Here is a 70,812-nt window from a genome sequence, read left to right as displayed (position 1 = left end):
GGGGTACCCGACCTACCCCTTCGGTCCTTACAACCGAACATGGGGACTATTCCCCCTACTACCACTATCACCTAACATCATATCATACTAGCACCTAAAACATATCAGACAGTAACAGACCCAGGTAATTATCACAAAGACAATTATCTGACAAACAACCCCTACTAGTGGGCCGACATTGTGGCCGTAGACCCAGTTCTACTGGAAGGTAACTCACCTCAATGTTGTGAAGTGTCTGAACTGTCGATGTTGGAATCAACTCCTCTCAAACTCCTACACGTAACAACCTTCCTTAATGTCACACCCCCAAACCAGAACGGCAGAAATGTTCAGGGCCAGAGGACGTCATGTACAATATCATAACAATGCATAATAGTAAAACAAGCAACAACATCATCCATTGCATTGATAATATAATTTTAATACAAGTGTGTTCTGTATAGTTTATAAGACACCAAAATATGAATCAAAATAAAAGACGAGTCTTGAACATGCTCCGTCTTCTCAAAACCTGGTCATCGGTACTTGTCTACTGGTGACCTGAGAATACAAGTTATTTTGAAAGCGTAAATCAACATTAAAGCTGGTGAGTTCATAAGTATTTAATGTCATTGTTTGTATAAGTTTGAATGAAATGTTTGTAAATATTTGATGTAAAAGTTTGTAAGTGTTGTCTGTACATGTTTGAATACTTCCTAGAAAATCCTATATTTTCTACTAAAGTAGCCTTCTACCAAGACTCGACTGTTTTGTAAGTTTGTTCTTTTGTAAAAGTGAGTGTTTTTCCCAAGTATGACTATCATTACCAAAATATAGTTTTCATTGCCGTTTATGTGAGAAGATCACAATGTGAATAAAATGGGAAAATAAAGATGTACTGTAGTTTTATCTAAGTGACTACCAATGTACTAACTACCTTAAACCTGTTCGTTTAATTAAGGTAAAATGTGATAAGATTGTAACTGTACTTGATTGACCAGTATAACACGACGTTCGAGACATCGAAATGGTATGACATTCGTCACCCGTAGACTTGCAGGTCCCACTGTAACTAGCAACAAGGTGTAGGATGGTCAATCCCGTATAGATCTATACACAAATTCACGCTCTCCCTCCCGGAGACTCTGGTTACAAAACGTGACACAGCAGTATATTGTCGTGTCATGAAGTAGTGGCTCACATTAATGTTATAGTTTTCTTGTATTTGTATAATATGTTCTAGTGTATTGTATGTTCTCTCTGTTATAGTGTATAATATGTTCCTCTTTGTTTCTCATTATAGTATGTTCTCTCTGTTTCTCATTATAGTAAGTTTGAACTGACTCATGTATGAACTGACTCTTGTATGTTTCATTGTACTAGAATTAGTGAGTAATAATCCTCTAAAGTATACCTATTATAGTTTACTAGTAATGTTGTTTGAATGACTGAGCATGTTTATACACCTTTGCTATCTAAAGGTGTTGAACTGATGTAAGAACTTTTATATCTATACACATATACATAATATATAACTAAGATTCAAACGACACTTGGACAAACAACCGGTACCCTAAGTCCACAACCAAACAAGGAACAAAAAATAAGGCGAGTTATCAGTCCTAAGCCCTTTCAACATTATTTATATAACTATATCTATATAGACAAGATTTTCACAATATATAAGTTTAAAAAGAGTTTTGGAACATGATAAAGAGTTTAACATATAAAAGAGTTTATAAAACGATTTGAAACAGTTTGTTTGATAACACAGTTTTGAAGAATAAGAAATCCACTTGTTTGATAGTTATTAATCACATGTGATTGATATAATAACTATAATGTTTCTACTTGTATTCCCCCCCATAAAAGCATTTAAAATCATTTAAAAGATAAGTTAAGGGGTATGAACTCAACTGTAGTGAGATATACGAATGTAAGATCAATAAAGGATGCTAAGTGTCAAGTGAAGTCTTGAGCACAAACGGATCCTATTAAGCATATAATGACACATATATGGATATAATTAGTGTATATAACAACTAATCATGACAGAGAGCCACTTTAGGGACTAGGAAACACTTGAATTGAAGTGTTACAATCACATATGATTGCACTAAAGGGGTTTACAGCCACATAAGTGTGTTTACGGCCATGGTGTTCACGGCCATGGGAGTTTACGACCAACACAAGAAGAAGCTAGGGTTTACGGCCCTAGATGTTCACGACCATTGGTGTTCTTGAGAAGGGTTTACGGCCAAAGGAGATGCTATGGCCGTAAACTCTTGATTAACAAGCTAAAGTGGTTGATTTCAAGGGTGTGATTCAAGAGCTTTTAATGGGAAACTAGTATATGGAAAGGATACTTACGTTTTGAAGCTTGAAGGGGTTTTCACGGTCCAAAGAGCTAGTGTGTTCTTGGTGTTCTTGAAGATCTAACCCAAAAGAGGTGATTTCACGGATGAAATCAAAGGATTTTACTAGATTAAGAAATGTATTAACTAATAAACAGAAGAATCACCTTTGTCGGGAACTCGAAGTGATCTTGATGATACTTGAGAGAGAAATGAAAGTTCTTTAGTTGAAAGTGTAAGAAATGGAGAATAATGAAGGAATATCCTACATAAGGGAGGAGTTTACGGCCAGCCAAGAGATTACGGCCGTAATCTCTAGTTTACGGCCGTAAACTCCAAGACTTGGAGTTTTCCGGCTTGAATGCAACACACTGAACTCTAGAAGATACTTCCTAACACCCAATCCTTGAATGTACAAGACTTAGAACACTCAAACAGACTCTAAACAATGCTAAAATATGGCAAAAACGAGTCTGACTTTGATTGAATTGAATGACTGTACAAGATAGAAATTTCGGGTTGTCACACTTAATTACCATTTCATACTCTTAACCCTTTCAAGGGTCAACACAGGTCAAAGTCAAAGTCAAAGTCAAGGTCAACACCCTGGCCAAAGTCAACTTTTGGTCAAAGTCAACATATGGTTGACTCAACTCGCCGAGTTGCTCCACCAACTCGTCGAGTTCCATATTCCATAAAATACTGGAACTTCGATCCTACTCGTCGAGTCTTTCAAGAACTCAACGAGTTCTCCTTCATACAAAATCAGGACCTTTTTGCTCTTGACTCGCCGAGCTCGTCCATGAACTCGTCGAGTCCTTCTTCATACAAGTTGAAGTGTTTAGTCCTTGACTCGCCGAGTTCTTCCTTGAACTCGTTGAGTTATTCTTCATATAAGTTGGGACATTGCCTTGAACTCGTCGAGTTCTTTGATCTTCAATACCATATTCATGTCCATCTTGTTGAGTCCTCTTCTAGACTCAACCAGATCGATCAGAAACATAAAAGCTTGGGGAACCATGACCTGACTCGCCGAGTCCTATGAGCGACTTGCCGAGTCCCCCAACTTCCAAGTCTACCATGTCAATTTCAGTCAGGCTTAATGCATCCAGAACATAAATATGACCTCTTAGGATCGATATAGCACATAAAGTTACAAACTTTACGTGCATGCATGGGTTAACTAGCTCATAAGGACCCAAAATGAAGTCTACATGGTGCATGGGACTCACACGGCCATAAAGTTGGCACTTTTATGCCATGGGAACCCTTAATGGTTCAAGATCTGAAGTACAACCCCATTGATACTCACAATCCCGAATATGGCTTCACTAAGACTTAGAAAAGGTAGAAAATAGCCCTAAATGGAGATCTAAGAAATGAATAGTCAAGGTATCAGCTTTATACCTCAAATGAGTTGGGAATGTGCCAAAACCTCTGGATCTACTTGCTTTCTCTTGATCTCCCAAGCTCCCTTCTTCATCTCAAGCTTCAAATACACACAAATGGTACAAAAAGCTCAAGAACACTCAATATTTGATTAGGGTTTCGTGAAGAGAGTATGAGGGTGATGGAGGCTGGAGTGGAGACCATATAAGTTGTTTAAATAAAGTGCAAACCCTCAATTTTAGGGTTTCATCCAGACAGGTCTACTCATCGAGTCGGGGCTTCCGACTCGGTGAGTAGACTCTTCCACCCGCGTCCAACATTCGCATCTACTCGACGAGTTGGGCCTCCAACTCGTCGAGCCCTTGTGTAAAAATGCAAAAACTTATAATAAAATACGTATCGGGAACCGGGGGTTACAAAATAAGTGCTTAACTCAATGTCTTAATCCATTAAGTCATTCCAAATGATGCATGGAGCAAAAAATAACCATTTGGAACCCATTTTTACGACTCAAGACACTTCCAAAGGTCTGCAAACCCTAAATTGGTGAAGACGACAGCAAGGCAGCGCCAACGTAGTTTTCGGCGGTGGCTTCCTATGCTGGAGGGTGAGATTTAGTAAGATAGGGTGTTCGACGGATCTTAACCTTCAAACAACCACAAATCCGACGGTGTTGCAGATCCAACAGGACGACGTTGATCCACATATGTTACGACGAACACAACGACGTTGAAAACCCTTGGGGGGTTTTGATGCCTTTTCGATCTTTGTCTTTGAAAACCATTCCTAAATCCATAAAACTCTGAAGTTAGGGTTTCTTGGCGGCTAGGATTTTCATTTCTTGGCGGCTAGGTTGATTTGTCGGAGCTGGGAGGGTCAATTTGCCGGAGTTGAGAACGACGGTTTAGTGGGTGAAAGGATGGGTGTTTGGTGGTGCTACACGACCAAAGGGAGGCGGGGAGGGGCTGCGAAGGTGGCGGTCGACAACCTCTTTTCTTCTTCAGAGGAAGAGAGGGTGAGAAATGACCAGATCAAGTGTTTTTAGAGAGAGAGAGAGAGCATTTTTTATTTATGAAATAAAAAAATTGAAAAAAATTACAAAGGGCAAAATCATCATTTTATAAAAAATAAACAAAAATGGATCAAACTCGCAACAAAATGAAACTTTTTGGACCATTGGTGCTAGTCCAAACTTGTTTGGCCCAAAATTACAATTTTCGACATACCATACAGACCATTCTTGCAATTTTGTCTTTTTTTTTTTACACATACCTGATATCCGAACCAATTAAATATTAGGTTAACTGAATACATGAATTTTTAAATCCAATTTATCCGACCTGATCTACCCAATTAAGAAAGGTTCGGTCGGTTTAAAAAAGCATCGATTGATTTTGACGAAACTAGGCGACAGAGTTGATAAAATGATGCAAGTCTATTGGGTTATTTGCAAATAACCCTACCTATAAAAGATCAAAGTTCAAGGACTGTATATGACACTCAACAACAATCCAAGGTATACATTGACACTCTCTTCATATTAACAAAAGCCCTAAGATGGAATGCGATACAAAAAGCAATCCCAGCCGTCGATTTCAGTTCTCTTTCGTCTTTAGGGTTTTTGATATCTGGACGCCTTAATTCTCCTCCACTGAGCCTGTAATTCTCTCTCTCCCTCCCTCCCTGCGCAACCCGCAGACACACCAAAAATCGGCCATGGTAAAGCCTATCAGTTCCCATTTATGATTCAAATCACGCATGTCGACAATCAAATCGTTGTTTTGATGTTTTGTTGTTGTTAGGGTCTTTTGTTAACTTACCTGAACTCATTTAAACACTCAGCTCTTTCATAGACTGTGTTGTTTTGATGCCTAAGTTGTTGTTTATATTTTCAATATTTTACGTATGAAAAATGTGTTTTCTCATGCTATTTCATTGTTGATCTGTTTATAGATCAATTGTGTAAACAAATTATGTTATGTTTATATGTTGTGTGTATATCTTCGTTTGAACTCTAAAATTTGCTGTTTGTAATTTTCATAACAATTTCATTGCTTGTGGTTTTATTTGCGAAGGTTTTCGTCGCACAGAAGTCAAGATCTTACTTCAAGAGGTTTCAAGTCAAATTCAAGCGAAGGAGAGGTATGGATATCTCTGTTATTGTTTGTCATATCTCATATTTCATTGCTGCACTGTTTTTTTTACTCCCATTTATTGTTGCAGAGGGCAAAACTGACTATCGTGCAAGGATACGTTTGATTAATCAGGACAAAAACAAGTACAACACGCCCAAATATCGTTATGTTGTGCGATTTGTATCCTTTCATTTCCCTTTTTTGATGATTTATCTTCTGACCCTTTTTGAGATGGGTGTTTGTATCTTGTAAGAGTTTTCTTAACAGTATGCTATTAGACCAACAAAGATATAGTTGCACAAATTGTATCCGCTAGCATTGCTGGGGACATGGTTCTTGCATCTGCTTATGCTCATGAACTCCCCAGTTATGGCCTCAAAGTTGGACTTACAAACTATGCTGCAGGTATTCTTGTGTTTCCTTTAAAAACATGTTTAATGTGATGTAGAAAGACTCACCTTTTTCATTTTTTTTTGTTTTGACTTTAGCTTATTGTACTGGGCTTCTGTTGGCTCGTCGAGTTTTGAAAGCACTTGAGATGGATGAGGAGTATGAGGGAAATGTTGAGGTATGTCATATGTGGCACCAGTGATTAATTAATCATTGAGCTTTTTTACATGGATGCATTTTTTTAATTGAGTGATTGCATTTTTATAGGCAACTGGTGAAGATTACTCTGTGGAACCTGCAGAAAACAGAAGGCCTTTCCGTGCTCTTTTAGATGTTGGTCTTATCAGAACCACTACTGGCAATCGTGTTTTTGGTGCCCTCAAGGTAAATAAATAGCAACCTACTTCCATTGATTTTGTTTTTTTTAGCAAAACTGAAAGTAGAATGCTTTCAGGGAGCACTGGATGGTGGAATTGACATCCCTCACAGTGAAAAGAGGTTTGCTGGATTCAACAAGGATGGGAAGCAACTTGATGCTGATGTTCACCGCAAGTACATTTATGGGGGACATGTTGCTGATTACATGAGGGTATGTATGTCTTTATTTATTGTGATATGAAATGAGGTGAATCATTTTGTTTGTTTGTTTGAATGAATGAATGCAGACTTTGACAGAAGATGAACCAGAGAAATATCAGACACACTTTTCTGAATACATAAAGGCTGGAGTTGAAGCAGACAGCATTGAAGAGGTCTACAAGAAGGTGCATGCAGCTATTCGTGCTGATCCAACCCCTAAGAAATCTGATAAGCAGCCTGCCAAGGAGCACAAGAGGTAACACAGTTTTTTTTTTTTTTTTTTTTTTTTTGTATTAAAGATTTAGGGTTTAGACAGTTGAAAATATTTGATTGGTTGTTTCAGATACAATCTCAAGAAGTTGACATATGATGAGAGGAGGCAAAAGCTTATTGAGAGGTTGAATGCTTTGAATGCTGCTGCTGGGGCTGATGATGAGGATGATGATGATGAAGATGACGAGTGAAGATTTTTATCAAATTTTGCTTGTTGGATTCTTCAAAAAAAGACAAGATTTTATCAGCTTTCAATTTTGTTGCTTTTTGTTGAATATCTCTCCCAAAGACAGAAAGGATACTGGTTGATTGTTCTGACTTGTTTAATTTTGTGTTTTTTTTTTCTTAGTTGTTGAAGTCGGAATTCTTTTTTTTACATTATGAATATGTCTTAGGTGTTTTTTTTAAAGTATTTTCTTTCTCATTGTTGGATTTAGAGGGTATGCCTAGCTCTCAAGTAGGCAGAGTATGAAAGCTATTGTCTTTTTCTATGTTAAATTAAATTGCAAACGACTTACCAAGTTATTGTTTTCTGCGCAAAAGTAAATTCCTCATGTCTGAAAATTACATGTTAAAATTCTTTTGCTGAGCTTGATCAAAACTTTTTTGATTAGAATATAACTAGTTTATTTTTAGCATAACTCTAATAACACTATATTTGTACGGTAAAATTTCTCATAAAAATTGAAAACTTCCGTAATTGATGTTTAGCAAAATAATAATAAATAAATAAATAGGTAAATTCTAACATAACAATTTTTAGGATTTACTTATAAAAAAGTCTATGGCAAAGGGTAGTTTGTGGCCCTTTTTATATGTATTTTTGACCTCTACTTGGAACATTGTAACTTTTCGAACGTATTTTGCCTATTGTTTTCTGGATAAAACTTGTAACATGTACTTATGTCAGCTACTAAACTAGAATATGGCTCAGTACAAATTAATTGAGAAACAACTGGATCATAATAAACACTTATGGGACATCCTTATACTAATTAAAAATATATGTATTTTCAATGATTGCCAAAACAACACAAAAAAGTTATGACAAATTTCAGAAAATGAGACACCATCATATAAAGACTTTTAGTCTTGATCTTCATCTTCATCAAAATCCTTAATCTTCACATCAGCATCTTCTCCATATTGAATGCAGTTGTCTATTTGTGAAAGAACATACTGTATGCTGTAAACAAAAATACAAATTACCATTTCCAATAATAAAAATACAACCAAAACCGAATACATATACAGTCACGACACTTTACCTGCTTTCCTTCCTTAAATCAAGAGGCACAAAGCTCACCATGCTATACTCATCAACCTAATATAAAAGTTTAATATCATTAATAACAATGATCAGTTTTAGATGAATGTTTTTAATCGATCATGTATCTGGTTTTAGAACTAACCAAATCAATTAAGGCCTTGTTGAGCTTCTGGAATTGAGGGCCCATTCGCTGATTCAGTTCAGATAGCAGAGTCGTAGGCTCTGGAGTCAGATAACTATTGGAAGTAGACAGAATCATAAATTCATAATCACTTAATATGTAAAATGGACATGTATACATAATAGAAGCTAACTAACTCTTCAATGTCTCTTTTTCTAGTAACAAGGTCCATTTTGGAGAGGATGTTAACATGAGGCAGTTCAAGCTGAATCATTGCAGAGAGTGACGACATACAACCACTAATAAACTTGGTAACATCCGTGATGAACTGATATAAGTTGAAAAAAAAAAAAGAATCAGCAAACCCAATAAAGCAAGTGAGGGCATTCATGTCTTTTTGCACAGACATAGATTGAATGGATGAAAGAAGCAATTACAAACCTGTGAGTCGAGCAAGTAAACAGCACAGACATTGAAATTCTTACGCTGCAAATGCTCCACAAAGTTCTTAAGAGCAGGAACATGAGAAAAGAGTTCTATTTGACCTATCAAGTAAAGCATTTTCAAGAAAATTACTTTACTTTTATAGATATAACATGCTTAAAGCAAACATGTTATTGACAGGCATACCTGGGCAATCAAATATTAGATAATCATCTTCCATGTAATTCTCCAGCTCTTCAGATAACCACTCATCCAAATTTTCTTCAAGATGTCTAGTGAGTGAGATTTAAGGACAATTATAGCCTTGTGTCTGGAATTAGTGCATGAAAGAAATTTTGTGTGTTTATGAAGTGGAGTGATTAAGAGTAAAGAAACACAACAAAAGACAAGGGAAGGATACTCCATGCAGAACATAAGAGCACCATTTGGACCAAGTCCATATTCCTCCATTACATCATCCAAAGATATAAGTTCCCGAATATCTGCAATCACTCATATTATTAAAGAGTATATGTTATTGTGACAAGTTTCAAGAAAACAAGCAACTTACCAATGGCCACAGGATAATCAAAGTTTTCTGCAGCAGGATCTAGGTTCACAATATGAATCGTTCTTCCAGTAGTTTCACAGTGTTGGAACAAACTTGAGCAATAAGTAGACTGAAAGTGGCAATAGATAATTAGTTGTTGGACAAATATCTATAAATATTATGATTAAATAAAATTATGTGTTTTACCTTTCCACTTCCAGCAGGACCAATTACTAATTGAGCGTAACCCATAACTGTTTTGATCTCTTTCTCTTTCTCCTTCTGTTTTCTCCTCTCAAACTGATTTAAGAATAAAATTGGCCAGTCATTTGAATATACCGAATCACAATTACATCAAGTTCCTGGATAAAAACTTAAACCCTAACTAGACCATCTTCCCTGAACTCAAATCATGAAAGTATATCGGTTGTTTTAATCTTTTAGATGAAATTACTTTTAATCGGAAAGAACTCTTCCTCTTATAACAGAGTCCTTTAATTTTTCATAAAGATAAGAACACACTTTCTCTTTCAGAGATTAGGATTACACAATATTTGAGCAAGTCAGCTGGATATATCCCCGCAGAGAATCATTTCTTATAACTTATAAGAAATGATTATATGCCAGATTTCAAGACAACAGATTTGAACATAACCATTGGTGCTACTATTACAATAAAAGAATTAACATCTAGGTTTTTGATAACTGAAGCACAAATACATACACAATTGCCCTTTGTAATCACTTCTCATTTCACATTCAAATGTAAACTACAAATTTAAAGATATTTCATTCAAAATCACTTCTCATGTCAGGTAAACTACACCTTCAAATCAAAAAAATCGACAGCAACACAAAACTCAGATCAGATACCAGCAAAACAGCTACCAAAAAATCCACGCTTTTTTGAGTTCCGATTCAAATCAGTATACTAGATGGCAGCACACAAAAAATCGACAGCAGCACCCAAAAAAAAATCGACATCAGCACAAAAAAAAAACCCCACAAATTTTGAGTTCCAATTCTAACATAGACCAGAAAACAAAGGGAAAAGAAGGAAGATCGACAACAGCAACGGAAAAAAAAGACGAATGAAAGCAGACAGCAGGAAAAAGAAATACGAATGCAGAAGCAGGAACAAACACGAACCTTAGCTGTGGGGTCGAAGGTCTCCGGTGTTGCTGTGGACTGTGACGATCTCCGGCCGGTGGGGAGGAGATGGCTACCGGCGGTGGCTTCACAGGGGAGGGCTTGAGGAACAACGATGGAGAAAACAGCAATGGAGCCGTATGTTTTTGTGTCGATGTATATGGTTTAGGTTAAGGGGGCATATTTGTCGATTCTTCTAATAACGGTGAAATTAGGACTTTCTGATAAGCAAGTGATTTTATAAAAAAACCGACTTATTGAAGGTGCAGTTTTTTTTTTTTTTTTTTTTTTTTAAATAATAATAATAAAATACACTATTTTTTATTTATATCGATGTAAAACCGATAATAAAACTAAAAAGCTATTTTTATAAACTTTTCCAAAACAGCCTCTAGAGATGGAGAAAAAAATAGTCATTTTATATAGAACAAAAACTAAAAACTTTATAAAATTTTCATAAAGACATAATTATAAGAAAAACAATTTCATACTAAAATTGCGAAAATGATTTGTACTCAAAAACCAAAAATATAATTTACTTTTTGTTTATTATAGATAAAAGAGAGACTAAACTCAGACAACATTCTTTTTGAATTAATCAATATTTGAATTAACCAATGAAAACTTACAACGTTTCTAAAAGAAAAGTGCAATTACCTATCATTACAAACTAGGAAACACGAAGTAGTTAGGTTATCTGGAGCACACGCCACTAATCACTAATACGGTGGATGTCACTTTATCACCACACAATACCCACCATTACATCCCTCTTATTTTTTATTATCTCTCTCTCTCTCTCTCTCTCTCTCTCTCTCTCTCTATATATATATATATATATATATATATATATATATATATATATATATATATATATATATATATATATATTACTTAAAATGTAGAGAGAGATGTAGAGGGAAAGAAAATAATTAGTTGTGGAGGTTCGTGTTCCCCATCACAAACGACCACGAAAACTTGCAACCACTAAACACCCGGGGTGGTATTTACATTTGTGGTTGGGTGTCATGTAGACATCGGAGCCCTCTGTTGAGGGTACTCAAGATGGTCTTACCTGAAGAAATTAGCTTAGCATTAAGTTCCTAATACTATTATCGTTAGTTGAGTGGTAAATAACATGGCATGCAAAGACAAGGTCAAGTTGTTTATTTAAAACAATTTATACTTGTAGTTTTAAAAAAGTGTTTGGTTTAGTTATGCGGTGCCAAAATGTAATAAACTGATAAGTTATTTTTTAGTGACCGGCAAGGGGCAGACATAGGGGGGTTCCCGGTGCAACACCTTAAATTTTGCATCATAGTGTAAATTTTTGAGAAATTTTCCGACGTAATGTAAATTTTTCAGCGTATTACCCCTAAAATCATGTGTGCTACCCCTGAGATTTTGTCACATGTCAGCCACCATGCAAATGATGCTTATATGTGTAATGAGGAAATAAAGTATCCAAAACTCCTTAAATAAGTCAATAAGTAAGAAGAAAGTAACTTATCAAAAACTTATTCTTTAAGACAATAAGTGCTTATGAAATCTTCCTTCCAAACACTTCAAACTCTTCATTACAGATGTCAAAACGCAACAAATCAATAAGCACTTCAAATAAGCAAATCCCAAACACCCTCTAGACCACTTTCCAAACGCTATTTCATTTTAAGGTTCTCACATGGGATCATGTGATACTGATATGGGGTCATGCCAATAACCAAAATGACACATCAAAATTCTAACCCGATAAAATAGTAAAATAAAAACTATACGGAATATTATGATTTTCATTAAATCTTTTATGTCTATTTTAAAAAACTGTGAACAGAATCTATCAATCAATATCAACCCGTCAATAATATGGTAATTATTTGAATCAATGTATCTTCGTTTTCGATCAAATTTTCTGTTCAGTACATTAATGGGGGTACTATAATAAAAATAAATACCCTAAAATGTCGAAGTCATAATGTTTTAAAGATTCAATTGAAATGGTATCATGTTTGCCTTGACTTATTCATAAATAAAAATGGTATTCTATGACTGTAAAATAAACATCATTCATCATCAGGCAAATAATTCAGAAGGATTCATGGCCAGTAAATGATTGATCTGCAATCTTGGTGCCATTTAGATCATCTACAAGTTGAAAACCAAAAGGCAGGATTAAGTAAAAAAAAATGTGAAAATAATAAAAATGGAGGTAAAATTACCAAAATAACCAAAAGGCAGACCTGAGAAAGCGAATTCCGGTAGGCTGACATATTCAGGACAATCACTTCCTGTTACACAGTCTCGGAACTGCAAGAATTCAAGTAAATCAAAATCAACAATCTACTTTTTTAGTTCTTTCTATTACAAGTTACAACATCATAATTAGTAATTACATTATTTAGTTATTTATTAAGACAACAATATACTTTGAGAAATCTATCCAATTCTAGCATTATACTTTTCAAATTTGTTTGTTCTAATTAGAATATTGTTGTAATAAGAAGAAACGAAAGTATGATGCTATAATAAGCAAATTGATGAAAGTTAACTTTTATATAAAAAAATGCATCAAATGGAAAAAAGCGACAAACCTTGAAATCCTTGGTTAAACATAAACGGACTTCCTCCAAAGCACCTTTTGTGCAGATCAATTGTGGGGTTGTATGGAAAGCATTTTCAATGGCAGAAATGATGCCACCTGAAGGATACTTCTCTGAATTTGAAGGTACATATCCAGCTTCAAAAAGAACTTCCTGAAAACCACAAAAAAAACAAAACTTGTTTTATTATATTAACATCTACCAATTTCAATGCAGTAATTTCCCTTAAAAACTTACTGTGACATTGTATGTAAAATACAAATTGATGGTTGTCAAGAAATAGTTATATTCGGCGCCTGTAACAGGAGAGGAACAGGTACCATGTTTCTCTGCAAATAAAGTTCATCCAGTTAACCATTAGGAAAAAGAAAAAGAGTAAAATAATGTCATTTCTCAACTTTAGAAAAGTCAAATAGATGACAATCATGCTACAAAAGGCTGACATATGGATGAAACTAAATTTATAGATTAAGCTTGGATTAATTGATTTCTAGTTAGCAAATTAATTTTTTGTCTTTGAGTGTATATTTTTGAAAGTACTGCAACAGCAGGAAGAAAGATACTTACCCCACTGAAATCAACAAGACCCCATTGAATGAGCATGAAAGGAAACCATGGGAATTTTAGTTAGTTTCTAGTTTTTGTAATATGATCAATTGATAAAAAATGAACAAGATGATGGTTAAATTCCACCTCATGAGCCCAAAACAGTCCTTTTTTGTTATGGCATGTTGATGATTTACTGCAACTTAGTGTTGGCCAATATCTCTCCAAAACACCACGCAATGTCGAAATCTACAGATAGGAACAACAAACAATACATAGTGAGATGAAGTTATCGTATTATTTTAATACTTTAAGTAAATAGTTAGAATACCTCTGTTTCATTAAAAGCAGGACCTGAGCAGCATGATGGCCATGATCCATCATTGTAATCTGGCCATAGTCCATCTGCAGGATAAGACATTAATCAGGTACAGGGTTACTCATTGTTCATTGTATATACAAAAATATAGAGCCTAGCACAAAAGAGGGGGGTTTCAACTTTCAAGAGATATGGGAGAGAACTTTTACTACATCCTGCCATAACCCAAGTAATCAACATGTATGTGCTTGACTCTTACAACCCAACAACAACAATTAAGAAAGAGGGTGAAGCTATATTCTGACTTTAGTAGAGAGAACTTACGGATTGTGAATACTGATGGAGAATTTGATCTGCAAAAACATATGAAAGTAGTATGGAGTAAGTTTTTTATCTCCATGGTTCTCAAATTCAGAAGGCAATTTTTGTGAAAATCAATAGAAAAGGGAAAAATGTATCTTGATCAGAAAAAGTTTTCCGGTTCCTACAACAACTGAACCCGTATAAATAAGATCATATTCATACATTATAAAGAACCAAAAATTTCGAATTCTCAACAGTACCAAACATAAAAAATAACCATTCTTTTGAAATTCAAGCCGTTGTTCTTTCTTTATAATTTTTCTTTTTCAATCGACTGACAGTAGATGAAAGAATAGTTGATTAATTACCCTCGGCAACAAGCGCTTTGAGTACAGCATTTAGTGGATTTCGAACAGTAAGTTGGAGGCCATTGGACAGCCAACGCGTAGTAATCAAACTCCCTTTGTTCAGCTACAGTCGATACTAATTCTACTGCTCCTCCGTTACCACCACTATATCCGTGGACTTCGACGGCGTAGAGCGCTGCGACGAACAAAAGTAATTGAAGAACCATGGCGATCGAAAGTGAAGCCATAGTTGTCGTTTGACCTAATTTTTGTGGTAATCTATTCTAGCTGAAGAGGATGAAGACAGTCGTTGGTAGTTATATTGTACACAGTACGAAAAAAAGTTTATTCCGATGAAATCAAATAAAGATTCGTTTTGATGCGTCACGTTACTTCAACTGGTTTTTTGGGCTTAGTTGTATTATCTATCTTTTGTACAAGTACTGATGCGTAGATGCATTTGACGTACAAGTGTTGATGCATTCGAAATCTGATATTTTAATCACTGGAAAAATCTTTTTCTCGTTATCAATGTAGTCAATTTCCCTAGCGAACACATTTAATCTATTCTATTTATTTTTTTTAATTAAAATGTATATCATATTTTTTTTTTTAAATTTATTTATCAACTAGGTTATAACCCGTGGAAACCACGGTCGATATATTTAAAATTTCTATATAGATAAAAAAATAATAAATGTAAAAAAAACTAAGATATTGTCGATTGTAAGTAATTATGAATTAATTTGTTAAGCAAAATAAACATAATAATGTTATTAGGATATGATTTTGTATTTTTAAAATTTGAATTGAATTTGATTTGTTACAAAAAAAAAAGAAAATAATAAAAATCATAGAAAAATGTCACGTGTCAAAGAGACATTCTAAAAAACCGGCACTTGTCATTTTTAGGTTTCATTTATTAGAAGAGTTAGATATTTATCTATTTATTTATATCTATATTTATAGCTATATACTATTTATCTATATTTATATTTAGGGAAAATGACTTGTGAGGGTAACAAAATGCATGTTGAACTTGTTCTCATTTAGTCCCTTATTTATTTTTTTTTGTCCTTATTGTACCATTGAACTTATTATTCCTGCTCTCCAAAACCCCCGCGACCAGTTATCACATGTTTTGCCGGTTTCCTTATTTTAAAATGTTTAATTACGAATGACATGTATTATGTGGACTTAGAACACATTTCATACACGTTTCTCTTTCACCCCCTTTCTCCTTACACTTAGGGTTCATATGGAAATTGAAGACAACAGTTCAATCGAAGATTGCAGTTACGAAATTGAAGAGAACTGGTGAATGTGAGTGTTATAGTGAAAAAGATGGCCTCAACGACGTAAGTATTTGACAGTTTATGTACATTATAGTGGTTTCTTCGCACCAATACCATTAGTGTACTTAAACGTTGTTGTTGTTTCAATCCATGATGTCGATTTTGGTGCAATGGATCTCAAAGAGTTTATTTTGTTTGTTGAAAAGTTGATTGAAGGCAGTTGTGATAATGTATATTACTGCACTAGAAATGAACCATTGGCATAGGGTATTAGGAGAATTGGGAATGATGCTGACTGCTTTGAGCTTATTGAAACGGGTTATAGTGATGAAAATGGTCTAAGAATGAATGTGTATATAGACCACGAAAAGGAACTTGTACTTGATTGGGCTGATATGAAAGTAGTAGAAGATGATGAAGGGCATTATTCTGAGCAAGACCCGGATGATGATAACGATTCACAACTTTCTGATGATATTCCATATGAGCATGAAACAAATTATTACATTCCTTCTCTTGACAAGACTATTGGTGATGAATTCTTGCACCGGGTGTCAGGTATTTGTAAGGATACAAATGATGAGGTTGAAACCAACAATGGGGATGACAAACCAGTGTACCTTGTCCATAATGAGAACCAGAAATGGGACAAATGGTGCCAATTCTAGGTATGAGATTCTCTAACCCTCTAGAATTGAAAAATTGTGTGACTAACTATGCAGTGAAGAATGGCTACAACCTTTATTATGAGAAAAATGATAGTCAAAGGTTTTAGTAAGATGTTGTAAAGATAACAAGAACTCCTTTTGTCCTTTTAGACTTTGGGCTTCCTAGATGAGTAGTGAAAGGTCTTTCCAGATTAAGTCCTTAATTGACGACCATAATTGTTCAAGAGTCTTCAAACTTGGTTCCATTGTAACATATAAATGGATTGGAAAGCATTTTAAGAATCAGCTTTTGCAGAACCCCAAAATGAGCATAAGGAAAATGAAAGCCAAGGTAAGTACACAGTTTAACTTGATTGTTAGTATGACTCAATGTAGAAATGCTAGGAGATATGCTTTGGATGAGATACCTCTTAGAATATTTGGATTGTAGTAGATAAAAAAGTAGGGTCAGAAGTTAGCGACGTTGAGCGACTGCTGGCGTAATAGTATAGAGAAGAAGAAGAAGATGGTGGGTTTCGTTATAGGTATCGTCTCTTAGGATTAACCCCTAAGGGGATTTTGGTGTTTAAATTTTGAATCGGTATATGATAAGGTGAAATTAATGGAGAAAGAGTTGGGGATGAAAAATCCGATTTTTTCAATTTTCTATGGCAAATTTACTTTTAACTTTAAATGACTAGAGGGTACATTAGTAAATTAATTTTTATATGAATGCAATAATAAAATGTAATGCGATAAAAACCGATTCATTTATTAGAATAAGAAGATAAATCATTTTTACTTGAATGGTAGTCTTCATTTTGAATTAAAATTTTAATATAGGTCAAAGCACAAGTGATGTCTATGATGGAAAAAAGTCTTTATTTCTCAAATTATATGACGGGTGTTCGACACGGAGCGTTTGGGAGCTTATAGCTTCTAGCGTTTGACAAAACGATCCGTTTTAAACAGAAAACTTTAGTTTAAACAAAACGCTCCAAATTCAAAAGTTACTTCATGTAGCGTTTAACAAAACGCTATAAAGTTATCCGCTACCAGCTAGTTTTGCCGAACACGCCTACATGAACTAAAAATTTATAAGTTATTTTTAATAACATATAAATATTTTAATTATTTAATTCATTCTTACGCAACATGAGACTCGCCTAGTTAATTAATAAAACATAACTTAGATCTATCGTTCCCATATTATTCAACTAAAATTACATATTTTAGTTACATATTTTAACTTGTAAGTTGACTAAAATTACATATTTTAATGTATAAGATGTTTAATTTGTAGAATGTTTTTGAAAGTCCGGCCCACACAACACAAAAACGTCCAGCCCACCAACACAAAATCTGCCTTATTTTAAATTTTGTTTTACTACTTTTTAGCATTTTAGTTTACACCTTAATTATTTTACGAATTCGTTTATATAAAATTATTTATATATTTATTTGTATACATGTTTATAAAGATACTTTTTATTTTTACAAATTTGTGACTTTTTATTGAAAAAACAACTATAAAATAATTTTACATCAAATTGGATGATAAATAAACGACAAAGTGGGTTGCTAACCATTTCCTAGATGTTAAAGCTAATTTTTTAAATCATACAACCATAACTCTTAGAATCATAATATTACTATGCATTAAACATTTAACTCTGAACTCTACAACATCTAATACAAAAAAACCAAAAGTAACAAACATGAACAAACACGTGTTAATATCTAAGCATATTTTCAAGTATTTTGTCATTTTGTATGAAATACTTTTTAAAACAATCCATCACATTGTGAAACCCTCACTCATCAAGTCTACGACAATCGGCTAATTTTTATTTTATTTTATTTTTTCAAATTTTCTAACTCTTTCACATATTTGTTTTACTTCATGTATGGTTTTACAAACACGTAAAAATTCACTTTTACAAACTATAATTGTATTTTTACATATAATTATAGATAAGTTTACTGTAAATTATGTATTATCTAATGTACATACACAAAATTTCTATAAATCCCACACAGTGCAAACGTACTTAAGATTTAAAAATATCCTATATAAATTGACTGATGAGAAATTATTTATTTTTTACTTTTCTTTTTATCCATATGAAATAATAACAAATATCTTAAAATACTATTAACTTATTAAATTGTGATATTTGTCATAATTTCACAACATATATAAGAATATAAGGAGAAAAAAATCGAAAAATATTGATTATGCTTGACATACTAGCTGAAAAGCTAGTTGCGGGTTTATAAGCTAGTTGATAAAAAATGACATTTGATAAAAATTAGTTGATAAACTAGTTGAAATATATAAAAATGATATAAAAAGACATTTTGGATAATAAGATTCCTATAATTAATTAAATGTATATTCAGAATATTAAAAAAAAAAACTAATGAAAAACTAGTCTAAGCTAATGAAAAACTATGCTTGGTAGACTAGTTAAAAAACTAGTTGATAAAAAATGATGTTTGGTTAAAACTAGCTGAAAGACATAAAATGACATTAAGAAAAAAATATTTTTTTATAATTAATTAAATGTATTTTCGGGAAATTTTCAAAAAGATATTGAAAATCTACTCAAAGTAGGTTTTTAAAAAAGTAACTTAGAATGTAGTTTTCAGCTACTTTTTGACTTGTCAAACACAACAATTTAAGAAAAAAAAAACTCGAAAAAAAATTAGCTTATCATGTAATTTACCAAAGTGTCTTTGATCTAGCGGTACCAATGTGTTTGTAAATGAAGTCTCATTAGACTCGACGGAGTCGGGGTCGTCACTCCTCAGCACCACTGGGCCAGGTCCTCGCTGATCTCGGTTCGGTGATGGAGCTTGGTGAGTTTCTGCCGATGAGAGAGAAAGGCATTTACCAATTTTTTTTCTTTTACCATTTAATCAATTTTTCATTTTAAAAAAATACCATATTTTCAAAAAAAAAAAAAATCAAATCTTTCCGGCATGTTGAGTTTTGACAAATTGTGAGACAGTCGCGAAAATGGTGTCAAATTTAAGCTCTTGTTTTCTAATTTCTAGTGGGTTGTGTGTTTCAATTTCTAGTGGTGTTGTGTGCTAGTTTAATTTGAAATGTGTTATGTTTTTAATTTCAAATATTTGATTTCCTTTCAAGTTAATGAAATTTAAGTTTTATTAAAATAATTTGTTTATATTGATTTCTTTATATAAATAAAGTATTAAAAAATAGCACGATAACCCATACCATGTAAATGATAACTTTTTACTGCAGTGTGATAAATCTAATGTGACGCCTACGTGGACTGTGACAAGGGTGACATCACTCCTACCAACCTTATGAACAAAATAGTAGTTTAGGAGCTAGATTTAATGGATTTGTCTGATGATAAAAAAAGTAGTTTAGACGTGCTAAACATATCCTTTAATTTCTCTTGATAAAATCGTTTTACAAAAAATTAGGATGACCTTAAAATGTAGAGACCTGCGACAGCTCTTTGGCGGCCTAGACTAGGGATGAGATTTAAAACCGAAAAATCGGAACGGAACCGGAATCGGACCGAAACCGGAACCGTTAGAACCGATATATATATATATAGAACCGGTTTCGGTTTCAGGTTTAAAGAATGATTTTATCTGGGTTCCGAAAATCTAGGTTTAAGAACCGGAACCGGTGTTAGGAACCGAAACCACTTTTATGGGCCAAAACCGATTTTTATGAAAAGTTTAAAATATACATATCTCATTCGTTTCAAACCGGATTGACATGTGGTTTTTTTCAACATGTAGTTTAGAGTTCGTACATGATTTTAGACTATAAAATTGTCATTTTTAGTTTTATATTTATTGACTTACAATCCCCCAAAATCGAGATATCAAAGCTGAAATTTTTTAGTTTTTTAGTTTTTTTGCATTATGTGAAAATTTTAAAAACATGCATATCTAATTTGTTTGAAGTTGGATTGACATGAGATTTTTTCCTAACTTGTAGTCTAGAGTTTATAGGTGAGTTTAGACTATAATGTTGTCATTTTTGGTTTAATATTCAATGAATTACAATCCCCCAAAGTTGGGATATCAAAGCTGAAAATTTTCAAATTTTCATCGATTTGTTTTTGTATTTTATATTCTGTGAAAAATGTTAAAATATGCATATCTCATTCGTTAAAGTCGGATTGACATACAGTTTTTTTCCAGAGTGTAGTTTAGAGTTTGTACATGATTTTAAACTATAATTTTATCAATTTTAAGTTTATATTCAATGACTTACAATCCCCTAAAGTCGAGATATCAAAGCTGAAAATTTTCAAAGTTCAACCCACTAAGTAGCATGTAGTTACCAAAAAAATTTCGGTTTTCCTGATTCTAAACCCACTTTACCGGGTTCCACCCCCCACTTTGATATTTTTGGATTTTTCGGTTCTAGACCTGGTTTACCCAGTACCATATCCAGAACCAAACCGTAACCAGTTCCTATAAGTCTGGTTTCCGGTCCTACAAAATCCCGTTAACCGGTTCTCTGTTTTTCGGGTCTGAGTCCATATGTGTCGGGTTTGGACCCACTTTCATTCGTAGCCTATACTTATAAAAATGACTGGAACTACCCTTGGAACTAGTGTTGGATCGAGGGCAATTATGTCCAACTATATAAATTCATACGAGAATCCAATTTCAACTCTTCTAGCCCCCTTAACGGTGTTAGGGTTTTTTTGGGTTGAAGAGGAAACCGACGACACACCCGAAGAATCACCGCTTGATTTCGTCAATTATAGTAATTAGCCACTCGATTTTGTTAAATTGACTGAGAAATTAGTCGACTTTGAGTTCCGATAGTATCTATTGTAACAGGTATAGTAAGCTCTTCGCATTGTAAGGCGATGCAAAAAAAAATTTAAGAACATATGTAGTTATTGGGGCTATAGATTGAGTAATTGACTTTTCGATTATAAAAAGTGTTCAGAAGAGTTGAGGCTGGATCTTGTGCTAAGCTAAGACAATAGAGCTTAATATATAGCAAGTGTAGTGCTGTTTAGTGTGGTATTTAGGGTAGAATACGAATGAAGATCTGGTTGGCATTCGAAAAGTACTTGTTTTTATCGTTATCTGGTTTGAATGACAGTTGAATCGAATGATAGTTTTGATTTTCAAGAATTTGATTCTTTGGAGGTTGATTCACATGCACAAGATAATAGGGTTTTAATTAGGATTCAGTATATAGCTTAGAGCAAGTTATCATCATGTATTTATGTTGGTTGTTATTTTTTGTTTGATAAGTCTTGTAGCAAGTATCAGTTAAGTTTTAAATTTTGCAACCCATACTCATCTGATTGATAACCCAAATTAAAAGGAATTTTTTTTATTGATGTATTGTAGGTAGCGAAACAATGATGTTTCAGGAAACTGAATCGATTTGATAAGGGTTTTGACTTATTTTTTGTTATGATTATTTTTATTGCCTTAACCGAGTAGTGGACTTTATATGCCCATTATTCCTTTTGTTTGTTTACTTATTTTCTTTCGGTTTTGGTTTAACAAATCATGTGTTCTATGTATATAGACACACACACATATATGCGTACAAACTGAACTCAAGTTGCTATATTTCTTAAAATGCCAAAATCCAAGCCCCCAATATGCTCAAATGTTCATGCACTTCCTAGGTATTCGTTGATGCGTAAAACAATGATTGTGTGCATATTTAAGAGAAGATGTAGAAGTGTCTTTGAACAATTTATGATTCTTACGATAAAATCTCAGGTGATAATGGTATATGCTTGTATGAGATACTGACTGATGGATCCTGAAAGCAAGAGGTTTGGAAGAGGTAAATTAAATTTTTTGCACTTTGTGCAATAAACATGTACTCTTTTTGTGGGATTTATCTTATAAGATTTGTGCTCAATTATCAATCTAACATATTCATACCTAAAGCCCCATGATTGCATAACTTATTTCTGTCACTGCCTGCTTATATTACAGAAACAGTAAGTACTACTATTATATGACCTAAAAATCACACAAGCTTTGTCATTCATTGGTGTTTCTTAGATTTATTACATTCCATTAATACATAAAGTCGGAATCTTGCTAAGATTTCTTCTGATCTTATTCTTCATCTTGCACTTCCTTTTTTCTTTACAAAAAGATTCTGAGTGGTTTCACTTTTAGCCTATGTTATAGCTAGTTCGAAAAGACTTGTTTTTTCTAATCTTTTATTCCAAAAATAACCATCTGTTTTATTCTCTTCACAATCTAGGTCCGAAGGAACTTACGGGTGGTGTGGATCTTATAAATTACTACAAATTATTCCCTCATTATGAGCTCTTCTGCAAGAAGTCGCTTCCTTTATCCATTTCAGATGCACATCACCTTCGTAATGTTGTTGGAGACACAGTGATCCGGAAAGGTGAAGGAATGGAATTGAATCAGCTCATTGAAAAGGAAAATACATCCTTCTCAAAGTCAAGAGTCACAAATACACGCATACAACCATTTGACCTAAACGCCCTCAGGGATGCCTTTTACTTGAGGGAAACTTTTCCCATTGACCTGCCACCTGTAAGCAATATGATTATAGTGTTATTTATTGTTTTTCCTTTTTTAGATTAATCATTAATGTATATGTAACTTCTCATTTTCAATAATATCCTTTTTGGGGTTATATCTTTTTTTGTTTTATAGTCGGAAAAGGGGATTCCTACCCAAGTTGGAATATCTAAAAGTGAATCTAAGGACAAAGAAAAGAAGCATAAAAAACACAAGGACAAGAATAAAGAGCATAAAAAACACAAACATCCAAGTAAATGTCATGATTTTGGTGCTGAAAACTTGAAGAAACCCAATGAGAAGGTTAAAATAGATGCTGTTATTATCCTCTAATTCTTTTTCAGAAATATCAAGACTTTTAGTAAAAATACTATCATTTTTTAATGGTTTCAGAAAAGAAGGCATGATGGAGATGAGGACCTCAATGGCATTCACAGGCACAAGAACAGTAAGGTGAATTTGATCAACTTTTTTCACTTCAAATTTGCGTTTTTTTTTTTTTTTTTTTTTTTTTTTTTTTTACCTCATTCGATTATCAACTTACAATCTTGTTATTTTTGTAGCATAAGATGGACAGATTTGGTGCAATAAGGATAGCAGCTTGAAAAATGAAAATTACATGTGGTATATGTACCTTTTGTTTTTCCCTCAGATATTGCATTTTGAAATTTAAATGAGGTCCTTACTATAGTCAAACTAATTAAGGTACATACTCATGCTTTTGTCATATGAATATAAATAAAATAATAAATCAAGCTTATATCATATTATTTGGTTTGTTATACTGTGCAGAACTATCCAAAGAGCAACCGAATATCATTAAGAAGGTGAATTACCTGTTAATCCAAGGTTCAAATTGATTATAGAAAAGGTATATAAATGAATTAGTTATCCTAATCATTTAATATTTAATGAACGTCATTAGGTTTTATACATCCTCTTGCATGAAGTCTGGTAGTGAACATTGATATCAATTTTGTTGCATTTTAGAAAAGATGCGAGGATGTGTGTAAATCAAATGGAGAACATAAACCTTGCAAAAGGTTGTTTTGTATTTGTTTTTACTTATTTTATTTTATTTTATAAAGAGGTGCTTGTTCATGTTTGTTCCGTTCATTTACTGTCCTAGAGATGGTATTATTATGTTGCATATTAATGATATGTTGAGATTAATTTGGTCTTATTGGTTTTATGTTTTTTTTTTAGATTTTTTTTTTCTAGTGCGTGGAGATTAACAAATTCTGGTTTCTTTTTGACTTGAGAAACGAAAGCCACGAATAGAGAATGGAATTGAACTAGAAAATGGTATATAAAATTATAAATAAACGCATGAAATACTTATGTCGTTATTAGCTGTAGCCGAGTGTGAAAGATGTCAAAACACTGATGTTTCTGATAAAAAAAAGTAGTACTTTTTTGGAACGAGTTACAGATCACTCTTTTTACGACGTTCTTATTTATTTATTTATCGATTTATGTATTTGTTTTTTTTTTTTTTTTCAATATAAGCCTTTTTATATTTAATACACATTGACTTGTACAAGTTAGAAATATCATTTTAAAAAAAAAGCTCTCCATATTATTTACCTTTTTTTATTTATATTTTTTTATTAAAATATATTTTTCACTTTTATTTTGTTGCGTATATTTTTATTTTCATTAAACATGTATAAAAATATATTAAAAGCTTGAAATTTCATAACATTTAGATATAGAACATTTAATAGTTTTATAAAGAAATAAAAACAAATAAAAATAAAAATAAATAAAAATAAAAATAAATAAAATAAGTTAAGTATATGCGGTTGCTAATACCATGAGTTTTTTTTGGATTGTTTAGATGAAAAAAAAAAAAAAAATGAAACTGAAAACCAAAAGGAAAAATCTTCATTGTTGTGATCTTGTGGATGCTTTTAGATTATGCATTCATAGTAAATCATCAAAGGCTATGTCCAACTTTATCATGCTTAGTAAAAATAACTGAAAAGCTTACCAAATTGAAAAGTTGGACAAAAGATAACAATGTTTATTTTAGATAATTTTTTTTTTATCAAAGTCTTTAGTAAAATTAGATTTGGATGAGGTGATCTATATAAGATGATATGAAAGGTGATTCTCATTCATCTAAAAAGGCTTGTAATTTCGTTTAGTTTCAGAGGAACAACTCAAACTTAATTCCTTATATGTTTGGTGGCCCTAGGGATGTGTGAGAGGTGCGGTTGTATGGGCCTCCAAATTATGGGATGAATATATAATTATGGTGTTGCTATTCTTGTAAAATTCAACTTAAGTATATTGTTTTTGAGAAGGATTTGGATTGTGTGAAAGTTATTGCTTTTATTTGGGAATTTATCCATTGTTTGTTAAGAAAAATATTAAAAGAAGAATTAAAAAAAAAATACATTTTGAAGACGTTGGGTCATCAAAACGGGTAAATGAACTTTTTCCTCCAAAGTTATTTATGATCAATATATTTTGTATATAGTTTGATCAATCTATTGGTTTATTAGAGTGAATGTTTGAACAATACAAACGATATAAATATATTTTTGGCTTTTTATTTACAATAAAAAAGTTGAAGTCATCAAATATCAATGAGTTCAAGGCAAGTTGCAAAAAATCTTAAAAATAGGTTGCAAAATGGTCATATCTCAGACATCAATGTTGATGGTTTATTCAATGAATGAAATTGTTACAAAAACATTTTCCAATTGAAAATAATACAGCTAACAAACTACTAAATTTCTTAAAAATGATAAAACTTATAAAATTTTATATTTTTATTGACTATTCCTATTACAATTACATCAGTGGAAAGAAACATTTCAAAACTAAAGCTTTTAAAATCTTATTTGTAATCGACCATGTCTCAAGATAGATTAAACTCTTTGACTTTGATTTTGATTGAAAACAAGTTTATTGAGAATATTGATAATCAAAAGTGTAGTAGATGAATTTGCTTCTAAAATTATTAGACAATGGTCGATGTTTCGAAAATAGTAATGCATTGTCTTATATATATATATATATATATATATATATATATATATATATATATATATATATATATAAAATTGTTTGTAATAGTTCCAATTTATTACTAATGAGTGAATACATAATGTTGTGGTAATGAATTTACAAGATGTTTGTTTCAACTTTCAATTTTGCATTTAACAGTAACAAATTTACTTAATAATATTTTACAATAAATTTTTATGATGCCTCACTTTGATTTTTACACAAGCCTTCTGAAGTGTTAGAGCCGGGTCTGATATAAACCATATCGTTTCATTAGAAAGAAAAAAAATCCAGACCCAATTTAATGTTATCAATCTTGATTTTGTTGTATGTATGTTCCAGCTGGGGATTTATCGATGGTCTTTCGTACTTTTTAGTTTTGATGAGCAAACGACAACATTCACATAAGAGTAGTTAGTTCATTATACGTTTAAAATAAAATTATCAAGAAAGAAAGAAAAAGAAAAACATAATTAGTAATTGAATACTCTTTGTAGATTAGTGGAGACAAAAAGAAAATTAGGTCTTGCTTTCTTGGCTTCCTCAATAGCATTCACCCATTTGGGTGGGGTTCCTTTCACTACTTACTTTTTCTTGTTTTGTGGCCACATTTTTCTTTTGTCCTCATTGGCTTTTTGGTTTGTATCCATCCAAATGTTTTATATCAGGTTTCATGTTTCACTTTTGTATGATATGCTGTCGTTTTAAGCATTTTATTTTATGCATGGTCCACGTTCGGGTACACCTATACGTACACACTAATGTTGAACAATAAAACTGTAGGGTAGGCTAGTTTGACTTTTAGGGCTACAAAATTAAAATGGGTCCTTTGGCATGTGTATAGGTAGGAATTAGGAGACATAGTTCCTCCAAAATTTTATAATTTATATAGAATCCCAAATATTTGAAGTTTATAGTCTGATAAAACATAATTTTAGCTAATGAATAAAATGTGTATAGATTATTGATACACAATTCCCAGATTTCCAAAAACTGAACTCAACATACAACGACTCCAATTGATAACAATTTCGCTTTCCATCTAGACAACCTATCTTGAAATCTCTGTGTAATCGGCTTCCACCCAGAAACTGTATCCACTCTCAGACCTACATGGATCCCAACTTATCAACATTGCACCCAGTGAGTAATGCACACTACTCAACCACTCTATGATCCAACCAACTCCATACATATTAGATTTTTGCAAGTTCAATTTTAATCCCGAAGCCAGGTAAAAACACCCTAAAATCATGACCATATTGCCTATATTATGAATCTGCCACTCACCTAACAACAATACTATCATATGTCTAAAAAAGGCGAGAGACCATGTGATTAGTATTACCAACCTTTAGACCACGATAAAGACCAACTGCGATCATATCCTCAACAACAATGTGGAGACCTTCCATAGCAAGGAGTCAAGGATGAACAAAAACGTGGACAATGGATCACCATGTCTTAATCCTCTTTCCAGTATATCCGATTAAGTTGATGACTTTTTTTGCTACCCCCCCCCCCCCCCCCCCCCCCCGGCCCCGGTTTTTTTAGAACTACTACATAACTATTAAAAATTTTACATATTAAGTTTGTTCCTTTATTTATGCGATCCTACATAGAACTGCAATTCACACACCCATATTTGATCCAATCCGAAGTTATAAACTAAAAAATTGGATCCAAAAGCAGAAGAAGGCATGTCGATCATATGTTTCTTTACACTAGATCGACCAAGAGCGGAAGGGGAGTCTAACCCTGTCAATAGATATCACGAAAATGATTCGGTATACACAACAATGCAAATGGAATGCCATCCAACATAAAACATGTAATATCGGAAAAAATATTATGCGATACCATATATAGGTCAAAATGTTGCAATAAAAAAAAATCAAAGTTTGATGAATTTAGTGGAATAAACTAATTTATGGTGGTTAAACCGGAAAAATGGCCAAAATATAATGGCTTTTATGTAAACATCAATGAAAAAAAATCAAAAGCCATCAACTCAACTGACTATTCCGGTAATAGAAAAAAATTATCAAAGGCCGGTGACTATAAAGTAGGGATCTGCATTTGACCTGGTCGAACCTGTAACGTCCCAAAAATTTAGACCAAAAATTTCGATTTTTATATTAAATAAACCATCAACCCAATCAATATCATAAAACCATAGTGAAAATCAGAGAGTGTCAACTAATATCCAAGTACATCAGAGTCATAGAAAACACGGTAATGCAGTCATTCCGAGCTCTTCCCCTTAGAACCAAAAGTACCTGAAACATAAACTAAAAACCGTAAGTACAAAGCTTAGTGAGTTCCCCAAATACCACATACCATACATATCAAACATATAATGGGCCCCGCCCGACATCGAGCCCCGCTCAGAACAAATCTGGCAGTCATCAGACCCTGCCTGGCATCGGGCCCCGCCCGATATACATATAAACATATAAACATATAATCATATAAACACATGCAATAATCACAAAGATAAATAACATACATGATAGTCATTGGGCCCCACCCGATATATACATATCAATATCTTACATGCAAGAGTCACGCAGACAACTAGCATCCTAATCATAATAAACCATGGGCCGACATTGGTGCCTTCGAACCGCTAAACACAGTGAGGAAACTCACATCTAGCTACTGAATCTCTCAAATAAATCTCGGTCTGCTGGTCCGGAGAATCTCCATGGGAAACTCACCATGGGCCGACATTGGTGCCTTCGACCCGCTAAACACAGTGAAGAAACTCACCTCTAGCTGCTGAATCTCTCAAATAAATCTCAATTTTGTTTTTTAATGGATGAAAAAACATTATAAACATGATGTGTAAAACTTACCCGTTGTTGTTTAAGACGTCCATCATTGCAGAAAATGCTCCAACCCCAGGAACAATAAGGCGCTTTGCATTCACAATGTCTTCCGGTGTTTCAACCTGGACAAGATATATTATGGCGTTGTTAATTGTTCATATTCACCATTGCAGAAAGAAGATCAGAAGAACTTACATCTTTGATATCGAGACCCAGATATCGGATTGCATTTCTAATACTTTGAACATTACCGGCACCATAATCAAGTAGAGTCACGACTACACATGCAAGTTAACAAATAGTATTAAAAATAGAATTGATATGTAAAACAGAGAGAGAGAGAGAGAGTGTGTGTGTGTGTGTAACGCCCGTAGATCCGGGCTAGTCAATTTAGAGACGATAAACATCAAAAATGACTTTTTTATGAAAGATTATTTAGAAGGATTAATCTTAACTAAGGTATAGTATATGTTACAAGGATTCCGTACATATAAAGAACGCCGAAATCCGAGTTATAACGAAGAAGTTATGACCTGTCAAAGTTTTGCGACAGAACCGGCACGACACATCGCGCCATAAATAGTGAATTTACTTTAGAGCGATATTTGGCCTTAGCGATCTAAATGAAAGTCGTAGAATACGTTAAACCGAGAGCGTGCATAAAAAGAACGTATAAATCTGACTTCGTATGAGGAAGTTATGATTTTTCGAAGTTTCAGCATTAGCAATATGCAGGCCGAAGTTCGAATATGAGATCGAGTGATTTCTAGCCGAAACGATCTAAACGAGAATCGAAGATCTCATCGATAGTAGTCCAACGGTAAAAAGACAGACGAAAACGGACGTCAGACGAAGAAGTTATGGATTTCTAACGAAGTTTTCCTGTCCCGGCCTACTAAAAATAATATAATAAAAATATAATAAAAATAAAGTCAAAATTAGCCGATGAAGTCTAAACGAGAGTTGTAGAGCATAATCTCACCTACGCGTGGACATAAGAACGTCGAAAACGGAGTTCGTATGCGAAAGTTATGAATTTCTGAAGTTCGGGGCGCGAAACCCCAAAACTGTCAGAGTTCACGACGTGAATACAGTGTTCACGACGTGAACTCAGTATTTATGACTTCTGGAGCCTGACAGACGCAAGTGGCGATGACGCACCTGATAACTATTGAACTCACGACGTGAATATTTGAGATTCACGACGTGAATCCAGAAAAATGGCCCTATAAATAGAAATCAATGGTCAGCCGATTTTGGTTGCTCCGTCTCTTCTCTCTCACTCCCGATACTCTCTCTAAGCCCTATTTTAATCCCTGAAGCCCCGATATCATCCCGAGACCCGAAGCGAGTCCCGAAGCCTCGAAGATCCCGAGGAGAAAGGAGTTTCCGAGCCGAAGCTCTGCCTGCGAGAAGCCAGGTATTTGAAGATATTCTAGTTTCACCGAAGAGCTACTACTCTTAGAGCCGTAGTGTTGTCCGATCATCTTCTGATCAAGTGAGTGTATAGTCCCTTTCATAAACACGATCTTAGTACAAGTATTGGTTGAATGTATTATATCTATGTTATGAGTGAGTGTATAGTTACTTTCTTCTAACATATAAGTATTAAGTATTTGCTACGAAATACATGTTATGTGTTTATATATTGTTGTTTTTTTTAAATAAGCGTGGAATGGATGTTTTATATAGGTTTTAAATGAGTTAAACTGTATATGTATGTTATATCTACAAATATGTTGGGTAGAACATGGGTAGACGAATTAGTTGGTGTGTGATGACTGATGAGTTTGAGGATGAGACGAAAGACGAACCTTGGTAGCTATGGATTTAGTACCGTATAGACAAACGTTGGTAGCTATGGACTTAGTACCTACACTGGTAGCTATGAATTTAGTACTGTAAAGATAAACCTCGGTAGCTATGGATTTAGTACTGTATAGATGAACCTTGGTAGCTATGGATTTAGTACCGTATAGACGAACGCTGGTAGCTATGGATTTAGTACTGATAGATAGACGATGATAGCTATGGATTTAGTACTGTTAGATAGACGATGATAGCTATGGACTTAGTACCTGTTAGATAAACGTTGGTAGCTATGGACTTAGTACCTACACTGGTAGCTATGGATTTAGTACCCGATGAATGAGCCATAGCAGCTATGGAATTAGTGCTTTACGAAAGAACCTTGGCAGCTATTGTCTTAGTGCCAAATAAAGAATCCTGGCAGCTATTGTCTTAGTGCCTAATAAAGAATCCTGGAAGCTATTGTCTTAGTGCCTAATACGGAGTGAACGAATAGATGGCTCTTAGGGTAGACCCTTAAGAGTAAGGAAGATAATGGGGATGAGTAATTTGAATGATCGTTTGATGATTGAATATATATATATATATATATATATATATATATATATATATATATATATACACATATATATATATATATATATATATATATATATATATATATAAAAGATATAATATTGTGGGTTGAAAACCCTATATGCTCACCAGGCTCCCAAGCCTGACCCACTCAGTTTTCTTTGTATCACAGGTTATGGCACAAGACCATAAGTTGGCTGACGTAACGAGAGATAAGGATTATAGGCCCGTAGTTATAATTAACTGTGTAAGGTCTATGTTGTTCTGTTTATGCTTTTGGTCTGTATTGAACATGACATCCCGAGATTTTGTTATATAATGAAATTACATTTCTTTAAAGAAATGCTTTGATAAATTCTTATCATGTTTTGTTTTGGGAACAAATTTCGCAACTGTTTTCTGTAAAAGATTACTCTGATTTTAAAAACAAAGCATAAACAAATTGGTCTTTTCTGGCCGTGAAATTGGGGATGTCACAGTTGGTATCAGAGCATTAGTTTAAGCGAAGTAGGAATTTGTAGGAAATTTCTAGACTTAAACTTAGAATGCTAAGTATTGATCGTGAGGAGTGTGTCTAAAATATGTTAGGTAGTACACCTAAATGGACACAAGCACTAGTTTATTTTAGGAATGATGCCTAAAATGCTTTTATGTGCTAATTGTTTTGTGTGATAGCTAAATTAATGCTATTAGTTGTTCGGATCTATGGTCTGTTGCCGACCGGATCTAAAAACCTTATGTGTGTAGGATTCTAAGCGTATGACTACGATATTAGAACTAACATGTAAACGTTTCGGGGTGATAAGGAGATTTATACGTTTATCGTAATTAAAGCTTTCTTATCTTAAAAAAATTCTCGCTTGGTACACTGAATGTCTGCTTGGGTGTACAAAGGGTCATGGTGAAGACTCGTATAGAAATTGAGTAAATGGAGGAAATGAAAAAGGCTTATGATAGTGGATGACACATATCAGAAGATATCGTAAGAGTGGTATCTTGCCTTTAGAGTATGTCTTATGAAATAACAGTACGTTTAGAGGAGTACGTTACGTCTGAAGTACATCTTCGATTGGCAGGATGATGGAGAGATTGGTGTAATTCTTGAGGTTGTCTCATCACCCGGTATTTCCATCACCAATCGAGTTGAAGTAGAATTGATGATTGAAGATATGCAATGAAGAAGTCCTAGTAGAGTCTAGGGAAATTGTTTATGATTATTTGGACACATTCGTATGTGTTAAATTGTTTTGTGATTTTAGGACTTGGGGACTGCGAGACAATACTTGGGACGAGTATGAGTAGGTGTGAAAGGTAGTAGATGCATATACTACCGGAAGCACAGGACTCGCACTTGGATCAGGGAAAGTCACAAGGTTACCAAGAAGCTGGTGATTGATTTCGTTTTATTCGAGTATGTCATTACCCTTGTTTCGGTAATGATTAGTGAGATGGTTGTTATTCCGACCCTAGTGGTCATATAAATTTGAGTTCGACTGCGATGATGTAACGCCCGTAGATCCGGGCTAGTCAATTTAGAGACGATAAGCATCAAAAAATGACTTTTTGATGGAAGTTTATTTAGAATGAATAATCTTAACCAAGTTGAGGTACATGTCACAAGGTTTCTGAAAATATAAAGAATGCCGAAATCCGAGTTATAACGGAGAAGTTATGACCTGTCGAAGTTTCGCGACAGAACCGACACGACACAGTGCGACGTAAATAGTGAATTTACGTTAGAGCGATATTTGGCCTTAGCGATCTAAACGAAATTCGTAGAATACGTTAAACCGAGAGCATGCATAAAAAGAACGTCTAAATCTGACTTCGTATGAGGATGTTATGATTTTTCTAAGTTTCGACTTAGCGGTATGCAACCCAAATCTCGAAATTGAGATCGAGTGATATTTAGCCGAAACAATCTAAATGAGAATCGAAGATCTCATCGTTAGTAGTCCAGCGGTAAAAAGACAGACGGAAACGGACGTCAGATGAAGAAGTTATGATTTTATAACGAAGTTTGGCCTACTAAAAATAATATAATAAAAAAATAAAGTCAAAATTAGCCAACGGAGTCTAAATGAAAGTTGTAGAGCATAGTCTCACCTACGCGTGGATATAAAGAACGTCGAAAACGGAGCTCGTATGCTAAAGTTATGAATTTTTGAAGATCGTGGCACGCATACCAAAGCTTATCCGAAGCGTACGCCCAGCGTAGCACTTAGTACGCCCAACGTACCGAGTACGCCCAACGTACTCCGAAATTACGCCCAACGTAATCCCAGTATCAGCACCCTATAAATAGAATGCGAGGCTGCCTTATTTCTTTGCTCATTTTCTCTTTTCTCTCTCCCGTTTTGCCTCGATTTTCGTGCAAGAAATATCCCGAAGCCCCGGTATCATTCCCGAGCCCCGAAGCAAGTCCCGAAGCCCCAAATATCCTGAGAAGCAAAGTTTCCGAGCCGAGACTCTGCCCGCGTAAAGCCCGGTTTTGGAGAAAACGTCCCGGTTTTATCGGAAAATATTATTTTAAGAGACGAGGTGCTGTCCGATCATCCTGTTATCAAGTGAGTGTATAGTTACTTTCTTCTAACACATAGATATGAAGTATTTGCTATGAAATACGTGTTATGTGTTTATATATATATATATATATATATATATATATATATTGAGATGGATGTTGGATGAATGTTTTATACAGGTTTGTATATGATTTAAACTATATACGTAATTTATATCTACAAATATGTTGGGTAGAACATGGGTAGATGAAATAGTTGGTGTGTGAGGAAAGATTAGTTTGAGGATGAGACGAAAGATGATATAGATCATGAGATGAGGGTGATAGGTGAAAAATGAGTGAAACCTATACCCAAACGATGGCCCCCGTCATTCAGCAGAGTAGGGATGACAACCACGGACTATTCTAGACAGTCCTGTGGACCACTAGCAAGCTCGCAACTTGTAGGTGTTGTGGACTTGATGTTCACCGGTGTACTCTAAAAACCCTGGTAGCTATGGATTTAGTACCGTATAGATGAACCTTGGTAGCTATGGATTTAGTACCGTATAGATGAACCTTGGTAGCTATGGATTTAGTACCGTATAGATGAACCTTGGTAGCTATGGATTTAGTACCGTATACATGAACCTTGGTAGCTATGAATTTAGTACCGTATGGATGAACCTTGGTAGCTATGGATTTAGTACTGCGTAGATGAACCTCGGGCAGCAATGGACTTTGTGCCAATTCCTTAGGTCAATCCTTAGGAACGAACGAATGAATGATAGTGGATTCTTAATGTAAGAATTTAAGAAATAAAGAAGATAATGGGGATGGGTAATTGGATTGTTTGTTTGATGATTAAATATAAAAATTATATTATTGTGGGTTGAAAACCCTATATGCTCACCAGGCTCCCAAGCCTGACCCACTCAGTTTTATTTGCATTACAGGTAATGGCACAAGAGTATAAGTTGGTGGACTTGACGAGAGATTTTGGATTATAGGCCATTAGATATAAATAAATGTTGTAAGGCTTATATGGTACTGTTTATGCTTTTGGTCTATATCGGAACATGACATCCCGAGATTTTATTATTTAATGAAAAGTACATTCTCTTTGAGAAATGTTTTGATAAATTTTTATCATATCTTATTTGGGAACAAATTCCGCAACCGTTTTATTTAAAAGATTTCTCTGATTTATAAAACAAAGCATAAACAAATCGGTCTTTTCTGGCCGAGAAAATTGGGGATGTCACAGATGAGTATGTTACGTGGTCTAGAGGACCAAGTTAGATGTAACATCTGACTTAAGTCAGAACGTTGAAATTAATGCGATCGATAGTATTGCGCTCGTTGTTGAAAGAAGTTTGCAGGTAGAAATGCTACATGCTGAAATGTGATTATATCACATTAGAATATGAAGGAAGGTATATTCCATTCTGGAATTTAACTTTAAAAAGACAGAGCCTAAGCGTCGCATCGTGCGATGAGAGGTCAATAGAGCACGACCCGTCGGTCTGTTACAATAGATAAAGGAAAGTATTTATCCTAAGAAGAAGAAGGAGTCTACAATAAGGACTTATTTGGTAACTCGAAGGTTACGATTGAAAGTACAACATAGTACGATACGCAGATGCAAGATTGGGCATCGTCTGCGGTCAAGAAAGCCATAGAGTTAAATACTCTTTCGAGGAAACATAGAAGTTACAGTTATTACCTAGGATGAAGAGATAGTGTATGGAATCATTATACAAGTCCTATTTTCATTGATGATTTCGGGACGTAATCATCCTAAGGGGGAGATAATTGTAACGCCCGTAGATCCGGGCTAGTCAATTTAGAGACGATAAGCATCAAAAATTTCTTTTTTATGGAAGATTATTTAGAAGGATTAATCTTAACTAAGGTATAGTATATGTTACAAGGATTCCGTACATATAAAGAACGCCGAAATCCGAGTTATAACGAAGAAGTTATGACCTGTCAAAATTTCGCGACAGAACCGGCACGACACAGCGCGACGTAAATAGTGAATTTACGTTAGAGCGATATTTGGCCTTAGCGATCTAAATGAAAGTCGTAGAATACGTTAAACCGAGAGCGTGCATAAAAAGAACGTCTAAATCTGACTTCGTATGAGGAAGTTATGATTTTTCGAAGTTTCAGCATTAGCAATATGCAGGCCGAAGTTCGAATATGAGATCGAGTGATTTCTAGCCGAAACGATCTAAACGAGAATCGAAGATCTCATCGATAGTAGTCCAACGGTAAAAAGACAGACGAAAACGGACGTCAGACGAAGAAGTTATGGATTTCTAACGAAGTTTTCCTGTCCCGGCCTACTAAAAATAATATAATAAAAATATAATAAAAATAAAGTCAAAATTAGCCGATGAAGTCTAAACGAGAGTTGTAGAGCATAATCTCACCTACGCGTGGACATAAGAACGTCGAAAACGGAGTTCGTATGCGAAAGTTATGAATTTCTGAAGTTCGGGGCGCGAAACCCCAAAACTGTCAGAGTTCACGACGTGAATACAGTGTTCACGACGTGAACTCAATATTTATGACTTCTGGAGCCTGACAGACGCAAGTGGCGATGACGCACCTGATAACTATTGAACTCACGACGTGAATATTTGAGATTCACGACGTGAATCCAGAAAAATGGCCCTATAAATAGAAATCAATGGTCAGCCGATTTTGGTTGCTCCGTCTCTTCTCTCTCACTCCCGATACTCTCTCTAAGCCCTATTTTAATCCCTGAAGCCCCGATATCATCCCGAGACCCGAAGCGAGTCCCGAAGCCTCGAAGATCCTGAGGAGAAAGGAGTTTCCGAGCCGAAGCTCTGCCTGCGAGAAGCGATGTATTTGAGGATATTCTAGTTTCACCGAAGAGCTACTACTCTTAGAGCCGTAGTGTTGTCCGATCATCTTCTGATCAAGTGAGTGTATAGTCCCTTTCATAAACACGATCTTAGTACAAGTATTGGTTGAATGTATTATATCTATGTTATGAGTGAGTGTATAGTTACTTTCTTCTAACATATAAGTATTAAGTATTTGCTACGAAATACGTGTTATGTGTTTATATATTGTTGTTTTTTTTAAATAAGCGTGGAATGGATGTTTTATATAGGTTTTAAATGAGTTAAACTATATATGTATGTTATATCTACAAATATGTTGGGTAGAACATGGGTAGACGAATTAGTTGGTGTGTGATGACGGATGAGTTTGAGGATGAGACGAACCTTGGTAGCTATGGATTTAGTACCGTATAGACAAACGTTGGTAGCTATGGACTTAGTACCTACACTGGTAGCTATGGATTTAGTACTGTAAAGATAAACCTCGGTAGCTATGGATTTAGTACTGTATAGATGAACCTTGGTAGCTATGGATTTAGTACCGTATAGACGAACGCTGGTAGCTATGGATTTAGTACTGATAGATAGACGATGATAGCTATGGATTTAGTACTGTTAGATAGACGATGATAGCTATGGACTTAGTACCTGTTAGATAAACGTTGGTAGCTATGGACTTAGTACCTACACTGGTAGCTATGGATTTAGTACCCGATGAATGAGCCATAACAGCTATGGAATTAGTGCTTTACGAAAGAACCGTGGCAGCTATTGTCTTAGTGCCAAATAAAGAATCCTGGCAGCTATTGTCTTAGTGCCTAATAAAGAATCCTGGAAGCTATTGTCTTAGTGCCTAATACGGAGTGAACGAATAGATGACTCTTAGGATAGACCCTTAAGAGTAAGGAAGATAATGAGGATGGGTAATTGGAATGATCGTTTGATGATTGAATATATATATATATATATATATATATATATATATATATATATAAGATATAATATTGTGGGTTGAAAACCCTATATGCTCACCAGGCTCCCAAGCCTGACCCACTCAGTTTTCTTTGTATTACATGTTATGGCACAAGAGCATAAGTTGGCTGACGTAACGAGAGATAAGGATTATAGGCCCGTAGTTATAATTAACTGTGTAAGGTCTATGTTGTTCTGTTTATGCTTTTGGTCTGTATTGAACATGACATCCCGAGATTTTGTTATATAATGAAAATACATTTCTTTAAAGAAATGCTTTGATAAATTCTTATCATGTTTTGTTTTGGGAACAAATTCCGCAACTGTTTTCTGTAAAAAATTACTCTGATTTTAAAAACAAAGCATAAACAAATCGGTCTTTTCTGGCCGTGAAATTGGGGATGTCACACAGAGAGAGAGAGAGAGAGAGTGTGTGTGTGTGTACTGAAAAATAAAACACATAAAGTTAGGGTTTTCTGATATACTCGATTTGACGAATTTCTTTTCCAATCGCTCAAAACTCGGAAGAGTCAAGGACTGAGGAGCAAGGGAAAACCCTATTTAACCTCAAATTAATCGGTTCTCACTGAAAAAAACATGAATAGAGAGAGAGAGAGAGAGAGAGAGAGAGAGAGAGAGTTGGAGTTTACCTGTAGAGACGATTGGGCGTGCTACTGCTGGCTCACCGTCTTCTTCTACCACAAGCTTCGATTGGAAATCGAAAGGAGTAGACAACGATGAAATAAGAAGACGATGATGAGCGAATGTGGAGGTTTTGATGGGAGGAAAAGAAGAAATGACAATAGAGAGGATCCTTTGTGGAAGAAGGAGGGTACACTAACCCTTGGTAAACTAACCCACCAGCCGGTCAATTATTACACCCATACCCTTCCCTGTTTCCTGAAGGTATATTCCCGAATCTGAATAAAATCAATACAAAAGTTGACCTAATTGAGAGGATAAAGGCGGTGGTAGGCGACAAACAACAGGAGTGGAGAAAGTGGAAGGAGGTGTCGATAGAGGTAAGATGTCTGATACTTATGACTTACAGAGTGGGTGAAGGGAGGTTGAAGCGATGAGCTTCCTTCATCGTTTATGATGTTCACTAGCTATTCAGATACGGCGACACCAATCCTAATATGACTGGGTTACAAAGTCGGTGACATCAGCGAAACGTCATGTTAGTGGCAGAGGGAAGAAGATTAAGACACGTTGTGTAGCAAGCGGTGGAAGGCATTAATAAGAGTAGTTAAAAAAAAATCAACCAATGGCAGTAAAAAAACAAAATTTCAGCCAATCAGATGGAGGTACTGTTCACAAGGGTACCTCACAATTAAAATATATATAAATTAGGACGTAATTTGAACATTTTATAGGTCTAAGATATTTTCTGGTCCGATATAACCTGTTTGGTCACGAAAACAATTCACGATGGCCAAACTGAGGGGAAACACAACTATGGCCTATATAAAAAATGTAAATATATTATAATCTACTTTACAATTTTACATTATTATTAGATAACAAATTTATTAAGCAGTCATAACATATGAGCATTGTGAGGAAAATAATATCGATAGTTCGACTATGTGTGTGTTTGTGGGAGAGATCGAGAGATGATAATAGTAATTAGAAAATGATAAGAATGTTTTACAACATCAACAAAATAGTATGATTGCTTTTGGGATATTTAAATTTTTGGTTAATCATTACGCCATTATTTTATATGGTTAAATATGTGAAATAAATATAAAATAAAATACAACGCAACTTCCATGATTTAGGGTTTGAGACTAGTGAATGATTAAAGAAGAAAAGGAAAAGCACTTCCATAATTTAAGGATTCAGCTCTTTTGTGAGGATATGGGCACCACATTAAATCTTACACAGTTAGTGTTTAATCATAATAATAACTAGAAAGGTTACCCCGCTACGTGGGGGCCAGAAGCTTTCAATGTTGTTTCCGAATTGATAAATATGACAGACATAGAAAGTGCAAGGATGAAAAGTCCGGGCTTTGCCCCGGACAAAAAATGTAAAAGTTTTGACTGGAAGGACCAGAAGTGTGAAAATGGCTAAAGAATTAAAGGGGTAGAAATTATCAACTTTTTAGAAAAGGGATCAAAGTTGTCAAACCGTTAAAGTTTTGTGACCAAACTTTAAATATTAAAAGGTTCCAAAAAAATGTAAAAATATTGATTGCAAGGACCAAAAGTGTCAAAATGGGTAAAGAATAATGACCAAAACTGCCAAAAAAATCCAAATTTAGTATTCCTAACTTCCAACAATAATACAGGGACCAATTCTGCCAAAAAAATGGGAAGTTGAATGGAACACAAACAAAAGGACATGAATAAATGAATTAAAGAAGTACAGGGACCGGATATGTAAATCAAAGGACCAAACCTAGACAAAGTATTCCAACTTTACTATTCATTTCTTCCACAACTTTAATATATATATAATAATAAAACCAGGCCATATTACAACTTTTATACATATAATATAAGATGTAAAAGAAAGTCTATGAAAATAATTTTTTTTTGCCTTTAGGCATAACATATTCTTACATTTACATTTATTATCATTAGCAAATTTGATATAACAGTTTTTATTATTTATAATTTTGATGTTAAATTATTGGTATTATATTAGTTGTGATTTTTGTCCTTAATATATTTTAAAGTTATGTTTATAACTTTTGTTTTTATTAATATTACTGTTTATTTAAACGTTATAAATTTTTACGGTATATATTTTTAAACCTTATTTTCTTCTATCTCTTCCATACATAATTGTTTGGATCGAAACTTTATTTTGATACTTTTGGGAACCACTTGATATGATATAATTGTCATCGTGTGTGTGTGTGTGTGTCCATATATATATATATATATATATATATATATATATATATATATATATATATATATATATATATATATATATATATATATATATATATAGACACACACACACACGAATTGCAAAGAAGTTCCCGACACAATGTGTGGGTTAACTTCTACTACTTATCAAAAATATTTTGTATTCACATAAATAGTTTTTTTAGAATCGGCTAATATTATTAACATCCACCGTCTAGCAAGTTACTAGGCAGGGCCAGTAAAGATGATTACACTTGTACTGAAAATATTACAAACATTTCAGTGGGCAAATACACCATTCAACCCACTTATAATGAAAATTAGCTCTTCTATGTTTAAGCCAAGTAAACACTTGGGACTTTGCACTATCCATTATCTTAGAGTGAGGAGTTTGTATGTTCCTAAACACCCAGTCACACCTTGATTTCCATAATAGCCACGTTACACCATAACATACACTAATTAGATTGTTTCTCCTTCTCGGGCATCTCCCCTATATTTTTAAGAAACTGATAAGATCCCCAATGGTTTGAAATTGTCGAGCCGGAATGTCACACCATTTAAATACCCATTCCCATACAGTAAACGCCACAGGGCAACAGACCAGAATGTGTTCAATCTCTTCATCCCCGAGTAGGCACTGTGAACATGTTGCGTTTGCGACTGACACTCCTCTTCTCATTAATGCCATATTGGATGGGATATGCCCCAGATTAGCTTTCCAAATAAAGGTGTTAACCTTTATTGGAACATCATGAATCCATGGGATGATTACTTCATTATTTGCCGGTTCTATATTATCAATTTTTATTCTGAGAGTATCTACATGATAGATACCATCATTCGAAATGGGACATTTCCATGTATCAGTTTCTGTGGATGGCTGGAAATCGCCAATGACAGCCAGTAACCTGTGAAGACTGTGAACCTGTTCATCAGATACAGGGGGTGTTCTCCAATCCTATGTTTGACCCGCCACTTGTAACCTTTGGTTAACCCTACAAGTCTTTCGTCTTTCCAACATATACAATTCTGGGAATCTATTTTTAAGGGGTTCACCATCACACCACCCATCCATCCAAAAGAGAGTGTCATTACCATTCTTCACCTATTTCTTTAAAATGTCTTGAAAGTTGATTCCAATATTTTTTAGATCGTTCATTACCTCCGCCATATTGTTCCAAACACATGGAATAGTTTTCTTTGTTAAACAATTCGCAGGTTTGTTGTGTAGATTATGAATACCCATAATTACTGATTTGTTCGTTTTTAATACCCACCACCATTTGACTATCAACGATAGGTTAAAGGCCCTGAGAGAGCCTAAACCTAGTCCCCCTTTATCCTATGGTGCAACGACCTTTTCCCACGATACCCAAGAAATTTTATGCTTGTTATCGCTCCCACCCCATAAGAATTGTCTTCGAATTTTTTCAAGAACCTCTATAACTCCCACGGGTGCCACAAATAAAGAGAAAAAGTAAAATGGTAGGCTGCCAAGAACCGCTTTGGCTAGGGTTAATCTTCCTCCAAAGGAAAGTGCTTTTGATTTCCAAGGTGATAATTTCGTATAGAATCGATCAATTATGGGCTTCCAGTGCTTCTTTAATTTCATGTTCGCGCCCACAGGAACCCCAAGGTATGTGAAAGGCAACGAAGCTGGTTGACAACCTAATGTCGCATCCCAACGAGTAACATCAGACATATCAACTCCAATACCGAATACCCTGGATTTATTGAAATTAACCTTCAAACCTGAAGCCACCTGAAATCATCTCAACACCCTTGATAAGTTGTTAATGTTGTCTTGACTCCACCCGCCCACAAATATAACGTTGTCAGCGTAGAACAGGTGTGAGATCAATGTTTCCGAATGTGGTATTTTTATTCCATGGAAAATACCCTTCTGACAAGCCGCCTTCATCGCAATGTTGAGCCCCTCCATTGCTATTATAAATAGGAATGGTGAGAGCGGGTCACCTTGTCTCATTCCCTTTTCCATTTCGAATTCTTCCGTTGGAGTTCCGTTGATGAGTACCGATAGTCTGGCTGTCTGAAGGCACCCTCTAATCAACATACACCATTTATCTCCATACCCCATTTGAATAAGGATCCATTCAAGGTATTCCCAGTTTACAGAGTCAAAAGCTTTCTCCCGGTCCACCTTGAACAGTAGGACCTATTTCTTCACCTTCTTAGACCATGCGCACAACTCATTAACAATTAGAGGTCCATCGAGAATGTTACGACCTTTCACATATGTTGTTTGGGCATCACCAATATTCTTGTCAATCACCTCACTAAGATTGTTGGCTAAAATATTGGAAATTATCTTGTATAAACATCCAATTAAACTATTTGGTCTGTAATCTCACAGATGTAATGGATCTTTCATCTTCGGGACTAGAGTGATAAAAGACGAGTTACACCCCCGCTCCAGCTTTCCGTACTTCTCAAAGTGTCTAACGAATTCCATAATATCCTCCTTTAATACATCCCAATATTTTTTTAATAAAATCGAAGGTGAATCCATCCGGATCGGGTACCTTATCACCTCCACATGCCCAAACAAGATTCTTGATTTCTTCAGACATAAAAGGTTCCTCAATTCTAAAGCTAGTGGAGGAATCGAGCCTATTAAAGCTACTGCTAATAAGTTTTGGTCTGGAAGGCCATCGTTCCTGGAACTTCTTGTGATAGAACGCAAACGCTTCGCTTTTAATTGTTGCCACATTTGTATTCCACGAGCCATTACTAATCAATCCGTGAATGAAATTCTTGCTCTTCTTGTTGTTGACATACCAATGGAAAAAACGGGTATTCTCGTCTCCATCAGTGGTCCACTTTATTTTGGCCTTTCGTTTTAAGTCAAGAATAGCCAACTTTTTGAGCTCTGTTATCCTTTGCATTCCTAATCTCCTTTCCAATATTTCAGCATCTGAGAGCTTATTAGATTCAACAGTTGTGTCTAGCTCATGTAACCTACGTTTGAGCTTCATCAGTTCATCCTTCTCTCTAAGGTGATCCCTTGCTCTATGCCTTGAGTTTGTTTTTAAGGAAGCGTAGTTTAGCCGCCAAATAGGCATCAGGAGTGCCATATCCTTTGAATTTCTCACACGATTCTCTAATGATCTGTTCGAATCCTTCCCGTTTCATCCAAGAGTTAAAGAACTAGAAGGGTGCTTTACCAAAATCAACGTTGCTGGTTTGAAGAATGATTGGGCAATGGTCTGAGATCTCCCTTGGAACGGCCGTGATTGAGACAGAAGGAAATTGTCTCAGGAATTTATTGCATACTAGAAATCTATCTAGTTTACTCATCTTGACATTAGTCTGGCAAAAGAAGGTGTATCTATCCCCCCCCCCCCCACATTCTAAGATCGTTTAGACATTCTTGTTCAATGAACCGATTAAACCAGAAAGCTTCAGAAGGATTAAAATGAGAATTATATCTTTTACATTCTCTTCTTACAGTGTTGAAGTCGCCAAAGATGATCCAAGTGTCATTTTTAAGGGATTTAATCTGGCTTAGGTCTTCCCAAAGCTTCTTTTTTGTTTTGTGAATCATGAGGTCCATATACATTTGCAAAAATCGTTTGGCCATGAACTCCATACCACTTCCCAATTGTGATTAAGAAGTGTCTCGATTTTATGACTTCATCTACTTGGTATAAGTTGGAGTCCCAAATGCTGAGTAATCCACCCGATCTTCCCGTGGATGGCGTTGCTACGAAGCCAAAATCGTCGTTAACCCATCATCATGCAACGTCTATCTCACTTTCATCAGATAATTGTGTTTCCTGCACACCCAGAAACGATGTGTGATACCTCGTTGTTAACCGTCACACCCATGAGACCTTATAATCTTCTCTTATTCCCCGAACATTTAACCTTAGACAGTTCATTGGGGAATGTTCATATCTTCGATTACTCTCATTGCTTCCAACAATACCGGGTTTGATGAATCAATTTCAAAACCCATTTCCTTACCAACCTCGTCTGTTTTGTCCACTTCAACAGAAGAGGAACTAAGTGAACTCGAAGATGGACCATTAGACGTAGCCACATGATTCTTATTGAGATCGATGACATTAGGGGTAGGATCAATTTCTATTGCATTCCTTTGTTGGTGCGCCATGGCAGTGGAGTGAATATGTTCAGGTTTAGTTAGGTTTGCCATCTGGGATATTGAATTAAGGGGAAAAACCGAATCAGAATTCTCACACCGTTTTCTTTTACCTAAGGATCCGGTAATTATTTGGGTTTGGATCGGGGTGTGAGGGAGTCCATCAATATTAAGAGAATGGAAGGGCCCAAAACATCCTTGGGGAAGCCCATTGGTTATGTTCATATGGGTCGGGGTCTTACCTTTACCAATTATTGTCGTAGGATTCCCAGGCAGCGATCCAACTGACACCCTCGGGACTACCAACGGTTGTTGAAAACTCCCAGATGACTCTTTCACTTCTCTAACCGGCACCGGCGATTCCTCCGGCATAGCCAAAACAATATGATTTTGTAAAATAATTTCTAGATTTCTTTTATACTTTATAAGTCAATCTAGTTTTCGTTTTTGTCCATATTTTGTAAACCAACAAGATTTTGTGCATATGGACTTTCAACCATCTATGTAACTTGGTATTGCAAAAACACTTAATTTCCGTTTTGTCTAGTTTTATATGTCATTACTTTGAACCTAGATAGGTTCTTGTCAAATATACAATCACAGACTTGTTAGTGATTTTAGTGTCACCATGTCATTTTAAGTAAATGGAACTGACATGTGAGCTAAGGGGCTTCATAATTTGTATGCTAATATGTAACGCTCGTGTTTCTAGGCTAGACACTAATGATGATGTAATAGTCTAGGTCAACCTTTGTAACTTGTTTTGAAATAATAAGATGTATTATTTGATTATTATGTGTTTTATGCTTAATTATTATAATTTAATGAATTAAGGGTAAAAATAAGCGTCAAAAATAAATATTAGATAAAGCCGATATCTATTAAGAAAGTTGTAGTGGCCGAAACAAGGATTCCGGAGATATAAAGAATGCCGAAATCCGAGTTATAACGAAGAAGTTATGACCTGTCAAAGTTTCGCGAAAGAACCGGTACGCCACTGCGTGACGTAAATAGTAAATTTACGATAGAACAATTTTTAGCCTTATCGATCTAAATAAAAGTCGTAGTATTCGTTAAACAGAGAATTTTCATAAAAAGAACGTCTAAATCTGACTTCGTATGAGGAAGTTATGATTTTTCTAAGTTTGAGCTTAGCAGTAGACAGCTAAAAACTCGAATTTTAGATCGAGTGATTTTTAGCCGACACAACCTAAATGAGAATCGAAGGTCTCGTCAATAGTAGTGCAGTGGTAGAAAGACAGACGAAAACGAACATCGGATGAAGAAGTTATGAATTTTTAACGGATTTTCCTGTCCCGGTCTGTTAAAAATAATAATATTAAAAATAAATTCAAAATTAGCCGACGAGGTCTAAACGAAAGTTGTAGAGTATATTCCTGCCTACGCGTGCATATAAAGAACGTCAAAAACGGAGCCTACATGCGAAAGTTATGGATTTTAGAAGTTTGGGACACAAAATTCGAGAAAAATGCTAAAACCGAGGAATTTCGCATGGCTCAAGTTCGGCCACGTCACCTCGCCCGCGGAGCTGCCCCGTGTCCGATGCCGATGACTCATCCGAAGCAGCAGTCGACGCGTGTCGCAACCCCTTGCACCCGAAGGCGCGGCCCAATCCGAGACCGCCACCTGCCCTCGCCTCGCATCCGACGCCGGGTCTCGCAGCTGCTGCCGCGTGTCCTCTTCTCGGCCGTCGATCCTCGGTCTCGCATACTATATAAGGGAGGGTGCGAACCCTCCCGGTTTTTGTTGGAATTTTGCATACTTTTTCACTCTAAAGCCTATTTTAAGCCAATTTCAATCCCCCGAAACTCCGGGATCATATCCAACACCCGAAATACGTTCCGCAGTACCCGAAGAGCCCGAGAAATTTATCTTTTCGGTTTGAAGCTCAACCCTCGCAAGGCCCGGTTTTTAAGAAAGCTCCCGGTTTCATCGGAAACCATCGTTTTAGGAAACGAAGTGCTACCCGATTATCGTTAAATCAAGTGAGTGTATAGTCACTTTCACCTTACACATAGATATGAAATATTTTATATAAAAATATGTGCTATGTGTATATACGTTGTTTGTTTATTTGAGATGGAGGTTGAATGATTGTTTTATACATGTTTAAAATGATTTAAAATGTATATATATATATATATATATATATATATATATATATATATATATGTATATATATTTTATCTACAAATATGTTGGGTAAAACATGGATTAGATAAAGAATGATGAGTGAAAGTACGGTATAGATGTACGTTGGTAGCTATGAATTTAGTACGGTATAGATGTACGTTGGTAGCTATGGATTTAGTACCTTGGCAGCTATAGACTTAGTGCTTGTTGTATAAACCTTGGCGACGATGTGACTTCGTGCCTATTTGACATAAATTGCTGAGGAAAAGCAGTGTTGTCACCCCGATGTTTGCCTTATTTGACATAAATTGTGGAGGAAAGCAATGTTGTCACCCCATTGGTTGCCTTATTTGACATAGACTGCTGAGGAAAGCAGTGTTGTCACCCCATTGGTTGCCTTATTTGACATAAATTGCTGAGGAAAGCAGTGTTGTCACCCCGATGGTTGCCTTATTTGACATAAATTGCTGAGGAACCCCCGAAGCAGTGTTGTCGCCCCGATGAAAATCTTTAGACTAGGTCCCTTATAAATAGATACTTTAGGGACGTAAAGTGAGGAATACGGGAACAAGTAATCAGGTTTATTTTTGTTTGATGAAATTAATAAATTTATTGTTTAATGATGAAATTAATAAATTTATTATTTGTGGGTTGAAAACCCTATATGCTCACCAGGCTTTTGTGGGTTGAAAACCCTATATGCTCACCAGGCTCCCAAGCCTGACCCACTCAGTTTTCTATATTACAGGTAGTGGAACAAGAGCATAGTTGGACGATGACGAAGGATTTTGGATTATAGGCCAGTAGATATAAATAAATGTTGTAAGGCCTATATTGTACTGTTTATGCTTTTGATCTGTGTCGGAACATGACATCCCAAAGTTTTACAATACAATGAAAATACTTTTTTTTAAGAAATGCTTTGATAAATTTTTATCATATTTTGTTTTGGGGACAAATTCCGCAACACCTTTTGAAAGATTACTCTGATTTTAATTTAAAAAGCATAAACGAAATTGGTCTTTTTTGGCCGAGAAAAATGGGGATGTCACAGTTGGTATCAGAGCATTAGTTTAAGCGAACTAGGAATTTGTAGGATTTCTAGACTTAAACTTAGAATGCTAAGCAATGATTGTGAGATGAGTGTCTACCATATTTTAGACACGAGCACTAGTATATTTTAGGAAAGATGCCTAAAATGCTTTTATGTGCTAAATGCTATATGTTTGCCATATATGATATTATTTGTTCGGATCTATGGTCTGTTGCCGACCGGATCTGGAAACCTTATGTGTTTAGGATTCTAAGCGCATGACTACGATATTAGAACTAGCATGTAACGTTTCAGAGTGATAAGGAGAAATTGAATATCTGTCGTGGATAAAGATTTAAATTCTCCTAATTTGGTGTATAGATCAAAATGGCAAGAACCAGAAGTGGATCTGGAAACATGAATATAAATCAGCAACCTCAACCCCAAGTGATTGAGCAGGTGCCGATAGTAGAAGTTGCACCTGAGCCGGTCACTATGGATGGAGTACAAGCCATGATTTGGGCTATGATGGCCAAACAGAGGGAATAGATGAGGCAGATGTTGCTAAACAACAGGAGTGAACCTTTAATTCCTGTTGAACAACCTGAATTAAATGACGAATGGTCAGAGGATGGAAATTACAGTCGTACTGTTAGTCAAGAGGAACCTACAGTGGCAGAAAGGAATAACCCGGAAGGGGAAATCAACAGAGATGGGCGTATGTATAAGAATTTCTTGGGCGCCAAACCGCCAAGTCTTGCCGGAAGCCCAAAATCTGTTGAGATTATGGATTGGATCTCCGAAATGGAGATGGTATTTGAAAGCTGCAACTGTAGCAACAAGCAGAAAACTGTTTTCGCGGTCAGACAACTGAAGACCGGAGTTTTAAGCTGGTGGAAGTTATTGGCAGACACGATGCTACATGGAGAAGCCCTGAAAACGTCTTGGGAAATGTTCTTGGAGCAGTTAAAGATGCAGTACTGCTCAGAGATAGATCTGATAGATCTAAACAATGAATTTCAGAACTTGAAGAAAGGGAAAATGAGCATAGACGAGTATGCTATTGCGTTTACCGAAAGGATGAAATTATTTCCATACTTGGTGCCAACTGAACTCTAAAAAATTGAGAGGTTCGCAAACGGACTGCCAGCCGACTTTGGCCTAACGGTCAAGATGGCAGCTACTCTGAAGACAGCAGTCCGAGCAGCTAAAAATGTGGAAACCCAGTTAAAAGAAAGGAATCAGGAGAGGGCGGAGGTTGGTGAGAAAATAAAGTTCGATGGATCATCGAGGTCCAATAAGAAAAGTAAATTCTTGAAGTCTGATTCGAGAGGAGGAAAAGGCGAAGCGGAATGGCGTGATAAATGTAAGAAGAAACATGTTGGGAAATGTCGCGAGGAGGTCACTTGTTTTAAATGTGGAAAGTCAGGGCACTACGACAACGAGTGTCCGTCCAACAAGAGGATGTGCTATGGATGTAACGAGGAAGGGTACATTTTGAAAGACTGCCCAAAGAAGAAAGAGGCAGCAAGGCCCAATGTTCCACCAAAACCAAAACCAAGGGCATTCCAAATGATCCTTGACGAAGCAGATGGAAATGCAAGGGATAATGAGTAAGGACCTTATATTCCCAAAACCAAGATATAAAGTAGCCATGCAGTTAGTATCCAGTGGTGTATCCTATTAAAGTGTAGCACCTGGTTCCTGGTATGTATTTTATTTAAGTAATTTTGCATTTTTGGTCTGGGACTCAGCGAGTTGAAGGCCCAACTCGCCGAGTAGAAGCGGGATGAGACGCGGGATTTAAGTATGGGACTCGTCGAGTCGGGTCCTGGACTCGACGAGTAGGCTCTGTCTGGACAAAACCCTAATCTGATGGTTTGTACCCTATTTAAACAACCTTATATAGCCTCCATCGCCCCTTTATGCTCCCAGAAACCCTCCATAGCAAACCCTAAGTGTTTTGGTGCAAGATCTAAGGCTTTTGAGTGATTTTGTGGGTTTTGACCACAAGGAAGAAGGAAGAGCATAGAAGGATCAAGAGGAGACTGAAGGATTTGAGTTTGGTGCATCATTTGTAGTGTTTGAAAGGTATAAAGTCTGTACATTGCTTGCTTATTCGTTTGATCCCTTTTTGGGGAGATTTAGGGCTTTTATAAGCCATTCTTGGTAACCAACCATGATTGCAAGCATGGTTGGGGGTTGAGGCTTCGGATGTAGGCCCATGGAAGAGTTATAAGGCAGAAAAGGGCTGCTTTTGCACCCATGGAAGCCCCATGCAACTTAAGAGCCTCTTTTAGAGCCTTTTAGGCTCAAAAGTCCCAGATATGTCTGACAGTATGTGATGATATGTTTATATGCTGGCATGATATGTTATATGTGATAGTGGTAGTAGGGAGGGAATAGTCCTCAAGTTCGGTTGTTAGGACCGAAGGGTAGGTCAGACACCCCAGATATGTTTGACAGTATGTTTATGTTATGATATATGTGATAGTAGCAGTAGGGGGTGGAATAGTCCCCGAGGTTCGGTTGGTAGGACCGAAGGGTAGGTCAGCACCCCAGAATGGCTTGACATGGGTAGGTCAGCACCCCAGAATGGCTTGACATGGGTAGGTCGGCACTCCAGAATGGCCGTACTGGGTAAGTCGGGCACCCCAGAATTGCCCGACAGTATTAATGCGATATGTCCGTATGGTATGCGGTATGATGGGGGAACTCACTAAGCTTTGTGCTTACAGTTTTAGTTTTGGTTTCAGGTACCTCTTCGTCTAAGGGGAAGGAGCCGGCAGTGTAGCAGCGCATCACACACACATGAGTTCCGCATGGAGTTTTCTGGGATTGTACTCTGACTTATTTTACATTTATATTGTGATTTTCAGACATATTGTTATATTTCTGTTGTCAATTGTTATGGCATGGGAAATGTTTTGGAAAACTATGTTGAGAATTACTTAATTAAAAATGAAAAAAGTTGGGCTTGAAAATTGGGATGTTACAAGTTGGTATCAGAGCCCTGGTTTGAGGGATTCAGACACACCCTCGGGAGTGTCTGGACTCAAACCGAGGGATTTAAAAGATTTTTACAAAGAAAATGGTTTTCTAAAATCTGAGTCAAAGGGTTTTGAGAAAGAACAAGGTGTGTGATGCGTGCGACCAGCCGAGCTCAAGTAAGTTTTCCCCAAGATACCCATACTTGTTATAATAAGTTATATGATATATGATTCTGAGGACTGCATGCTAGATTAGGGCTAAGGATCTAGGAGGATGCCTTGTATGCATGATGTATATGATTATGAGAACTGCATGCTAGAGTAGGGCCAAGGATCTAGGAAGGATTCCTTATATGCCTGTTGAACGAGCTGTATGCTAGGACTGTTTAGTCAGCAGTAGGATAGCCTGATTAGGTTATGCCTGATGCGGTTACTCGATGCACGAATGCTGCTTGCTTTGTGCTTAAGGGGTCGTGGCTAACTTTAACTAAGTAGTGAGCGGATATTTAACAGTACTCGCAAGCTAGTTAGGGAAGGGAAGTAGGGACTCCTAGTGCAGCTGATGGCGGAGAGTAGGTCAGAGAGTGCCCCAGGAAAGCCTGGGATGAGACTAGATGGAAAGGGATATTGGTTAAGGGACTTGGCAAAGTCGAGACAGTCCTTGAGGAAAGTACGGATAAATGTGGAAGGTAGTATGGGCCCGTACTACTGGAAGCAGAGGATCCGTACTCGAATCAAGGAAGGTTGAGACAGAACCGGGAAACTTGGAGAGTGTGTTAGACCTCCCGAGAGTGTGTATGATCCTGCCATTTATGCGTTTGTTTTCAGTATGGTGACCACACGACATGGAGCAGGAGGTTCCGGATCAGGATCGGGATCAGGCTCGGGTGTAGGATCCGAGCAGGTTGATGACGGGTTGCGCGAGTTCATCGCGTCTGAGATCACGAGAGGCATTCTTGAGTCGACCCCGGTCATTTTCGGGTCGATCAAGGAAGGGATTGTTGAGCTGATGGAGGATCGCCTCCGGGCATTCAGGAGTGATATGGCGTCTAGCCAGACGAGTACGCGCACACTGTCCTTTAAGGACTTCCATGGGAGTGGTGCGTCGGATTATCACGGGGTGAAAGACCCCATCGCTTCCAGGAGATGGATCGCAGACATTGAGTCTGCGCAGTTGACGAGCTTCTGCCCGGAAGGGTCGAAGGTCCGCTTTGCTGCGGGATGTTTGAGGGATAGAGCTAGAGACTGGTGGGAGTCGATTGGTGACTCATTGGGAGCCCCAGCCGTCGAGGCTATGACGTGGTCAGATTTCGTGACCAGATTCAGAGCTGAGTTTGCGCCGGCTGTAGAGCTTCAGCAGCTGGCCAGAGAGTTTTTGGATATGAGGCAGACTACGGAGACTGTGGCGGAGATCACCGCCAAGTTCCGGGAGAGAGCATTGTTGGTACCCTAGTATGCGGGGGATGAGGAGATGTGGAAGACCCGCTACCATGATATGTTGAGGGCTGATATTCGGGAGCATGTCAGCTACTCTGCCTGTCCGACCCTGGAGTCCATGATTGCCAGGGTGCTGGAGAGGGAGCTCGATTTGGAGCATGTGAGGAAGAGGAAAGCTGAGTCTGAGCAGGTTACAGGGGTTTCGGGGAAGAAACCCAAGGGATCCGACGTTAGGTCGAAGGGCCAGCCGGGCCAAAGCCGCTGCAGGAAGTGCGGCAGGCCACATGAGGGAGCTTATAGAGCAGGATCGTCAGGCTGCTACAAGTGCGGCAAGACGGGGCACTTTGGCAGGGACTGTACTGCCCCGCCCCCACAATACAGATGACAAACCTGATTTGCTTCCATTGCAATCAGAAGGGCCACAAAAAGGCCAACTGCCCGAGATTGACAGCAGCGTCAGCAGCAGCGCCAGCAGTGGCGCCGGTTTCAGCGATAGCGCGGGTTGCAGATGGCCGGAAGGCCAAGACAGAGGCTCCAGTGGTGCGGAGCCGAGCATTTCAGTTGACAGCCGAGGAGGCACGCGCTGCACCTGATGTAGTGACGGGATCGTTCCATGTGAACGGTATCCCAGTTCAGGTATTGTTTGATTCGGGTGCTACCCGATCGTTTGTCTCTCTTGCGCTTAGCAAGAAGTTTCCAGAGTCGTCGGGCACGTTGGATTGCCCTCTAGAGGTCGAGATTGCGGATGACCGGTCAGTGCGAGCATCAGAGGTCTACCGAGATTGCGTCTTGCGATTGTTTGAGGAGCGTTATCTAGTAGACCTGGTTCCTATACCTTTGCGGGGGAACAAGGTTATTATCGGTATGGATTGGCTAAGCCCCAATGGGGAAGTGATTGACTGTGTGCAGCAGTTGGTGCGGATCAGGACCCCAAGTGGGGGAGAGCTGGTGATTCAGGGCGAGAGGCCACAGCGAGGACCAACTTTATGTTCAGCAGCGAGAGTTAGGCGTTACCTTCAACAGGGTTGCGCAGGATTTGTTGCCTATGTGATGGATACCCGGGAGATGGGTAAGGGAACGGTGAGCGATGTGCCCGTGGTATGAGAGTTTGCGGACGTATTCCCCGAGGAGTTGCCTGGGATACCTCCGGAGAGGCAGGTAGAGTTCAGGATTAAACTAGTCCCTGGTGCGGCTCCGATAGCCAAGGCACCGTATTGGTTGGCTCCTCCTGAGATGCAGGAGTTGTCTACACAGCTGCAGGAGCTGTTAGACAAGGGTTTCATTAGACCGAGCAGTTCACCCTGGGGAGCCCCGATTCTGTTTGTGAAGAAGAAGGACGGGTCGCGTCGGATGTGTATAGATTATAGGGAGCTGAATAAGGTAACTGTGAAGAACCGTTACCCACTCCCGAGGATTGATGACCTCTTTGACCAGCTACAGGGAGCATCTTGGTTCTCCAAGATTGATTTGCGATCAGGGTATCATCATATGAGGGTCAGAGAGGAGGATGCACAGAAGACTGCGTTCCGGACGCGCTATGGCTACTATGAGTTTGTGGTGATGCCTTTCGGGCTCACCAATGCTCCTGCCGCGTTCATGGACCTCATGAACCGCGTGTGTAGACCGATGTTAGACCGGTCTGTGATAGTGTTTATTGATGATATCTTGGTTTACTCCAAGACGCGAGAGCAGCAAGAGGAGCATCTGCGAGAGGTTCTGGAGACTTTGAGAAGGAAGAGCTTGTATGCTAAGTTCTCCAAGTGTGAGTTCTGGTTGCGCGAGGTGCAGTTTCTCGGGCACCTTGTCAACCAGAACGGGATATCGGTGGACCCGGCCAAGGTTGAGGCCGTGATGAGGTGGGAAGTTTCGAGGTCTCCATCTGAGATTCAGAGCTTTCTGGGATTGGCAGGCTACTATCGGAGATTCATTCAGGACTTCTCCAAGATAGCCGTGCCCCTGACTAGGCTGACGAGGAAAGTCGTGGTCTTTCGCTGGGGCCCTGAGCAGCAGGCCGCATTCGAGACACTGAGACAGAGATTGTGCGAGGCGCCAATCTTAGCCCTGCCAGAGGGCATGGAGGATTTTGTGGTATATTGTGATGCGTCCATCTCAGGTTTGGGCGCGGTACTGATGCAGAGAGGGCATGTTATTGCATACGCTTCGAGGCAGCTGAAGCCTCATGAGGCGAATTACCCGACGCATGATTTGGAGCTGGGGGCTGTTGTTTTTGCCCTCAAGATTTGGCGTCATTACCTCTATGGTGTTCGTTGTACCATTTACACGGACCACAAGAGTTTGAGGTACCTCATGGATCAGCCAAACCTGAACATGAGGCAGCGTCGGTGGCTGGATGTGGTGAAAGATTATGATTGCGAGATCCTCTACCACCCGGGGAAGGCCAATGTCGTGGCCGATGCGCTTAGCCGCAAGGCAGCGCCAATCAGGGACATCTGTCTGAGGATGACAGTGGTAACTCCACTGTTGGAGCGGATCCGGGAGGCTCAGCAGGAGGCTATGAAGGAGGAACATCGGAAGAGCGAGCGTATAGTGGGCCAGGTTTCCTCCTTCGACTATGATAGCCGAGGGTTATTGACTCTTCACCGTAGGGTGTGGGTCCCTTATCATGGAGGCGTGCGCCAGATCCTGATGGAGGAGGCACACAAATCCAGATTTTCTATCCATCCCGGAGCGACGAAGATGTATAGAGATCTTCGTCCTGATTATTGGTGGCCCTGCATGAAGCGGGACGTAGCATGGTATGTGGAGCGGTGCTTGACCTGCAGGAAGGTCAAGGCCGAGCACCAGAGGCCACACGGCAAGATGCAACCATTAGATATTCCCTTGTGGAAATGGGAAGATATTACCATGGATTTCATTACCAAGCTTCCCAAGACTGCATGGGGAGTGGATTCGATTTGGGTAATCGTGGATCGGTTGACCAAGAGTGCCCATTTCATACCGATCCAGGAGCGCATTTCGGCCGAAAAGTTGGCCGACATCTATATCCGAGAGGTGGTAGCTCGGCACGGAGTGCCAGTGTCAGTGATTTCCGACAGGGATGTGCGGTTCACTTCCAGGTTTTAGAAGAAGTTTCATGACGAGCTGGGTACTCGTCTGCATTTTAGCACCGCCTTTCACCCGCAGACGGATGGTCAGAGCGAGCGGACCATCCAGACGCTAGAGGATATGCTGCGGGCATGTTTTTTAGACTTCGGAGGTAGCTGGGATACCTACCTTCCGTTGGCGGAGTTCTCGTATAATAATAGCTATCATGCGAGTATTGACCGTCCTCCCTTCGAGATGTTATACGGGAGGAAGTGCAGAACCCCGATATGTTAGGGTGAGGTTGGCCAGAGGGTCATGGGGAGCACCGAAGTGGTGCTCAAGACGACAGAGAGGATTCAACAGGTTCGGAGCAGACTTCAGACTGCTCAGAGTCGACAGAAAAGTTATGCCGACAAGCGCCGATCGGACCTAGAGTTTCAGGTCGGGGATATGGTTCTCCTGAAGGTGTCGCCATGGAAGGGCGTCATCCGATTCAGGAAGCGGGGCAAGTTGGGTCCCAGGTATATTGGACCCTTCAGGGTTATAGCCTGGGTGGGCAAGGTGGCATATAGGTTGGATCTGCCAGTCGAACTCAGTCAGATTCATAGCACTTTTCACGTCTCCCAGTTACGGAAATGTTTGGTGGACGATTTGGCAGTGGTACCTTTAGAGGATATTCAGGTCGATGACAACCTGAATTACATCGAGCGGCCTGTAGCGATTCTCGACCGGAAGTCGAAGGATCTGAGGAACAAGAGGGTCGAGTTGGTAAAGGTGCAATGGCAGCACCGGAAGGGCTCGGAATGGACATGGGAGCCGGCGGATGAGATGATGGAGCATTACCCAGAGCTTTTCCAGGAACGAGCAGCAGACTTTGAGGATGAAGTCTAAAATAAGTGGGGATATTTGTAGCACCTGGTTCCTGATATGTATTTTATTTAAGTAATTTTGCATTTTTAGCCTGGGACTCGGCGAGTTGAAGGCCCAACTCGCCGAGTAGAAGCGGGATGAGACGCGGGATTTAAGTATGGGACTCGTCGAGTCGGGTCCTGGACTCGACGAGTAGGCTCTGTCTAGACAAAACCCTAATCTGAGGGTTTGCACCCTATTTAAACAACCTTATACAGCCTCCATCGCCCCTTTATGCTCCCAGAAACCCTCCATAGCAAACCCTAAGTGTTTTGGTGCAAGATCTAAGGCTTTTGAGTGATTTTGTGGGTTTTGACCACAAGGAAGAAGGAAGAGCATAGAAGGATCAAGAGGAGACTGAAGGATTTGAGTTTGGTGCATCATTTGTAGTGTTTGAAAGGTATAAAGTCTGTACCTTGCTTGCTTATTCGTTTGATCCCTTTTTGGGGAGATTTAGGGCTTTTATAAGCCATTCTTGGTAACCAACCATGATTGAAAGCATGGTTGGGGGTTGAGGCTTCGGATCTAGGCCCATGGAAGAGTTACAAGGCAGAAAAGGGCTGCTTTTGCACCCATGGAAGCCCATGCAACTTAAGAGCCTCTTTTAGAGCCTTTTGCAACCATGAAGATGGACTCGACGAGTTGTTCATACAACTCGACGAGTCGGATGAAGGTTCATCCGGGGTGGTGTTAGAAGGAGAACTCGTCGAGTCGTTGCTAAACTCGACGAGTAGAGTCGTGGATGAGGACATATGAAGAGATAGGGACTCGACGAGTTGGCGGCCCAACTCGACGAGTAGAGACGTAGATGAGGATAATGGAAGAGATAGGGACTCGACGAGTTGGCGGCCCAACTCGGCGAGTCGGGTCAACTGGAAGTTGACTTTGACTTTGACTTGGACTTGGTCAGGGGTAAATGGTCATTTTACCCTAAGAATAGATATCAGACTCTGATTAAGTGTTTTGTGGGGATTATAGCCGGAGGATTTCCGGAGCAGCAGCAGACAGAGATTTTCCGCACAGATTATCAGCAGCTACTCGTTCGAGGTGAGTTACCTTCCAGTAGCGGTGGGTCTACGGCCACAATGTCGGCCCACCAGTAGGAGTTGTATGTTAGATGATTGTCTTTGTGATATCATCTAGGTTTGCTACTACCTGATATGTTATATGCTGGCATGATATGTTATGTGTGATGGTAGTAGAGTTCGGTTGTTAGGACCGAAGGGTAGGTCAGACACCCCAGATATGTCTGACAGTATGTGATGATATGTTTATATGATGGCATGATATGTTATATGTGATAGTGGTAGTAGGGAGGGAATAGTCCTCAAGTTCGGTTGTTAGGACCGAAGGGTAGGTCAGACACCCCAGATATGTTTGACAGTATGTTTATGTTATGATATATGTGATAGTAGCAGTAGGGGGTGGAATAGTCCCTGAGGTTCGGTTGGTAGGACCGAAGGGTGGTCAGCACCCCAGAATGGCTTGACATGGGTAGGTCAGCACCCCAGAATGGCTTGACATGGGTAGGTCGGCACCCCAGAATGGCCGTACGGGGTAGGTCGGGCACCCCAGAATTGCCCGGGGACGGAATCATCCTATGGGGGAGAGAATTGTAACGCCCGTGTTTCTAGGCTAGGCACTAATGATGATGTAATAGTCTAGGTCAACCTTTGTAACTTGTTTTGAAATAATAAGATGTATTATTTGATTATTATATGTTTTATGCTTAATTATTATAATTTAATGAATTAAGGGTAAAAATAAGGGTCAAAAATAAATATTATATAAAGCCGGTATCTAATAAGAAAGTTGTAGTGGCCGAAACAAGGATTCCGGAGATATAAAGAATGCCGAAATCCGAGTTATAACGAAGAAGTTATGACCTGTCAAAGTTTCGCGAAAGAACCGGTACGCCACTGCGTGATGTAAATAGTAAATTTAGGATAGAACGATTTTTAGCCTTAGCGATCTAAATAAAAGTCGTAGTATTCGTCAAACCGAGAATTTTCATAAAAAGAACGTCCAAATCTGACTTCGTATGAGGAAGTTATGATTTTTCTAAGTTTCAGTTTAGCAGTAGACAGCTAAAAACTCGAATTTTAGATCGAGTGATTTTTAGCCAACACAAACTAAATGAGAATCGAAGGTCTCGTCAATAGTAGTGCAACGGTAAAAAGACAGACGAAAACGAACATCGGATGAAGAAGTTATGAATTTTTAACGGATTTTCGTGTCCCGGTCTGTTAAAAATAATAATATTAAAAATAAATTCAAAATTAGCCGACGGAGTCTAAACGAAAGTTGTAGAGTATATTCCTGCCTACACGTGCATATAAAGAACGTCAAAAACGGAGCCTGCATTCGAAAGTTATGGATTTTAGAAGTTTGGGACACAAAATTCGAGAAAAATGCTAAAACCGAGGAATTTCGCATGGCTCAAGTTCGGCCACGTCACCTTGCCCGCAGAGCTGCCCCGTGTCCAATGCCGATGACTCATCCGAAGCAGCAGTCGACGTGTGTCGCAACCCCTTGCACCCGAAGGCACGACCCAATCCGAGACCGCCACCTGCCCTCGCCTCGCATCCGACGACGGGTCTCGCATCTGCTGCCGCGTGTCCTCTTCTCGGCCGTCGATCCTCGGTCTCGCATATTATATAAGGGAGGGTGCGAACCCTCCCGGTTTTTGTTGGAATTTGGCATACTTTTTCACTCTAAAGCCTATTTTAAGCCAATTTCAATCCCCCGAAACCCCGGGATCAAATCCAACACCCGAAATACGTTCCGATGTGCCCGAAGAGCCCAAAAAATTTATCTTTTCGGTTTGAAGCTCAACCCTCGCAAGGCCCGGTTTTTAAGAAAGCTCCCGGTTTCATCGGAAACCATTGTTTTAGGAAACGAAGTGCTACCCGATTATCGTTAAATCAAGTGAGTGTATAGTCACTTTCACCTTTCACATAGATATGAAGTATTTTATATAAAAATACGTGCTATGTGTATATACGTTGTTTGTTTATTTGAGATGGAGGTTGAATGATTGTTTTATACATGTTTAAAATGATTTAAAATGTATATATATATATATATATATATATATATATATATATATATATATATATTATCTACAAATATGTTGGGTAAACATGGATATATAAAGAATGATGAGTGAAAGTACGGTATAGATGTACGTTGGTAGCTATGAATTTAGTACGGTATAGATGTACGTTGGTAGCTATGAATTTAGTACCTTGGCAGCTATGGACTTAGTGCCTGTTGTATAAACCTTGGCGACGATGTGACTTCGTGCCTATTTGACATAAATTGCTGAGGAAAAGCAGTGTTGTCACCCCGATGTTTGCCTTATTTGACATAAATTGCGGAGGAAAGCAATGTTGTCACCCCATTGGTTGCCTTATTTGACATAGACTGCTGAGGAAAGCAGTGTTGTCACCCCATTGGTTGCCTTATTTGACATAAATTGCTGAGGAAAGCAGTGTTGTCACCCCGATGGTTGCCTTATTTGACATAAATTGCTGAGGAACCCCCGAAGCAATGTTGTCGCCCTGATGGAAATCTTTAGACTAGGTCCCTTATAAATAGATACTTTAGGGACGTAAAGTGAGGAATACGGGAACGGGTAATCAGTGTTATTTTTGGTTGATGAAATTAATAAATTTATTGTTGAATGATGAAATTAATAAATTTATTATTTGTGGGTTGAAAACCCTATATGCTCACCAGGCTCCCAAGCCTGACCCACTCAGTTTTCTATATTACAGGTAGTGGAACAAGAGCATAGTTGAACGATGACGAGGGATTTTGGATTATAGGCCAGTAGATATAAATAAATGTTGTAAGGCCTATATTGTACTGTTTATGCTTTTGATCTGTATCAGAACATGACATCCCAAAGTTTTATAATACAATGAAAATACATTTTTTTAAGAAATGCTTTGATAAATTTTTATCATATTTTGTTTTGGGGACAAATTCCGCAACACCTTTTGAAATATTACTCTGATTTTAATTTAAAAAGCACAAACGAAATCGGTCTTTTCTGGCCGAGAAAAATGGGGATGTCACATAATATATGTACGGGGATATACGGAGTGCACGCATGTATAAGATCGAATTAGAAGCCGGTTCAACGAGTAGTGACGGCCCAACCCTAATGACTTGCTTCTGAAGCAACTAATGACGACCCAACCCTAATGAAACCCTAATCTCGTTTAGCTCTCGTTTTCATCAAACTCTCACAAAATCTCTCTAGCAAACTGGCTTACGATTTTTGTGCCTAGAATCGTAAGTGTCCAATTGGATTATCCTAGGCTGTATTTCTTGCAACCCAGGCATAGTGTAGAAATATCAGTTCGGAAAGTCTTCTCACAATCCAAGTTGGTATCCAGATCTCCATTACAAACCCTAATTTTATTACAATTCGATGGTCTAAATTAGATTACACTACAATAAAAAATTTGGAAGATTAATATTACGTTAAAATAGTACAATTTGATGATTATGAGACTAGTCACTTCCGGCGCGATAGGCAACTTAGAGGTGGGAGGGAAACAAGTCATTTCCAGGCATTATCGGATCAAATTTTTGTTTTCAGGTTTGATGATGGATGTGACAGGTGGATTTGGGGAGGTGACGGTGGAGATGTGTTTTCAGTGAAAGCTTTAAGAGATGTGATGGCTATTCAATCCAACAATGGGACTTTGGATTCTTTCAATTCTGTAAAATGGGTTCCTCTAAAAATCAATTGTTTTGTTTGGAGATTGATTAAAAACAGAATTCCTACTTTCTTGAGCTTAGTTAGGTGTGGAATTAATGTCTCGTCTACCTTATGTCCTTTTTGCAAAGAAACTGGTGAGAACACTGATATAAACTTATCAAAGGAGCTCAGCTCTTGTTGAGCGTGGATCAATTATATTTATATGGAATGGATTACAACTGATCTCATTTAATAAATGAGATATTATACAAAGATAAATACAATGTTTATTTAAAGTTACAATAGGATCGTCTATCTAATATCCCCCCTCAAGCGAACGGGTGGTGGACCGAGGCGAAGCATTGAACGAAAATGTTCAAATTGAGATCTTGGAAGGCTCTTGGTGAAAATGTCTACCACTTGGAGCTTGGTAGGAATGAACTTGGTATAAAATTTTCCGAAAGCAACGAGTTCACGAACAAAGTGGTAATCCAAATCGATATGCTTGGATTGTTTATGAGCAACGAGATTTTGAGTCATAAAGAGAGTACTTTTGTTGTCACATAGAAGTGTTGGCCGGTCAGATGGTATGGCATGGAGTTCTTGCAAAAGGTGAGTAAGCCATACGAGATCTACAAAAATATTAGCCATAACTCTATATTCAGATTCATAGCTGGAGCGGGATACAGTTGGTTGCTTCTTGGCACTCCAGGAGACCAAATTTTCATCAAGGAATAGAGAAATCATAAGTGGACCGTCTTGTTTCAATACATCTAGCCCAATCAACATCTGAATAACCAAGAATAGAGTTGGATTGAGGCTTGCAAAAAGTAAGACCAAAAGAGATTGTGTGTTTGATATATCGAAGGATGCGTTTAACTGCCTGAAAATGAGAATTGGTGGGTGCATGTAGAAACTGACTAACTTGATTGACAACATAGGAGAGATCTGGGCTAGTGATTGTTAAATACTGGAGTGCTCCAACCAAGGACCGATATAGAGTAGGATCAGAAAAGGAAGGTCCAGCAGAGGTAAAGAGCTCATGTGCTGCTAAGGAAGTATAGACATGTTTCGAGTCAAGGAGATCGGACCGAAGAAGAACATATTTGGCATACTTAGCTTGACTGAGAAATAAGTCGTCATTATTATAGATTACTTCTAGGCCAAGAAAGTAACTGAGGTCACCAAGGTCTTTGATGGCAAATTCCCTGTTTAAACGAGTGGTAAAGGAAGTAATGACAACTTCATTTTTATCGGTGAGAATCAAGTTGTCAACATACACTAATAGGTACATAATAATAGAATCTCATTTAAACACAAAAAGAAAAGTGTCAGCACGGCTGCATGTTAAACCTCATGTAAGAAGAAAAGATCTTAGACAATGAAACCAAGCCCGTGTTGCTTGTTTTAGTCCATATAGAGCTTTGGAGAGTTTGCACTCAAGATTAGGAAATTGAGGATCCACAAACCCCGGTGGTTGCTCCATAAAAATTGTCTCATTTAACTTACCGTGTAAAAATCGGTTTTTAACATCAAGTTGGTGAGTCGCCATTGGTGTAGAATTTCTAGAGAAAGAACTATGCGAATGGTGGAGGTCTTGACAAAAGGACTAAAGGTGTGAAAATAATCGAGACCGGGAATTTACGTAAAACCTTAAGCAATGAGACGAGCCTTGAATCGTTCCACAGTACCATCGGATTTTTACTTTTTGCGATAGACCCATTTTGACCCAAAAACATTAGAAGCATGAGGGCGAGGTACAAGAGTCCAAGTATAATTTTGAGTAAGAGCTTCCATTTCATCACGTATGGCGGCCATCCAATGAGGATTTTTTGCTGCAATTTTCTAACCTTTGGGTCGTGTATCCGATAAAAGAGCAGCATGCAACCCATGAGAGAGAAGAGATAGAAAATCAGGAGAGTGTTTCTTCATAAAGATCCCAGATTGAGATCTAGTCTTCATGGAATTAGTGGAAGATGGTTCTGGTCGAGGATCGTGAGCATCAACATTGTCATGGTGATTTTTATGATTTTTATTGTTGTCATTTGAGTCGCTATCATCGGAACCATGTTCATCATTGGAGGGAATGGGCTCGTCTTCAAAAACAGGGTGATGAATGTGTCCATGAGAACGTCCAGCAGGAGACGGGTCATGAAAAAGTCCACATGGTAAGCTGGGCCGAGAACTGCTAGTGGTAGTCTGTTGAACAGGCGGTGATGGGCCAGACGATGTTAGGTTGGACGAAACAACTTTGGTAGCAACAGTGGGAGATGATTCCTCTTCTAAAAAAAGTTAAGTGAAGCATATTGATAAGTGTTGGGTATGCAGCTGTACAAAATGGAAAAGTGGTTTAATCAAAACGAGCATGCCTAGTAATGTATATGCGAGATGTTTCCGGATCAAGACACTTGTAACCCTTGTATTGAGTATTGTACCCTATAAAAACACATGGTATGCTACGAGGTGCTAACTTGTGTGCCTAGTAGTCACGGAGACACGGATATACAAGACATTCAAAAGGTCAAAATTTTGTATAACTTGGTAATAATGAGTAGAGTAGCTCAAAAGGAGAGTGATTGTCGAGAAGCTTTAATGGTAACCGGTTAATAATATATGTAGCGGAGATAAAAGAGTTAACCCAATATGAAGTTCGTACATGAGCGTGAAATAGCATGGCTAAACTGGTTTCCACAATGTGTCTATGTTTTCTTTCGGCACACCCATTTTGTTGAGGTGTATAAGGACACAATAGGCGATGAAAAGTACCATTGTCTTCAAAAATTTGTCTAACCGTGTGATTGACCAATTCCGTTCCTCCGTCACTTTGGAAAACTTTAATCTTTCTAGAAAATTGGGTTTGCACAAGTGTGATAAATGCCTTTAAAACCTGATAAAAACCGTGTTTGGTCTTTAAGGGATAGAATCAAGTAAAGCGAGAATGATCACCCACAAATATCACGTAATATAAATAACCATTTAATATGACATGTGTCGGCCCCCATCGATCACAATGAATCAAGTCTAACGGATGTAAAGAACATTTGTAATACAAATCAAATGGTAAGCGTTGTCCTTTGGAAATTTGACAAGATTTGCAAGTAACAAGTTTAGGTAAAATAGAGGTAACACGTAAAAAACCAAATTTATTTAAAGACTTATTAACATCAAACGAAAATGTCCTAAACGGTTGTGCCATCACTCAAAAGAAGCTTGTCTCGAGACACCAGAAGTTGCCATCAGAGCCATTGGAGTATCTCGAAGAACATAAAGTCCATCTTCACATAGGCCGCTTGCTATCACTTTTTTGCTTGCCTTGTCCTAAATGTTAAAAAACGGTTGAGAGAATAATACATCAACTGGATGATCTTTCGTGAGTTTTCTTATGGATAATAGATTTTTTGTCAACTTTGGAATAACTAAAACATCACGAAGTAGTAATTTATTTGAGATATGTGAATGACCAATATGAGAAATAGGCAAATTATCACCATTGCTAAAAACAACACACATGTTACTCGTATATGGCGCCGAGTGAGATGTATTGTTGGATGAAGAGGTCATATGCGATGTAGCCCCGAAGTCCACATACCAATATGGGCTTCCTTCAGTGACGTGGCATTGGGAAGTGAACGCTTGAGCTAAGTTTTCATCTGAATTTGCATTGGAAGTATATGTGTGGAGAGAAGGACATGATGAGGCATAATGGCCATTTGTACTACATAACTGATAATGAGGTGGTCTCCGTCCATCACGTCCTCTACCTTCATTGAAACCACCACGACTATTTCTGCTAGAAAAAGATTGTTGTTGCTGCCATCCTCGTGAATTTGTGGACCGAGAACTCGATCGATTTTGTTGAGAAAAGAAGGCAGCGGGTGGTGTGATGGTGCCATGAAGAGATTTAAGAAACATCTCATGGCTTTATGCCTGAGATAAAAGGTATTGAAATCCAGGAGCAGGCTTGGAGGTACGAATAGAGGTGGAAAACGTTTCAAAAGGTGCTCCTAGACCACATAAAACCAGTTGAGTTTCTCCATCTCCTCCACTGGTTGTCCAATAGCAGCTAATTTGTCACAAAGGGATTTGAAATTCTTACCATATTCAGCAACTATGCAGGTTCCTTTTGACAAGATGCGAAGAAAATCCCGAAGGGAGTGTGTAACGCCCACATTTCTGGCTAAGCATTAATATTATGATGTAATTGTTAGGGTCTACAATTGTAACCTATTTTGAAGTAATGAAGAAGAATTATTTGAGTATTATGTGATTTATGTTATTTATGTGTAGCATATGTGTTTATAACGATGTAATAAAATAATAATAAAAATATGTGTCAAAGATAGAATGAACATTTGACCCAATATCCTTGGAGAAAAATTGAAGTGGTCATGACAAGGATTCCGGAGATATAAAGAACGTTGAAATTCGACTTATAACGAAGAAGTTATGACCCATCGAAGTTTCGCGACTAAACCGGCACGACGCCGCGTATCGTAAAAAGTGAAATTGCGATAAACTACTTTTTAGCCTTAGCGATCTAAACGAAAGTCGTAGTACACGTTAAACCGAGAGCGTGCATATAGAGAACATCCAAATCTAACTTCGTTAGAGGAAGTTATGGTTTTTATAAGATTTGGCATAACAATATGTAGCACAAAAATATAATTTTAGATCGATCGATTTTTAGCCGACACAATCTAAATGATAATTGAAGATCTCGTTTATAGGAGCTCAACTGTAGCACCTCAACCATCAGGTATCATTATTATTCCATTTAGATTTCATGTCTTAAGGTCTACTCGACGAGTTGACGTTGTGACTCGTCGAGTAGCAGCGGGTCAGGACACGTCATTTAATGAGTGACTCAACGAGTCGGCATGGGGACTCGACGAGTAGGAGCTGGTAGAGGAAACCCGAAATTTCAGGATTTTTGCACCTTATATATTGGACCATTAGCGCCTCCCACTGTCCTCTATCACCCCTTGAGATCCAGAAACCCTATTTTCCGTGATCGTGAGCTTGGAGAGTGTTTTGGAGCTTTGGGAAGTGATTTTTGTGAAGGAAACTTGTAGATCAAGAGGCTAGCATCAAGGATTTCGTGTGGATCCAGAGTCTACTTCAGGTTAGGCACGTTTTGGAGGTAACAAGCTGTTACCTTGACCTCTTTTCTTCTAGAATCTTTCATATGTGAAGATTAGGGCTTTCTTTAGCTATTCATGAAGGGATTATGGTATGGGAGCTAGATCTGAAGTTGAAACTTCAGATCTGAACCTCTTTTAAGTCCTAAGTCCATAAAGTTCTTAATAGGGTCATGAAGGAACCCTTGTTTATGAGTAAAGTCCCTTTCAAAGCTTAGATGTGGATTTTGAGTCATGTAAATACGTAAAGGTAGCAACTTTACGTTGCTAATGCACTCTAGGGACCTAGATCTACTATTTGGGTCAAAGGGGTAGTTCAGAATTGCTTGATCATGGGAGTATGCATATGGACTCGGCGAGTCTGGAAGATGACTCGGCGTGTCGGGTAGGGTTTTGTCCAGATTAGTCCCGCTTCGACTCGGCGAGGCCTGGGAAATGACCCGGCGAGTCAGTTTGGACTTCCAAGATGAGTCGCGTATCGACTCGGCGAGTCTGCTAGAGACTCGGCGAGTCGAGTCGAGAAATTATGGAATCAGGAGGGGCTCGAAGCAGAGAAAGTTATATTCAGCAAACAGGTCAACATGGGCTGTTGACCATTGACCAGAGACTTGACTTGACTGTGGGATGTCTTGTACCTTCCAAGGGCATTTTGGTAATTTGAGTAATTATTGAGTGGACCACTTCTGGGTACAGGCGAGGTGGTTGGAGCTATATCGGGAGGTGTGGGCAGTATCACTCCGAGCTACTAGCAAGGTGAGTTATCCTCACTATATCAATAGGGTCTAAGGCACCAAGGCCGGCTCTTTTAGTTGTTATCTTGGTTACAGTATGCTACATGTGGTTATGATCTGTTAGATCGGTAACATGATAGATAGTATGTTGTTATGCTCTTATGATCCGTTAGGATTGGTATGTAGGTGACCTGGTTAGGTCGGTGCTCTGGTTAGGAGAGATTGCTATGATCGATGATCTGTGAGATAGTTATATCTGATATCTGTATATGCTAGCTTATGTTAGTCTTGTGCACATGGTTATTTGCTTGATGTTTGGGTTGAGGCGATCCTGCTTTGTGCTGAAGGCCAACATACCCTACGAGCGTTCCGGGTAGACTGTGGGCCCGTATGGCGGTCCAGTCATACCGAAGGATCGGGATAGATCCAGATAGATTGTAGGCCCGGTTGGGCGGTCCAGTCAGACCGAAGGCCCAGTATGCATGTTGTTGATTATCTGTGGTTGGTATGGTATTATCGGTGTAGTATTGGTATTTTGGGGGTAGCTCACTAAGCCCTTGGGCTTACAGTTTCAGTTTATTGTTTCAGGTACATCCGGAGATCGTGGCAAGGCAAAGGCTTGACCGTACCGCTCCTCATCCATATGATTATACTTCTGGGACACTCTGATGAATAATATTTTGAAAACATTTTTGTAAAACACTATTTGGTTTTATGGTTGAAAAAGTTTAAATTTGGCTTAAAATTTTGGGATGTTACAAGTTGGTATTAGTGCCTTGGTGTGAGTGAATTGGAGGAACACTCGTGTGAATCCAGTCTCAAATTAAGGAAATTTTTTGAATAAATTCTAAAGTTGTTTTCAATATAAGGGATGGAGGATGCAGAGTGTACGATCAGCCGGAGCCAGTAAGTAGACCCTAAAGTACCATACAATTATTTGATATTATGATCTGTTAGAACAGCATGCTAGTGGTAGGCTAGGGATCTTCAGGAATTGCATGATAGACTTGCCTGATTATATGATGCCTACTAGCCTAGGGTTTCTTTTATATGGAATTGACATCATTACTGTAGTTGTTTAGTGTATGCATCACGGCTGTGCATAATCAAGATCTTATAGCCTGAGAATGTTTGATTCGACCTTAGGGTAGGATTGGATATTCGAAATTCTATCGGGTCCAGCGTTATGTGTGGCTAGCATCACGGTTGTGAGATAGTTTCACATTCCTCTGGGAGTGAGGGTTGAGCGCTCGCTATGTTGATGTCTATTGTTAGGGTGTTGTGGTGATACTTGAGACAAATATGGGTAGGTGTGGAAGGTAGTATGGGCCCGTACTACTGAAAGCACAGGACCCATATGCGTAGCAAGGAAGTCACAACCCCTAGTGTTTGTGGGAATTGGTCTCCCGATATTATGTTGTTTATCTGACGTCTTGGGCATATTTTCAGTATGGTGATGACGAGACGCTTTACGACCGGATCAGGATCAGGATCAGGATCAGGTGGCGGAGGCCCGGATGAGCCTATAGCACCTGAGCCCGTGGTGCAGATAGGGACAGAGGAGTTGGATGCCAGGATTCGGGAGATCCTGCATGATGAGATTGTTGCTGCATTTCGAGCGCAACTACCAGAGATTTTTGGGTCGATCAAGACCGCTATGGTCGAGTACTTTGATGAGCGTTATGCAACCTTAGCAGAGACGGCTGCCGCTGCAGCCACGTCGGCTGTAACAACGGCAGGGGGTGGAGGAGAAGCCAACCGGGCTTTCCAGTACCGGGACTTCGATAACACGAAGCCCCGGACGTTTGATGGTATACAGGATGCGATTAGGGCTACGAGGTGGTTATCTGACGTGGAGGGTTGTTTCTTCACGTGCTCTTGTCCTACTGACCAGAAGGTCAGGTGTGCCCTGAACCTGCTGAGGCTTGGGGCCAAGGACTGGTGGAGACTGACGATTGGGTCGTACACCGATGATCAGAGAGCTGCTATTACTTGGGAGCAGTTCGGGGATATGTTCCTCACCCGCTACGTTCCACGCATGGAGCGGGAGCGGCTTGCTCAGGAGTTTTTGACATTGAGACATGATGGAGAGTCGGTGATGGAGATCACCCGCATGTTCACGGAGAGGGCTATGTTCTGCCCGGAGTTTGCTTCCGAGCAATCTCAGATGACCCGTTATCTGAGTATGCTCAAGACAAATATCCGTCAGTTTGTTGCTACGCAACGTTGTGATACTCTTCTGGATCTTCAGGAAGCCGCGAGGCGGCGTGAGTTGGAGATAGAGCTGCAGTTGAAGGAGCAGCGTCAGGTTCCGGCTCAGTCTCAGCCGGCACCTAAGCGGTCTAAGACCGCTGATACTAGGACCGGAGGTCAGCAGAGCCGCACTTGTGGAAAGTGTGGCAGGGGTCATTCTGGAGTTTGTCGAGCAGGTGGTAGTTGCCACAAATGTGGCAAGGAGGGGCACTATTCCAGGGACTGTCACCAGTCCGCCCCTCCGGCAGATATGAGGATATGTTATCACTGTCATCAGGTTGGTCATGTGAAGACCAACTGTCCGCAGCTCGCCGCCAAGCTGGCGCAGATTCCCGCACCAGCTACGTTGAGGATTGTGGATGGGAGGCCAGTCAAGATGGAGCCTCCGAAGGCTCAGGGGCGTGCATTCCAGCTCACGGCCGAGGAGGCCAAGGCAGCACCGGATGTGGTTGCTGGTATGTTTCTATTCTCTATTTCAGTTATCATATGTGTGTTATGCTTATCTGTTGTACCTATGTTTAGGTACGTTCTTAGTAAACTTTTTTCGTGCGTTGGTTTTATTCGACTCGGGGGCGAGTCGGTCGTTTGTATCTCAGACTTTCAGTAGGGGGTTCAGTGTGCCGGTAGATGAGCTTGAGTGTCCATTGCGAATTTCTATTGCCAACGAACACGGGGTTTCTGCTTCTTCGGTCTACCGGGGATGTGAGTTGGAGATTTTCGGGGTATCCTTCCCGATAGATTTGATTCCTATTCCCATGGGGGAAGTATGTGTGATCGTGGGGATGGATTGGCTCAGTCGATTTGGCGCCATGATCGATTGTGAGGGACAACGAGTAGTAGTTCGAACCCCAAGTGGGGGAGAACTGGTGGTATATGGTGAGGGCACCAGAGTAGGATCAGGGTTTTGTTCGACAGCCAGGGTTCGGCAGTATATTCAGCACGGGTGTGCTGGTTATTTAGCGCATGTGGTGGATACGCGGGTCAGGGATCAGACTTCAGTTTCAGAGGTTCCGGTGGTTAGAGAGTTTGCTGACGTGTTTACGGAGGAGTTACCTGGAGTGCCTCCGGAGAGGTAGGTGGAGTTCAGGATTGATCTAGTGCCGGGTGCGGCCGCTATCGCTAAGGCGCCGTACCGTTTGGCACCGCTAGAGATGCAGGAGTTGTCATCTCAGTTGCAGGAGCTGCTGGGTAAGCAGTTTATTGTCCGAGTAGTTCTCCATGGGGAGCACCGATCCTTTTTGTCCGGAATAAGGACAGTTCGCACCGGATGTGCATTGATTATAGGGAGTTGAACAAGTTAACGGTGAAAGACCGTTACCCACTCCCGAGGATAAATGATCTTTTCGATCAGTTGCAGGGTGCATCTTGGTTTTCCAAGATCGATTTGAGATCCAAATATCACCAGGTCAGGGTGAGAGAGGAAGACGTGGAGAAGACCGCGTTTTAGACTCGTTATGGTCATTACGAGTTCGTGGTGATGCCGTTTGGTCTTACCAACGCGCCGACAATGTTCATGGATCTGATGAATCGGGTCTGCAGACCGATGCTTGATCACTCAGTCATTGTGTTCATAGATGATATCTTGGTGTATTCTAAGACC

General features: G+C 38.2%; 6 protein-coding genes across 9 annotated transcripts; 2 read left to right on the top strand and 4 right to left on the bottom strand.

Annotated features, from left to right (window-relative positions):
• The first annotated feature begins 5,305 nt into the window (after window positions 1-5,305).
• LOC145137321 (large ribosomal subunit protein uL18-like) lies at window positions 5,306-7,508 on the top strand. Its single transcript, XM_079071469.1, has 9 exons — window positions 5,306-5,441; window positions 5,798-5,864; window positions 5,946-6,037; window positions 6,136-6,262; window positions 6,346-6,425; window positions 6,515-6,631; window positions 6,702-6,836; window positions 6,913-7,082; window positions 7,170-7,508. Exons 1-9 carry the CDS (start codon window positions 5,439-5,441, stop codon window positions 7,288-7,290), a joined length of 912 nt encoding a protein of 303 aa, XP_078927595.1. The 5' UTR covers window positions 5,306-5,438; the 3' UTR covers window positions 7,291-7,508.
• A 554-nt stretch (window positions 7,509-8,062) lies between these two features.
• LOC145135554 (P-loop containing nucleoside triphosphate hydrolases superfamily protein) lies at window positions 8,063-10,777 on the bottom strand. Its single transcript, XM_079069813.1, has 10 exons — window positions 10,613-10,777; window positions 9,671-9,763; window positions 9,485-9,593; window positions 9,335-9,416; window positions 9,121-9,206; window positions 8,932-9,035; window positions 8,688-8,818; window positions 8,512-8,605; window positions 8,368-8,423; window positions 8,063-8,285 (listed from the first exon to the last, which is right to left on the bottom strand). The coding sequence occupies exons 2-10, from the start codon at window positions 9,713-9,715 to the stop codon at window positions 8,186-8,188; spliced, it is 807 nt and encodes a 268-aa protein (XP_078925939.1). The 5' UTR covers window positions 9,716-9,763; window positions 10,613-10,777; the 3' UTR covers window positions 8,063-8,185.
• Window positions 10,778-12,482: 1,705 nt separating this feature from the next.
• On the bottom strand, window positions 12,483-15,086 carry RNS2 (ribonuclease 2). The gene is made up of 9 exons (XM_079073186.1): window positions 14,746-15,086; window positions 14,399-14,427; window positions 14,087-14,160; window positions 13,903-14,004; window positions 13,777-13,780; window positions 13,447-13,538; window positions 13,201-13,362; window positions 12,850-12,916; window positions 12,483-12,754 (listed from the first exon to the last, which is right to left on the bottom strand). The coding sequence occupies exons 1-9, from the start codon at window positions 14,970-14,972 to the stop codon at window positions 12,696-12,698; spliced, it is 816 nt and encodes a 271-aa protein (XP_078929312.1). The 5' UTR covers window positions 14,973-15,086; the 3' UTR covers window positions 12,483-12,695.
• A 6,247-nt stretch (window positions 15,087-21,333) lies between these two features.
• Window positions 21,334-24,314, top strand: LOC145141401 (mediator of RNA polymerase II transcription subunit 19a-like). 4 transcript variants are annotated; one of them, XM_079074691.1, is made up of 8 exons: window positions 21,334-21,511; window positions 22,421-22,487; window positions 22,920-23,221; window positions 23,345-23,512; window positions 23,603-23,662; window positions 23,773-23,914; window positions 24,002-24,036; window positions 24,135-24,314. In XM_079074691.1, exons 2-6 carry the CDS (start codon window positions 22,457-22,459, stop codon window positions 23,812-23,814), a joined length of 603 nt encoding a protein of 200 aa, XP_078930817.1. In that variant the 5' UTR covers window positions 21,334-21,511; window positions 22,421-22,456; the 3' UTR covers window positions 23,815-23,914; window positions 24,002-24,036; window positions 24,135-24,314. The 4 variants fall into 4 exon arrangements, with proteins under 4 accessions (XP_078930817.1, XP_078930816.1, XP_078930815.1 ...); XM_079074690.1 differs by having other exon boundaries at window positions 24,002-24,080; window positions 24,200-24,314; XM_079074689.1 differs by having other exon boundaries at window positions 24,002-24,314.
• A 4,767-nt stretch (window positions 24,315-29,081) lies between these two features.
• LOC145139061 (uncharacterized) lies at window positions 29,082-42,783 on the bottom strand. Its single transcript, XM_079073016.1, has 6 exons — window positions 42,517-42,783; window positions 42,124-42,447; window positions 41,251-41,610; window positions 39,203-39,260; window positions 29,224-29,336; window positions 29,082-29,180 (listed from the first exon to the last, which is right to left on the bottom strand). The coding sequence occupies exons 1-6, from the start codon at window positions 42,781-42,783 to the stop codon at window positions 29,082-29,084; spliced, it is 1,221 nt and encodes a 406-aa protein (XP_078929142.1).
• Window positions 42,784-42,861: 78 nt separating this feature from the next.
• LOC145139059 (uncharacterized) lies at window positions 42,862-43,780 on the bottom strand. The gene is made up of 3 exons (XM_079073015.1): window positions 43,229-43,780; window positions 43,110-43,167; window positions 42,862-42,995 (listed from the first exon to the last, which is right to left on the bottom strand). Exons 1-3 carry the CDS (start codon window positions 43,778-43,780, stop codon window positions 42,862-42,864), a joined length of 744 nt encoding a protein of 247 aa, XP_078929141.1.
• Window positions 43,781-70,812: the final 27,032 nt, after the last annotated feature.

Source organism: Lactuca virosa, chromosome 9, assembly GCF_052849685.1.
Source record: "Lactuca virosa cultivar CGN04683 chromosome 9, Lactuca_virosa_CGN04683_v6, whole genome shotgun sequence".
Taxonomy (NCBI): domain Eukaryota; kingdom Viridiplantae; phylum Streptophyta; class Magnoliopsida; order Asterales; family Asteraceae; genus Lactuca; species Lactuca virosa.
The sequence above is the reverse complement of the archived record's forward strand: the minus strand, read 5'-3'. Positions and strand labels throughout refer to the sequence as shown.

What these genes read in the sequence shown, in the direction of transcription:
- LOC145139061 (XM_079073016.1), bottom strand. Translation starts at nt 42,783, where the DNA reads ATGGGGTATGGAGATAAATGGTGTATGTTGATTAGAGGGTGCCTTCAG. An exon ending in ACCTGTTCTACGCTGACAAC is followed by an intron (nt 42,448 to 42,516) that starts GTTATATTTGTG and finishes AGATGATTTCAG; the next exon opens with GTGGCTTCAGGTTTGAAGGT. An exon ending in CTGATCTTCTTTCTGCAATG is followed by an intron (nt 29,181 to 29,223) that starts GTGAATATGAAC and finishes TATCTTGTCCAG; the next exon opens with GTTGAAACACCGGAAGACAT.
- LOC145141401 (XM_079074691.1), top strand. Translation starts at nt 22,457, where the DNA reads ATGGATCCTGAAAGCAAGAGGTTTGGAAGAG. An exon ending in TTCCCATTGACCTGCCACCT is followed by an intron (nt 23,222 to 23,344) that starts GTAAGCAATATG and finishes TTTGTTTTATAG; the next exon opens with TCGGAAAAGGGGATTCCTAC. An exon ending in TGAAGAAACCCAATGAGAAG is followed by an intron (nt 23,513 to 23,602) that starts GTTAAAATAGAT and finishes TAATGGTTTCAG; the next exon opens with AAAAGAAGGCATGATGGAGA.
- LOC145137321 (XM_079071469.1), top strand. An exon ending in ATCGTTATGTTGTGCGATTT is followed by an intron (nt 6,038 to 6,135) that starts GTATCCTTTCAT and finishes GTATGCTATTAG; the next exon opens with ACCAACAAAGATATAGTTGC. An exon ending in ATGTTGCTGATTACATGAGG is followed by an intron (nt 6,837 to 6,912) that starts GTATGTATGTCT and finishes GAATGAATGCAG; the next exon opens with ACTTTGACAGAAGATGAACC.
- LOC145139059 (XM_079073015.1), bottom strand. Translation starts at nt 43,780, where the DNA reads ATGGCACTCCTGATGCCTATTTGGCGGCTAAACTACGCTTCCTTAAAA. An exon ending in GGGCATGTGGAGGTGATAAG is followed by an intron (nt 43,168 to 43,228) that starts GTACCCGATCCG and finishes GATGTATTAAAG; the next exon opens with GAGGATATTATGGAATTCGT. An exon ending in CGGAAAGCTGGAGCGGGGGT is followed by an intron (nt 42,996 to 43,109) that starts GTAACTCGTCTT and finishes CCAATATTTTAG; the next exon opens with CCAACAATCTTAGTGAGGTG.
- LOC145135554 (XM_079069813.1), bottom strand. Translation starts at nt 9,715, where the DNA reads ATGGGTTACGCTCAATTAGTAATTGGTCCTGCTGGAAGTGGAAAG. An exon ending in AGAAAAAGAGACATTGAAGA is followed by an intron (nt 8,606 to 8,687) that starts GTTAGTTAGCTT and finishes TACTTCCAATAG; the next exon opens with TTATCTGACTCCAGAGCCTA. An exon ending in GATTTAAGGAAGGAAAGCAG is followed by an intron (nt 8,286 to 8,367) that starts GTAAAGTGTCGT and finishes TTTTGTTTACAG; the next exon opens with CATACAGTATGTTCTTTCAC.
- RNS2 (XM_079073186.1), bottom strand. Translation starts at nt 14,972, where the DNA reads ATGGCTTCACTTTCGATCGCCATGGTTCTTCAATTACTTTTGTTCGTC. An exon ending in CAAAGCGCTTGTTGCCGAGG is followed by an intron (nt 14,428 to 14,745) that starts GTAATTAATCAA and finishes ATGTTTTTGCAG; the next exon opens with ATCAAATTCTCCATCAGTAT. An exon ending in ACCGGAATTCGCTTTCTCAG is followed by an intron (nt 12,755 to 12,849) that starts GTCTGCCTTTTG and finishes TTCAACTTGTAG; the next exon opens with ATGATCTAAATGGCACCAAG.